General features: G+C 39.4%; 2 protein-coding genes across 4 annotated transcripts; both read right to left on the bottom strand.

Annotated features, from left to right (window-relative positions):
* Positions 1-4,161: 4,161 nt before the first annotated feature.
* LOC309511119 (5-hydroxytryptamine receptor 3A-like) lies at positions 4,162-52,190 on the bottom strand. Of its 3 annotated transcripts, none has more exons than XM_082186169.1 (9): positions 52,049-52,190; positions 44,472-44,689; positions 44,333-44,377; positions 44,067-44,176; positions 32,093-32,265; positions 31,821-31,978; positions 15,475-15,685; positions 5,335-5,466; positions 4,162-4,943 (listed from the first exon to the last, which is right to left on the bottom strand). In XM_082186169.1, exons 1-9 carry the CDS (start codon positions 52,086-52,088, stop codon positions 4,696-4,698), a joined length of 1,335 nt encoding a protein of 444 aa, XP_082042295.1. In that variant the 5' UTR covers positions 52,089-52,190; the 3' UTR covers positions 4,162-4,695. The 3 variants fall into 3 exon arrangements, with proteins under 3 accessions (XP_082042295.1, XP_082042296.1, XP_082042297.1); XM_082186170.1 differs by having other exon boundaries at positions 52,075-52,150; XM_082186171.1 differs by lacking the exon at positions 52,049-52,190 and adding an exon at positions 48,665-48,804.
* On the bottom strand, positions 15,702-23,615 carry LOC309510736 (uncharacterized protein). Its single transcript, XM_082185603.1, has 2 exons — positions 16,529-23,615; positions 15,702-16,446 (listed from the first exon to the last, which is right to left on the bottom strand). The coding sequence occupies exon 1, from the start codon at positions 20,947-20,949 to the stop codon at positions 19,150-19,152; it is 1,800 nt and encodes a 599-aa protein (XP_082041729.1). The 5' UTR covers positions 20,950-23,615; the 3' UTR covers positions 15,702-16,446; positions 16,529-19,149.
* Positions 52,191-72,089: the final 19,899 nt, after the last annotated feature.

Genomic DNA, 72,089 nt, shown 5'->3' on the forward strand with positions numbered 1-72,089 from the left:
AAACAAGACATTTTATACTTACAATACCTCTAATCAAAGTAAATATAATAACATCCAAAACTGAATAATAATACAGAACAACAAATGTTGATAATATAGATAAAAACAAATCAAAATCAAGGTTTTTTTCAATGCAAGCTAGCAAGTGTGAACTCCAAACCAACGAAGGAAGTAATTAAAATGACTAAATAAGAGTTACAGTGTCTTCACGTCATGAAGTTATTCCTCACAAAGAACAGATAAGTTGGTACATACCAATTACTCATATTTGAAACCTTATTTGACAAATTTCCAAAAGATCTGGAGAGAGTGAGAGAACAACTTATCCATCCAGCGTCACATAGATAATAATTCATTGGACTGAGCTACAGCGGTGCAAGACATAGAGGAATATCTCCTGAAGGTATGCAGTCCTCTACGAGACCAGGTAACGCTTAAGAATTGTGACCAAGTTGTTGTGCTGTATCACAGATGGCAGTGCTGCTTGTGCTAAATTTATCGATGATCGACTCAGTAATAGTAAAGTCAAGTTTACTTTGCCAAATTACTTTGCCTTTGAATTTGGCTTCCGAAGCAGACATCAAAGATGAGAAAATCAAAGCTCTCATGTTTATTGAGTATGGGCGTCACCGGGGGTTCACAGTTGAGGAGCTACTCCACTCTGCATTCTTCTTGGTTGACAAAGACGGTTACTTGAGGAAGAGTGCCAAATCACAACTTGGGACTGAGCTGCTGAAGTTGTGTCAACAAATTTATAAAAAAGGTCCAGATGTCCGCAAACCAGACAACTCTTCTCTGATTCTCAATTTCAACTGTCCACAGCTAACAGAGAGTGCAATACAAATGGCGGAAACATTCTTGGTCAAATGTCTCAAACCATCAACGGACATGGAGACATTTGACAACCTGCGCATTATAGTAATGCCCTTAAGATGAACTTTGAGAGGACCGCTTGCACCTCAACTAATGCAAGAAAACATAGGCTATACAAAGAACCTATTATCAACAGCAGCTTTAGGTCCAAACACCATGCACAGACGGCCACCTCGATCTTAAATGCAGATGCTTATGGTTTTGTAAGAAAGGGCAGTTTATTGGTCCCTGAGATTGTAATCTCAAAACCTGAAGGTTTGCCAGATCCCTGCTCGTGTGGCAAGTGTGCACACAAGAATGGGTGTCCCTGTCGAATAGCTGGTATCTGTTGTTGCAAGTACTGCAAATGCAAGTGAGGAAATAGTCGTAAAAATCACAGAATGAGCTCTCCTCATCATCCCCATACCTGGACTCTGTGGTGAAAGTTTTACCTTGCAACACAGGGAATAAACCTGTTGTTTTGTATTTCTCACTTCAAGTTAACGTTCCAATGATAATAGCAAGGCTGGATATAAAATGTCTGTATATTAATCAAATGCTTGTTTTCTTTCTTTTAAAAAAGTCCCTTGTTTGTATATAATTGTATTTATAATTTGCCATTCAATACAGCACAAAACAGGACATCCCCCCCCACACACACACACGACATCCACACTAAACATCTACAGAAACACATTTAACTTACACTACATGGTCATTGTGAACATTGTGATCACCTCAGAAAATCTGTAGCTTCAAGAGTTTATATGTACGCATATTTAATGAGATATTGCCCAATTTGCATATTTTATTTTATTTTAAGACAAAGTGTAATACAAAAAGTATTTCTCTTAATATAGAAGATTAAACTGGTAGGAATGTATGAGGATATCTATAAAGGAAAAAAACAGTCCCATTCACCTGTAGTGTGATAATAGTGTCACCTATTGTGGTCATTTTCAGGACTTTTGTCCCGGGTAGAGATGTTGGCACACATCCCACGTTGTTCAATGGGGTCATATTAGTCTATAACAGTTGAGATATTCTCCGCTAAATGAAGCACATATATAGCGTCATGCAAGGTTGGAAATGCCACCAAAATGAATACAAATGCCCCCAAAATTCAGGATATAAATGACCAAATTTTGTGTTTATAAGATATAATATATTAAGCAATATCACATGAGCACAAGTGTTATTTTCTCGAATATAAGCACAATTGCAAAATGTGAAATTCATTTTATACAACAGTTCAATAAACAGTTTGTTATATGAATTTACTATTTTTAAACACACCATTGTCAAATGTGACTCTTTTTGCTCAATTTTGCAGATGAAAATAGTTCGAAACAAAGCAGGAAAGTCATTCTTGACTGGTTCATTGTTTTTGAATGAATTGGGCGAGTCAATAATTCAATGACACATTCATAAAGTCAGTGGACACCTGGGCTGAATCTGAAATCGCCCCCAATACCCTCAAATGGGGTGTTATTTGAGGGGACGTTCATTTGTAGTGGTGTCCGAAACCATAGTGGACGTTATTGAGTGCACTCATTCAATCCCACAATGCACCGCAATAACGAGTGTACAGTCCAAATTCACTAAATCGTTTTCATTTCCTTCCTTCAAGTGAACAGTATTAGTGGACTAACATAGGGAATAGTGAATGAGGGTTTAGTGGGTGACTTCAGATTCAGCCTCGATCTTTCATGAATGAATCAGCCGGTTTGAACGAATTGGTTGAAATAATGATTCTATGATTCACTTATTATAACTTGCTGCCACCTACTGGTGGGTTTAGTTTCATATATAATAGCATCATTTAATTTTTCCTCAACATTTAATTTTTCTATATCCAAAATGTTATTATTTGTAAATGTTACATAAATGTTACATTATTTCGGCAATTGTAATTGCAGTGTAAATGGATTTTGATAAATGGTAAGATGGATTTTGTCACTGACATCACTGATGTCATTTAACCCTCTGGGCTTCTTCGTAAATGGGTTACACTTAGCTTCCTCCCGCCCGAAAACGGACAAAGCCTTAACATTTTATTTTACTTTTTCCCAGGATAACCAATCAAATATATTTTTGTTCTATAATGTTTTCTGATTATTATTTAGAATTTTTTGAATTTTTTATGATACTTTTTTCCATTAGAATTAATATATATATTTTTATTTTATTTATTTTATTTTATTTTTCAATAAATGCAACATTTCACATCAAAATAGAGTGCAGGCCTAAAAAAAAAAAACTTTTCAAGTGAGAAGAGCGCCATCTAGTGGCTTCAAAATGTATAAGTCATGTCATATAACCGCCTATAGGCGGCCTATAGCTTTTTTATTTATTTATTTGATTTATTCCCATTAGGAAAGAAAAAAATTAATTACTAAGCAACCACTGAATGGAACAACACAAATTTTATATCATTTTAAAGCTTAGGATCGCAGCTTTGTAATGCATCTAATTACATTTATTAACTCCTAACGAGTGCTGAGTAATCCCTCTAAAACCGAGTGTACCGCCAGCAGGCGCCACCTAGCTGCGAAAATATTCATTACCATATTTTTCAAAAATCTTGCCTTGATTAACACAAAGTTGATGTCATTTGAAAGCTTAGAGTCTGAACTTTACAGTGAATGTATCCACTTTGAAAAACTCTTAAGTATTGCTGAGTTATTTGCTGATAAATAGACACTTCATTTTTTACAGCATATTATTACAATTAAAATGAGCCCAAAATGAACATAATCTATTGCTTTTATGACAAGATATTCTTCATGGAGAAAAAATTGCCCATGAGGGGGTGTCAAAGACTGTACAAAAAGGCTGTCTCTTTTCCAAATGCTGTAACTTTTGATTCCTTTATCCAAAAATTATAATTTTTTATCCAGATGCAGCTAACATGTAGGGGGACTTCACTAAAAAAGAATTTTCCTCCTACCTTATTTCCTTCCTGAGTTATTCCATGACAAATAAGAAAGATATGCAAAATCATAATAAAAATTATATATATATATATATATTGTCTTGGCAGGACAATGTCCAAATGTAATGTAATTTATATTTTCAAAAAATGTAAAAAGAGTTCTTTCAAACGATACCTACCTTTTGACTCTCCTTGCTATAGTTTTGGAGTTATTATGATTATATAATTTTTATATAGTTTGGGGCAAAATTTGCTGTTTCAGTCTTACCAGTTCATTTCTCTGTGTGTGTGTGTGTGTGTGTGTGTGTGTGTGTGTGTGTGTGTGTGTGTGTGTGTGTGTGTGGGGGGGGGGGGGGGGGGGGGGGGCACCTTCATTGCTTTACACTTTTTTTCAGCACAGTTGCTGATCTGTAGCTTGTACCACCAAAAGTTTCTCTGAGTTTTCCTATTTTTTCGTATTTCCCATTCATTTCCTATGTCGCCCGTTTTCGGGCGGGAGGAAGCTAAGTGTGACTTTTTTTTTTACGACCCTTTAACATATCAGAATCATCTCCTTGATTTTTTTGTGTGTTCATATAGGTAATACAACAAAAGTCACCAAGTTTCACCCCCATCCGATGAAGCAAAAAAATTAAACATTTCAAAACGTTAAAGTTTTCGCCCGTTTACGGGCGAAGAAGCCCAGCCCTATAGTGTTAAATAGAGCAATTAATTACAATTCTATCAACAATATGAAACTTTTCATTTTGTAAAACATTATAAGAGGGATACTCTTTTTTCACTTGAGAACCTGTCTGAATCTTTGTGTTTTGCCCATGTATTCTTGTGTATTAAACTCTATGTAAACATTATAAAAACTCTGAAAAAAAGAATAGTATTTTGTGCGCTATCTCAAGTATACGACATCACTATGGAATCCAACGCTTTCCAAGCACAGACAGAAACACAATAATGGTGATTACGTAAAGAACCAAGAAGGTCTTATCTATGATTCTTGCAACTCCAGTCAGGGACAGTAATGTCTTCTGTCGTTGTTTTCGTTGAGTTACAGCCTGACACTCAGTGAGGATCTGCTTCAGAAGCTCGATGGTATAAGACTGCTCTTCATTCTGATCTGTAACTGAGGCTGGAGGGTTCTTCTGGTCTTTTGCATCGCCTGTGAGAGGAAATAAGCAAAGCACTGGATAAACACTGTTCTGTGTGGTCTGAATAATCTCAATTATACGATTTTTCGATGGGGAAATTAATTTCAAATGAATTTAATGTGTGGCTTTAGAGTGGTTTGTTTCATACACATTTACATGGTTTTACATGTGCTATTTTCATCCATCCATCCATTATCCAAACCGCTTGTCCTCTTTTAGGGGCACATGGATGCTTGAACACATTCACTTTTTTTCTAACTTACTCAAAGATTAATTTTAATTGTTTTTCTTTGCATATTTACCAAAGTAAAAAAGCAAACAAATCTTAACCTTAATTTGTGAAGTAAAATAATAAAATACAGGAAAATGTTCCTCATAATCAGATGTGGTGTCAACTCTTACCATCTTGCCCACTAACAGTAGATGTTGTTTCCACTGATCTCTTCTTAGCTCCTTTAGCCTTCAGATAATTCACAAGGATGGTCTCCAAAATGCTGATGCCAATGAGACAGAAAACCGCACAGCAATAAATCCCTGTAAAAAACAGCAAACTATGACCATTATAGAGATTCATACAGTATTTTTTTATGTCTGTGTGTCTCATACTCTAATACTCCAGATGAAAACCATGCCTTTAAAAACATTAAATATTTAAAAAAATCTTCATATTATTTGATTATCACAACACTGCTGGATCTTGTTTTTGATATTGTTTTATTTTTTTACAGTGAGATTTACCAGTGTGTTAAACCTTGCTGTAGAAAAATGGCCAAATTCTGACAGTAACATACAATTTTTCATTAAAATAGTAATATACCATAGAAAACAATGCATTCTGGGTAATATTTGTTCCCTTTCAGTCACTCCTGCGTTCGTCGGAGTATACCGACAGAAATGGGATCTTTGCATCTACTGTCAATCTACTTCGAGAGAAACTAAACAGGCCAGTGCACATTGGGATGTGATCATTTGCAGTGCGGGTATATAATGAGCACCAGGTGCAACGTGCAGGTGTACCTCCAGTCTTTGTGCTAAGCTAGGCTAGCGGTGGGTGTGTCAGGCAGAGTTACAGCACGCACAGAGATGAAAAAGGTATGTATGGACTTATCTAACTCTGGGGGATAAGGTGAATAAGCTAAAGTCCCAAAAAGTAGAAGTGTTCCTTTAAGTCCTCCGTTATAAGTAATCCAGGCAGCGAACCCACGGAATTACTCAACCAAGGAACGGCGATCAAGCGCTTCCAAGTCAGTCAACAAATGGATAATCCACAACGAAACAAGTTGAGTTGAAGAAAGTTGAGAACACTCTCCCGACGACCGGCATACCGGTTCCTTTAATGGAAAACACAGTCTTTTCCTGTTTACATGACAGGTCATCACGTGACGTGAAGTCACGAGAAGTTATCGTGCGAACAGAAATCGGGTCGACTACACAAATACACAACAGTACTTGAGCAAGCTCTTAACGCATTATTGTATATGTATATATATATATATATTAGTGGTGGGCCGTTATCGGCGTTAACGTGCTGCGTTAACGCGAGACTCTTATCGCGCGATAAAAAAAATATCGCCGTTAATCTATTCTCCAAGTTGGGTTGGGAGATGGCTCTATACTACACAAGCTATGATGACGCAATCTACCCGCGGCCACGAGGTAAACCCGGCTGCAACGCATATCCATCGTCATCTTAAGTAAACACGGCTGAAAGTGAAAGCTGGTGAAAAAGATCGGTGCAACATCCATTATGTGGACTTGGTTCGGGTTTAAGCCGTCAGACGAGCAGCAGCAAACTATATACAGAGTGTGTGTGGTAACAGTTCGGTAAGTTAACACACGACTAATCCGTTCGACCACCTCAAATTCAAAACGAAACATGATATCACTGAATACCAGCGCGCGCGTATTATTCCCATTCCAATATATCCTAGTGGTGTCTCGATTTTAAGAATCGTTGTTGTGTTTCTTTTTAACTGAAAAGACATCAGTTGTTAGACAATATTCTAATTTTAAATTTGGGGTTTCATAAGCTCCAAGCCATAATAAACATTAGACCTACTTAAGTCTCTGCAGCTAGTGTACTTACATTTTATTTATCTGCAAAATGATGTTGTATACTTACAGTTTTGCACAATATATGTTCTCAAAACTACATACACCCTTTAAAAAAACAAAACATTTAGCAGTTGTTTAGCATGGGTCTGTAATCTGTTCTGAAATGGTTTTATTATAATATACTGTATATCGTTATCGCAAGAGGCTGCAATGTATATCACAATATAGATTTTAGGCCATATCGCCCATCCCTAATTGATAGCCTATAGTAGTTGATAATAACATAGGCCTACCTAATGTTGCCTACGGACGGTAACAGTACAGTAGTAACCTTTTACAGTCTATGAGTAGAACAGCTTTCTCAAGCAGTTTGTGATGAATTTTGGAAACAGGAGATGAGCCCCTGGTCTAATGCGCCACCTGGCTTGAGAAACCCGTTCTCAAAGACTTACTTTTATAGTCATTATTTGGGTAGCACACATATTCTGAATGCCTTCGGCAGAATTCAAATGAGCCATTTTAATCTAGATTAATCTAGATTAATTTCAAAATTAATCTAGATTAATCTAGATTAAAAAAATTAATCTATGCCCACCTCTAATATATATATATATATATATATATATATATATATATATATATATATATATATATATATATATATATTGTCCTTCACATCTATTGCAATCTCAAAATTCTGTTCAGTTAATAATACTGTAGGATTATCTATGAACACAATTTAATGAACACAACAACACATTCCACAGTTCGGAACAATTCCCCATCTTACCATTAGTAAGTCATAAAACTCAGTCATGGTGCCAAGATGGCTAAAGGAGATGTCACCCCCCTCCCTCTTTTTGTGCCTGTCTAATCTCACACCAGTGATGCCAGGATAGCAAGACAAGATTTATCTTTGTTCTCCAAACTTAAGACTAAATGGCCATGAAACCATGTGGTGACCCCAATGCATAAATCCACAGCCTAATCAGGAAACGAAGGGTGCTAAGGCGTTCCCATGGCCCAGAATCACCACAGACCTTAAACCAGGAACACCTCTTCTCTGCAGCTGTAAATTCCAGAGACTTTTGACTCCAAAACCAATAGACTGAAATTAACCCACTCGTCGTTTCTAACAAACAATGGTCTCAAAATTGATTCCAATGAGCTGAATTGATCACCAGTATTTACCTCATCTTAAATATAATGTATGTTTTATATAATCTGTGGAGTTCTTTCTGTGTGTTTAACATTTATTACAGCCTAACCTTAGGTTTTTCTACCTCAGTTATAATAACTAATCACCAGAAATTCGCCTCATATATGTATATCCTCTGTATTATGTATGCTTTATATTACCCAAGTTTGTGTTGTGTGTTAAACATTTATCACAGCTAAATCTTTATTAACTGCTACCTCGACTGTGGGAAATAAATGTTATTTGGTACCTACTTGATGGGTAAATTATTTTTAGAATTTTGATATAAAGTAGATGTTTGATGTTGACATTTAAATGATAAAGTTGGCTTATTAAAGCGTTTAACTAAACTATCAGAAGTTTGGGCACATGTGATCATGTGGACATTATGCTAACTACATGCAAGAACCGGAGAACGGGGTGTAGGTCCCACCCAAGACAAAATCTGATTGGCTGACACACTCGGAAGGACGGGTCAGATGGACACACTTATAACCCAATGACAAGCAGTTTTGCTTTGCTTTTTGCCTTGCTTTTGCAGTGACTTTTGCTCTTGCTTTAATTTGCGCTGACTTTTCCATCATGCTCTTCAAACCACCAAGAGGTCACTTAAAACTAATCAACTCTTCCGTAAGAGCCTTCGTTGAACTTCGTCAAAGAAAACCCTCTCAGAGTCGCTCCAGCAGCTCCTTCAGACTCAGAGGAAACTCTGTTGAATAGCAACCCCCAATCCAGGAAAACCCGCAACACAAAGCACCACCTGGCAAAGCCAACCAACCATTCACCATCGAGTGATGTCCCTCAGAACCCATCATTGACCGATTGCCAGCCAATCAGCGTCAAAGAGATTCCCTCCAGCAACTTCGTCACGGAAGGGAACGCACACCCTCACAGGAGCATCCAAACTAATTCTGGCTGAACTGGTGCAAATCTTATTAAGCAAACAAACTAGTATATTGATTCTCTCAGGTTGCAGTCAAGAAATTGTGTCTAACAATAGACATTTCGGACTCCATTCACACTCCGTTAATAACATCACTTTTCTCTGTCACTGTTTTGAATGAATGTTTGTGTGTTGTCGTTAGATTAGTTTGTGTGTATTAGAGTAGTTCAATAAAGTCTTGGTTGATTTTACACACAAGTGTCTTGTGCTGTGTGCTTACAAATTACTGCCTTAAAGATCTTGTAGATCTTGTTACCATGCTCATAATCAGTGATCATCATTTTATGATATTATTACCGTAGGCCAAGGGGAAATATCCTGTCCAGAATTGATCAAATACCCTAATCTCAATTTATCAGTGGACGAATAGTTGAAAAAGTGTTAAGCATTAATTCTGAAGAATTTGCATATCAATTAGGTTCTTATTCACTTTAATTCAATCACACGTTGAGTTATATTGATCCTAATTCTCTTACAATACTTAGAATATATAAATTGACTGCTGGCGGTAGATCCTTTTTCTATTGAGCACCTAAACTTGTTCAAGAAGCAGACACTTTCTGTCTGACCATTTCTTTAACCTGGAATTCACATAGAAAATTAAACAATTCTATTATTCAAATCAGTTAAATGGTTATTAGGCTGCATAGATTAGGTCAGCCGGAACCGGGGACACTTCCTATAATACCCGATAAACTCGTTACATCATAAGAAGAATGGCATCTACACTAATGTTAGTCTTTCTGTTTATTCCGAGGTTTACTGTAGTCAGACGGATCCGGGCCGTATCCAGATCAGATGGTGGACCGGCGATGGTGCCAGCCTCATCAGCCCTGTGAAGGCCTCATCGACACGACAGCCATCGGCACTGATCCTCAACAAACTCGTCTCCATACCGGCGTAATGACTCCAATCTTCAACCAGATGGAACTGGATAAATATTTTGAATGTTCTGATTCAATCTGACTTCTGACCTGTAATGCTCCCTGAATCATAATCATACACTGTTTGTCCGTTGGCCAGAGGAGAACTAGCCACCGACTGAGCCTGGGTTCTCCCAAGGTTTTTTTCTCCATTCTGTCACCTGATGGAGTTTTGGGTTCCTAGCTTTACTGTGACGTTAAGCCTTGCAGGAACACGATGCCAGGGTGGGGACAACAGTGTGTGCCGCCATGCCTCGCTGCTCTTGTTCCCCTCTCCCCAAGAGGACCAGAATGACACCTTGCGACGCTATGCCTCGCAGCTCTCTTTCCCCTCTTGGCAAAAGGGTGAGAATGACAGTTCACGGCGCTACGCTTTGTCACTCTATTTCCCCTCTTCACAAGAGATTGAAGGCGAGGTTGAAAGTGTGTGCCGTTACAAAACCTTGCCACTCTCATCCCCTTCTTCAGTCGCCTGCGGACAGCAGCATGCGGTTTGAGAAAGCAGGTCAGCCTTCTCTCACGACCTCTGGCCAACCGTGGAGCCAGCCAGGTGAGTGTTACACCGCACATCCAGACCCAATTTTGGGCCGCCTCACGGCCTCCCAAGTCGGGTCCCTGCCCTCCACCTCGCTACCCCGCCACGTGTACGTCTGTGGTTCCGTTTGTCTCTGTGGGCCTGGCTAACGCTCCACAGACCGTCCCACTGGCTCATCTGCACTATCAGACTCAGCTATGCGATTCAGTTCGCCAGTCGGGGTTCTACAGCCCGTACCCCATTGTACCCAAGAAAGGCATCCCCGAGATTGGTTTGCAGCAATTGATGCGTACTTTCATGTCTCGATTCTTCCTCGACACAGGCCCTTCCTGCGCTTTGCTTTCGATGGGTCGGGCACATCAGTAAAAAGTCCTACCCTTCGGGCTGGCCCTGTCACCTCATGTCTTTACGAAAGTCACGGAGGCAGCCATTTTTCCACTCAGGGAACACAGGGTTCGCATCCTCAACTATCTCGACGACTGACTCATTCTAGCCCACTCCCGAAAGCTGTTGTGCGAAAGACAGGAACATGGTGCTCCGTCACCTCAGCTTGTTGGGGCTTCGGGTCTCTCCCCTGCGCAGAGAATCTCTTATCTCGGTATGGAGCTGGAATCAGTCAACCAGACAGTGTCCCTCAACGAGGAGCGCGTCAAGTCAGTGTTGAACTGCTTGAACTCATTCAAACGCAGAACAGCGGCCCCACTGAAACTTTTTCAGATACTCCTGGGGCATATTGCATCCACAGCCACAGTAGCGCCGCTTCGGTTATGAGGCCGCTTCAACACTGGCTTCACGGCCGGGTCCCGAGATGCACATGGCATAATGGTACGTACTGGGTTTCCATTACCCCGCACTGTCGCCAAACCTTCAGCCCGTGGTCTAACCCTTCATTTCTACAGGCAGGTGTCCCCAAGAACAAGTGTCCAGGCATGCTGAGGTATTCATGGATGCCTCTGCCACCGACTGGGGGGCCACTAGCAGTACATCTTGCATTTTCAAAATTCCTCCATGATTATTGATTTTTAAAGAGGAATTTCTAATATATTTGGAGACACTGAGATGGATGAAAAGTCCAAAAGCAATGTATATTTGTATTCCTTATTGGAAGATTTTCTTTATATATATATATATATATATATATATATATATATATATATATATATATATACAGGGCTTGACATTAACTTTTTTCCTCTGTAACGAATGGGCTAGAATCATGATTCTGTCTCTCCCTGCACACAATGCACATTCCTTCTTGCTTTTACACTCTGGACCCAGAAATGTAAATCAAGACTCTCGACAATCTAAATTACCGTCATGGCTCCGACATGGCTGGGTTTAGATTGTTTTCTGTATGCACCCCCCTCTCTCTCAGCCAGAGAGATAACGGAACTTTCTACGTGACATTCCAGACACACACACAGAGCATTCCACACACACACACACACATGGACTTTCCATGGACTTACTCATATACAGACATTTCCAAATGTTTGATATATTCCTGTGTTGCATTTTATATGACCATGTCATATTGGAGTATCTACAATTTTATCGTGTGTTAATCGAACTTTAAATGCCTATAATCGTGCATTTGATTGTAACTTTGTATCCTTAACTGTTTTATATTTAATTCTTGGTATCCATTTAACAGTCTCAGTTTAACTGAGTCACTCATACATAGGAGATTACAGTAAAATGTATTATTCTGTGTGTACCATCTTTCTGGGTAGAAATAACGAATTATAAACGCCGTCATAAACTATGTAGATGAACTGTCCGACAGGACAAAGAAAACTTTCCCGCTTCAGATTCTCGGACGGTCACTGGTTGTTCGCGCGAACAGAGGCGTGAACCCAGTCTTTCCATAAGAAGACTGACCCAGAAAGTTTCTCCAGAGCACTTCATCTATTGAGAGGTTTACTATACATAACTCCTTAAGGAGTTTCTCCTTATTTTCTTTTCTTTTCTTTATTCTATGTCTTTATTTTCGTCTTCGGACCTTTTTCTACGTTCGGTGAAATGAGCGTAGCCGGCAACTTCAACTTTAAGTAGAACCTTTAAACTTACCGCGAGTCTGCTCGCCCCGGAAGACACGAGAGAACACGCCTAGCGCCGAAGGACAAACACACACACGACTCTGCTTTCCTCAGCAACACAAAGAGAACCATTTTGCAAGTATTAGTTTTATTGAACTTTTAATGTGATTTGTTTCCTTGCTGTCTCTCAAAGAGGTTCATCTTGTTTGTGATTTTGCCATAGCCTACTGTGATCATTCTGTGATCTCTGCATATTCCTTTCACTCTCTCATCCTCTCATCCTCTCACACTCACGCTCTCTCTCTCTCTCACTCCCATTTCGTTATTCGTTTAGTCTTGTATTGTCTTACTGACCAACTCTGGATATACATGTATTCCGTGTGTAAATGTAGAATTCTGTATTCATAGCTTCATTTTATTAAAACCAATATATTCTTGATTGCTTCTGTCTAAATGCTCATATTACAAAGTCAATGAGAAGTACGATTCAGCTACAAAGCTTTTATTATTTACTACGTTGAGTAGTTTAATTTTATGAACACAGGAAAATTTATGTTCACGGCCAGAAAATGTATCTTTCTTGGAGTTTGTAAGAAGGATAATTTTTCTTGAGAGTTGATAAAGAAGTCGTACGGTCGGTTCGCTGGACGAACAGATTGTTCGATAACTAAATTAATTCCATTAAAAGTTATCTCATATAATCGATCTGTAATAAGACTATTGATATATTAATGACGAACCATAACTCATTGTGGTGATCATTCATATATACAATCGATCTATTTTCAGCTTCGATAATTTAATGTAACTGTAATATGCGATATATTAATCATATTCCTGATTAATTATTAAAATTCCCTTTATATATTATATGAGCTAATGCGGTTACAGCTCACTAGCCAATGTGGCTAGTGGTTTTCCAAAGTTACTAGCCACACAGCATTTTTACCAGCCACATTTTTGTTGTTGTGAAATTACCTAATAAAAGTTGGCGTGCTAAAATTTACTTGAACTAGATTTACAACCCTTTTAAATGTAAAACCACTGTACACACCCAAATCAAGACTACATAAATATATAACAATACAGGTCATTATCATTAGCTCTGATAAGGTTGTGGGTAAAGCTCCTTTTTTTAAATAAAACCATGTATTATGTATTATATGTCGCCACATAGCTCCACTGGCATACGACGTAACTCCAGCAGGGCAGCTAGCTGTCTCTTCGTTTCTGTGTTGTCGGTCACTAGCGCGCAAGCGCAAGGCAACACTGTGTGCATGAAATACTCATAAGGGCTGTCAAAATTGCTCAAAAATGGCGTTCGAATATTCCTTCTAAAAAAAACACATAGCCTATCGAACTATTCGAACATCTGTTTACGCATTTTGTCAATGACGCGCATTACGTCAATAACAGGACAAATTAATACAAAGAGACATAACTACTTGTATAGGTAGTTTATTTAAGTTTAAACATTTTTGACAACACATTACCTACACAAAAACAAGTAAATCACCTAATGGCCCAGACCGCAGACCTCACTCTCGCTCACTCGCACTCGCACTCGCAGGCACTCTTTCTCTCTCTCGCCCTCACCCTCAACGCGAATAGAGCGTCTGGCTCAAGTGATTTCAATGTTGTAAAGATGCGTTTATGCGCGTCTTGAGAAATGAGTAGACACGCTCTCTGCGCATAACGGTTTAAATGAACAACAACAATAAGCAAATATTGAGTGCTGATCAAGAGTTTTGTGCAATCGCGACTCATTTGGCAGGCTTCATTCAGTGATTGAAACAAATATTATTAACATTAATTTAAGTTTTACAATATATAGAACCGACATTGAACGCCCCGAGCGAGCTGTGCTGTGGTAAACGGAATTTTCCTTGACATGAAATGGTAAATAATCAAACCAGTGGAAACCTGCAGTGCATGAAATTGCTGTATCTAACCTACCTTATTCATGCAATATCTATTCAGTCAGTACAGTAGCCTACACTTTAGTAATGTTTCTGTTTAATGTTAACGCTTCTTCCTGTTACCTGTCCCTTACCCCTCAGGCAGCGCGCCCACTCGCAAAGCAGACAGTCAGACAGTTTGCCACTCGCAAAAACGCCTCTGCTACCGCGGGCGTTTTTCCACATTCGAATATTCATTTTCACCTTCGAAATTCTGTTTATTAAAATATTTTTTGCTTTAGAATATTTGTTGACAGCCCTAATACTCATGGGAGTTGTAGTGTCACACTTATTTCAGATGCCTTTTGAAAAGACTACAATTATTCAACCCGCCAAAGTGGCTAGTTGGAGTGACTATGTTACCCGCCACGAGCAAAATCCACCCGCATTTGGCGGGTTGGCGGGTATTAATGTCAAGCCCTGTATATATATACTGTATATATATATAAACTCATACTTCCCTACTTTTCCTTTTCTTTTTATTAATTTACTCATTTATTGTTTAGTTTTTTTTCTTTGTCTGTAACTTACTTATTGTTTGTTATGTGTATAATGTGATGTGACAATTGAATGTAGCTCAGTCTTTGTTTGTCAATCTATCAGTTATGACTGCCTTTTTGAAAATGTTCAACAAGTTTAAGAATAAAAAAAATAACAGGAAGTCAGGAGGAGGTTGATCTTGTGCTGTGTTTCCCTCTGTGTGACAGGAGGCATCAACTTTCATTTGACTTGAATAGTATTTGCAACTGTTCTGCCTTAAATTCTCAACTATATTTCATTTAAATAGAATATTCTAGGTTTAATGCATATTGTTTGATTGTTGTGACTTAATTTGAACTTCACCTAAAACATTTAAGTAATATTAAATAATCAAGTCAAAGTTAGACTCACCAATCAGAGGGATATCTTGAGCTGTAGAGGGCAGTGTGTTACTAAGAATCAGCAGCATCACAGAAATAGACAGCAGTAAAGTCACTTTAAAGCCCAGCTTGTCATTTCCATTTGTGTCAATGAAGAAGGAGGCCAAATCCAGCAAGAGGAAGAAAAATACTGGTACTATAATGTTTATGACATACAGTTGAGGTCTCCTTTTTATGGTGATCTGCCATGGAGAGAGAGAGAGAGAGTAACATTAGCATCAAAATGTACTTTAGTATTGGGAACACTAATTTATAATAACATATAATAAGATATAATCATTATATAGTGCTCTGATCAGCTGATTTATTCTATACCTACATGTTTGTTATTAGTTTCATATAATTATTGATCATAATGTTTCTACTGCAGGACAGAGTTTATTAAAAAAAAACTTTATAATTAAATAAAAAATTTAAAATAAAAAAAACCATTAAACATTTCAAATCTCAAGAATCAACGCATGAATCTCAATAATGTTGAGATGCTTTAGGCCACAATGCATTCTGGGAGCCACTGATGAGTTTTGTATGATACACCCAGAACAAACATGAAGCATGTCATCATTATTGAGATTCACCTGTGATTTTTTGAGTTTGGTGTTTGTTTTGTTTTAAAATTGATAACAGAAACTAGTACCTGGACAAAATCAGGCCACAACATTGTGATAGTATATTTATTATCAACAAATAGGCAACATATTTGATGACATTTCTTTCTTGCTTTAACAAACACATACAGCAGTCAGAGAAAAAACTATTATTAAAGAGTTAAGACCAAAAAGCACAACTAAAGCAAACACTGACCTCCACAATGGTGACCAAACCAAACTATAACTTTGACATCTAAACCTCTTTTAAGAGGTTCAGTCCTGTGTCTGCCGGGAAACTTCCCGCTAAAACTTTTTAAGAATGTAAAGGCCAGTGCTGAGTCCGAAATTTGCATCTGAAATTTTCAAACGTAAAAAAAAAAAAAAATCTACCTCACGTTATGTCAATCACGCTTGCACACTGTCTACGAAACTTACGTCCGTAATCAAAAAATTCGGATCGGGTTCGATTTTCTGCATTTTTCGCATCCACAGCCAGTATTTTGAGAGGTTTTTTGACAATTCAGAGCCACCGTACAAGTGAACGACAAAATCCAGAATGGCGTCTGACAAGTTGATACACATCGTCTCGAAGCACAAAGTACTGTATGAAAAGCAAAATCCGGATTACAAAGACACTGAATTAAAGACAGATTGGACTTTCTGATTAAGGTGTGATTGAGCAGCCAATTCGATTACTAATCATGTATTATTTGGGTATAAAATATAATCTGTATACAGCTGTTCTGTCTGCCCAGCGCTTCCACTGGCCGTGTTTGTGTGTGTGTGTCCATACCTTAGACATACTGCCAGTCTCTTTTCAGGATCGATTGGTTCACGGAAATTGGTGGTCTTCTTTTTAATATGTGGCTCCAGTATCGCTAGCAAAGCATCAAACTGTTCCACTGACATTCTGAGGTAAATTTTGAATCGCTCGGGATAATTTCGCAACTCGAACAGGAGGTGAAACTCTCCTTCCTCTCGGCGCAATCTCAGGATTGGATGGACCCAGTATTTCCTCTTTCTTTTTCTCTTCTTAAGAGGAAAGAGGGCAACAAAATCATCCTCACTGCTTGACGAATACATTTTGTATCTTTTGCGTTTTTTTCCGCACAGGTTTAATAAATACGCATCGGACTCAGTGTGCAAGGTTTCTGTGCGTGATGAATTTTAAGGCTGACGAACACGAAAAAACGCATACGAAAATTTCGGACTCAGTGTGCAATGGCCTTAAGGGGATACTAAACTCTACTACTAAACACTATACATGATTAAAATGTTTGCAGAGAGTGTTGTCCACCTTTTAGGAGAGAATTTTGGTAACAAAACTAAAAATAGCTACAGAAAACATTACAAGAACATCATAATGCTCTCAAAACATTGATGGACCAATAACATTTCGGTAACACTTTAGAATACATACTTGGTTACTTACGTAACCTCGGTTCCCTTAGAGATAAGGGAACGAGTACTGCGTTGCAAGCGCTGTGGGGAAAACTCCTTTTCTCAAGAATATTGAAGCCTTTATTTTAAAACGCATTGCAGCTGCACAGCGAGAGCATCATAGCTCTCGCGAGTGAGCTGATTGGCTGTGCTGCGGCAACTGCACGAACCTATGGCAAGTGAGCAGGTGCGCGCGATCCAATGGGAGCGCTTGGCGCCCTGCCAGACTGGAGCGCGCCAAAGTGGACCTGGAAGGAGAGTATAAATTCAGAGAAAACTCGCAATATGACAGGTCTATATCGACTGAAGCGAAACACCTGATATGAGCGAAATAGCAAGGCAAGGCAATGCAGTACTCGTTCCCTTATCTCTAAGGGAACCGAGGTTACGTAAGTAACCAAGTACGTTCCCTTACGAGAACGTTCTCTTGTACTGCGTTGCATACGCTGTGGGAACCCAATTTAAAATGCTGTGCTATTCGCCCGTGACTACTCTGAGAATCCCGGGACTATGACAGAGTAATCTGAATATCACAGACCGGAACGTCGGGTCTAAAATGATATGCAAGTATATAGTGAAGCACAAACGCCATTCAGAAATATGAATAGGGCTGGGTTGAAAGAGCCAGGGACCTAGAATATTATTCCCACATGAAGTCACAACAGTGTGTCTGAGTTATACACTGGCCTGGGTCCATAGAGCCAGGGCCTAGATGGAGAGAACTCGTGCCTGCAGAGCAGGGACCTCTAGGTTATAAAACCTTGCAAATGTGGACGGAGCGGACCAGGCGGCCGCCGCTCAAATGTCTTCGGTAGGGCCTCCACTGGACCATGCCCAAGAGAAAGCCATGCCTCTTTTGGAGTGAGCTCTTACACCGGGAGGCCTGGTGAGGTGTATGCCAGAGCAATAGCATCCACTATCCATCTGGATAGCGTAAGTTTCGTGACCGGCAGCCCTTTGGTGCGGCCCCCGAAACAGACAAAGAGCTGTTCAGATTATCTGAAAGAGGCCGAACGCTCCAAACATATTCTCAGAGCTCTGACAGGGCAGAGCGTGTGAGCATCACTATCTTCTCCCGGAACTGGGAGAGCTGATAGAGAGATAACCTGGGCTCTGAACGGTGTTGAGAGCACCTTTGGTACATATCCGTGTCTTGGCTTAAGGAAGACTTTAGAGTCGTTAGGCCCAAACTCAAGACAGGAAGCGCTTGTGGAAAGCGCTTATAAGTCCCCCACTCTTTTTACTGACATCAGTGCCAACAGCAGAGCGGTTTTAAGAGAGAGGGGTCTTAGATCAGCCGACTGAAGTGGCTCAAAGGGGGGTCCCTTAAGAGCCCGTAGAACCAGAGAAAGGTCCCAAGCCGGCACTGAAGGTGGCCGAGGCGAACTATGAGGTCGCTTTTACCTAAAGAAGAGCCGGCCACCTGCAGGTGGAAGGCTGCGATAGCTGGCACATACACTTTGAGCGTGAAGGGGGAGCGTCCTGCGTCCAGCAACTCTTGGAGAAAGGAAAGTACCGTTGGTACTTCGCAAGTGTGTGGGTCGAGGTTCCAAGCTAAACATCAGCTGGAGAACACTGACCATTTAAGGTGGTAGAGGCGCCTAGAAGACGGAACTCTAGCCTCCATAATGGTATTCAGGACACCTTCTGGGAGGTCCTGGGGTACCCGTTGAGTGGCCATGCACGGAGGGCCCACAAGTCGGGATAGGGTGCCTGATAGTCCTGTTTGCCTGTGCAAGGAGGTCGCTCCTCAGCGGGATTGGCCACGGAGCTATCACAGACAGTTGCATTAGTTCTGGGAACCAAACCTGGGTTTGCCAGAGGGGGGCTACAAGAAGGACTGCGCAATTGGTGTTCCTGATCCGTTCGATGACCTGGAGGAGCATCGAGACCGAGGGAAACGCATAAAGGGGGAGGCTGGGCCATTCGTCGGCCAGCGCATCCCTGCTCTTTGAGAAAAAGATTGGGCAGTGACAGTTGTCTTCTGAGGCGAAGTGGTCTACTTCTGCCTTCCAGAAGACCTCCCATAACAGGAGAACCGTCTGGGGGTGGAGTGACCATTCTTCTGGGGGAACATTGCCCAGAGAAAGCATGTGTGCTCCTATGTTCATTGTGCCCACCACGTGAGCTGCCCTGAGTGAGTGCAGGTTGGTTTGAGCCCATAGCAGTAGCTGTGTGGCTATGGCGAACAGGTTGCGGAACCTGAGGCCGCCCTGGCGATTTATGTAGAAGACCACTGACATGTTGTCCGTGCGGACCAAGACGTGGTGTCCCGCCAGATATGGGAGGTTTTTAGGGCTAGAAAAACCAATCTCATCTCGAGGCAGTTGATGTGTAGGCGTTTCTCCGAGCTCGACCAGAGGCCGGAGGCAGGCCTGCCCTCTGAGTTGGAAGCGTCTGTTGAAATGACCCTCCTCTCTGAGACCAAACCCATGCTCACACCCTGCTGGTACCAGCTTGTGTTTTTCCAGGGGTCCAGAGCTTTGATACAGCGCTGGTCCACCCTGATATTCACGAAGCCAGAGCGCCATGCATGGGGTGGTACTTGAGGTGCTAGCCACAGCTGAAGAGGACGCATACGCAGTAGGCCTAGTTGGAGTACTAATGATGCTGAAGCCATAATGCCCAAAATCCTCTGAAACGTTCGGAGGGGATACATATGAGCCCTCTTTGAACAACGCGGCAAGCAGCTGAATTGATAGAGCCCGGTCCGTGGTGGGCCATGCTCTCATAAGTATGAAGTCGAGAACTGTCCCCAGGAACGTGATACGTTGGCTGGGGGACAGTATACTCTTGGAAAAGTTTACCCTGAGCCCGAGACATTCTAGATGGCTGAGGAGCCAGGTTTTGTGAGTATGGTACTCCGCCTCTGACTGAGTCAGTATGAGCCAGTCGTCAAGGTAGTTCAGAATGCGCATTCCCCGCTGTCTCAGGGGGGAGAGAGCTGCATCCATGCACTTCGTGTATGTACGAGGCGCCAGTCCAAATGGTAGGACTGTGTACTGATATGTCTGCCCCTCGAAGACGAATCTCAAGAATGGCCTGTGGTGGGGGTTCACTTGGATGTGAAAGTAAACGTCTTTTAGATCCACTGAAAAGAACCAGTCTCCTGGGCGAATTTCCGCTAGGATGTGTCTGGTTGTAAGCATTCTGAATGGCCGTGACATGAGGGCCTTGTTCAGATGTCTAAGCCGCCGTCTTTCTTCGGAACGAGAAAATAACAGCTGTAAAACCCCGACTCGCTTTGTGACACGGGGACCATCTCGATAGCCCCTTTCGCCAGCAGACATGAAACATTGGTGCGGAGGACATGAGCTATGGTGCTCCTTACCAAGGTTTGAATAATAGCGCAAAAACGTGGTGGTCTGCGGGCGAACTGAAGCGAGTAGCCATGCTTTATAATATTCATTACCCATTCTGAGACTCCAGGGATGGCCTGTCAAGCCAGAGCCCGATGAGCCAGAGGTAAGATCATATCTGACGGTGGAACGGCCAGACTCGGGGGCCCAAACCAACGTGGGTTTATGTGAGAGAATTTGCTCGATTTGTCCTTTTTTGTGTCGCTGTTAAAACAGCGTTTGGGTGCGTGACAGATGACGGGCCCATGTTCTGCATTTAATACTGCTCCAGCTGCCTGAGCTGAAGAGGGGGCTGTGAGAAGCACTCGAGCGGTCTTCAGGGCTGGTCCGGCTGCGGCGGGACATAGACCCCTCTTTCTGCCGGCTAGGACAGCTTTTTGGGCTTATGGTCGAGCGTGAGCTTCGGCCGGGGCCCCTGGCGCTTGGGGAGCGGGTACCATTTTGCTGGCTTCAGACGCTGACTGTTGTCAGCCGCTGGGCGGGGCTGATGAATCTGCTGTGCTGTCTTATCTGGCTGTGACGTGCTCTTGGAGCGCAGTGAAGCCGAACTGGAGCATTTCGGGAGGAAGTTCTTCATTGCACTGGAAGCCTTCTGGGCTTCGGTGAAGCGCTCTGCGAAGCCGCTGACTCATGGGCCGAAGAGACCAGTTGTGGAGACCGGTGAGTCGAGGAAGGCGGTCTTGTCCGCGTCCCTGATCTCAGTCAAGTTAAGCCATAAGTGGCGCTCCAATACTACTAGGCTGGCTATGTCTTAAGTCGCCCGTAGCGCCAAGTCTGTAGCACTCCGGAGGTCCTTGAAGGTGTCCAGGTCAGGCCCTGACTCATCCATAGCGCGGAGGAGCTTAGCCTGGCACACCTGAAGGGTCGCCATGGCGTGTAGTGCAGAGGCGGCTTGACCGGCGGCGGAATATACGCGGCTGGCCATAGACGAAGTAGTTCTGCACGACTTGGATGGGTGCACCGCTTTTGTCCTCCAACTTCCTGCAGTGGGAGGGCACAAATGAGTGGCGACCACTTCCTCAAGTGGCGGGAGCGTCACATAGCCTTTTTCCTCAGCGCCGTCAACAGTGGAGTGTGTGGTAGAGGAAGAAGAGAGCCGGCAGGTACCACTCGTCGAGGCGGCTTTTGGCGGGTTCAGCTGGGGAAAGCCAGTCGAGACCCAGCTCGTCAACAGCGCGAGACGTGACACGGGGAAGCTCGGCGTCAATGTTCACAGACGATCACACTGAGAGGGAGGGGCGGGGTCCGCGGAGACCAATCCTCACTCTCAGATGCCGCCACTGAAAGTGCGTCATCCAGTTCCTCAGCAGATCCGCCAAAGGAAACGAATCCCGCCGCTGTAACAGAGGGGCGTTGGTCGCTTCTAACGAACCGAACTGGAGATGGAGGTGTAGGCGAGGCACGCAGCGAAGGACCCGGCATGCACGCGCTGAAATCACCGCGTTCAGGGATCCTCTGATCACGCCACTTCTTCCTATATGGGGCTCGCGGGGCGCCGAAGACAGAAGGTGGGCGGGTTCACTCTCTGAAGTAGCGAGAGTGAGTCTGGATCGGAGGACAGCCACAGGCATGCTGTCACAGTAATGACAGCCGCCTTTAGTGAGCGCTGCCTCGGCGTGCTCAGGACCGAGACAGACAGCGCACTGGGTGTGTCGGTCTGACACATGCAGGGGAACCCTGCAGGATTCGCAGATGGGGACTGGCATTTGAAACAACGTGCTTCCGCTGTTAAAACAGCGATTTGCTCTTTTAGAAAGCGTCTAAAAGGATACTCGCCGGATGCCACAGGGAAACGCTTGCTGGGCGAAGTCTGCCTACGTCGTGAAGCTGTTCCGCTGACAGGCTGTTCTACGGCGAGTGGCGTCCAATCCGGAGAAATCAGCGACGAGGTGTGTCTCAGAGCTGAAGGAGAATAGATCTGTCATATGGCGAGTTTTCTCTGAATTTATACTCTCCTGCCACATCCAATTTGGCGCGCTCGAGTCTGGCATGTGGGCCATTGGATCGCCCATTGGATCGCACACTCCTGCTCACTCGCCATAGGTACGTGCAGCCAATCAGCTCACTCGCACAAGCTATGATGCTCTCGCTGTGCAGCTGCAATGCGTTTTAAAATAAAGGCTTCAATATTCTGGAGAGAAGGAGTTTTCCCCACAGCGTTTACAACGCAGTACGAGAGAACATTCTCGTAAGGGAACTGTTTCTTACTTACTGCATAACTAATAAGGAATTATTGAAGAACTAGGTAATTCTTCATTAACTACTTCTTCACTACTGTTAACTACTAAGGAAGATGTGTTAACTAATCAGTATGTAATAGAATTTTAGGATTGTGTTAAGTAACAGTTAGTTAATCAATAACCACTATTAATTATCTACTAATTAAGGATCAAGAAAAATAACTAAGAAGTAACTAATGAACAGTTATACAAAACTACTTTGTGACCTTCCTTATTTACTTTGCTATTAATAGAAGTAGTATTATGAAAAAACAATTTTAACAAATTCACATACATTTTAAAGAGGTTTTTGCCTGTGTGGTTTTGTGAGTGTGTTCTGTAAGAATCAACTTCAGAAAGGAACTCAAGCATTAACTAACCTCAGATTAGTTTTCATATTTTATATAAAAATGATAGTTGAATTTACAAAAAAAAATTATCGTAAGTGGTTGCACACAATTGATTTTAGCTACATTTAAACAAATGCATTAAGTTGAACTTAATACATTTTAGTTCAACTTAATGCATTTGTTTAAATTTAGCTAAAATCAATTGTGTGCAACCACTTACGATAAAAAAAATGAGTAAATTTAATGAATCATTTTTTTCAGTGTACAGTACTGTGTGTGTCTGTTTTCCTCAGCATAGAATGCCATTGAGTAAATTCATGTATTTGAGGCAACGACTGAGGGAAACCGAAAATCTAGGGACCTTATTAGTAATTAATAAATAATTATCAAATAATTCTGAACACTTAAAAAAAAAAAACACTTTAATTCACTTTTTTATTCAACAGGTTACACATAAATAGGTTACATTGGATTTATGTAACATTTATTTCAAAAGGTTAATCCCATGTCGTTTAGTTGAATAAGGTTAACAGTCTTAATTTTGTCCAATTACACAATTAAACAATTAAGTTAATTAAGTTAAATTATCCTAAAATGAATATTTTTACATTCAACCAAAACAAATAATCCAGTTTCACACAGCAAAAACTCCAGTGTTAAATTTAACTCTCCTGGGAGTTTCTATGACTCCAGACTCAAGAATGTTAAAGTGTTAAAATATGGTGACTTACTATCTTACCCAGGGCCAGCAGGGAGGCTGGCTGTCGTGGGAAGGCCTTCTAGACAGACAGCTGGCTTGGTCTGACGTGTGGAAGATTCCACAGGCCAGGCTAAGTTTTCTCGTCAGAGCAGCATATGACACCTTACCTTGCCCCCGCAACCTCCACCGATGGTTTGGCAACGCGAAACATCCGTGACTGGTGGTCCCCAGCTGATGACCCATAAATGCCCTCCGTAGTGTTCCCCAACATGTACACCTTAGGGCGTTTTTCCACTGGGTTCGTTTGCTGCGGTCCGAACCCGAGTGCGCTCGTTCCCGGCGCCCCCCGCAGCGTTGGTCTGGTTTCACACTCAATTAGTTGTATCGAACCCAGGTGCGTTTGCAGTGATCTTACGTCATCGCAAACGCACACGGAAAATGCATGGATAATACAACTCGACTGAGCATAGCTGTAATTTGTCTGTTTTTTTGGTGCTATTATGCACAACATAGTGAGAGACATCACCTCTTCAGTGTCCCACAACGTTCCCCTGCCACTCATGGTTGTCGTGTGTGAGGAAACAATGATATCGACAGTGATACGCATGCGCGGGATACTATACTTCCTGAACAAGCGCGCACCCGAGTCCGTGTTGCTTGCACATTAACGCGAACCGCGCCACGGTTCGGGAGCAACCGAGCTCAGACCACCTCCTCCAGGTAGTCTCGGGTTCGGTACTCTAGTGCGCACCCGGGTCCGATGACAGCGTTCACATTAGCGATTTTTCATGCGAACCGTGCCCCGGTCCGCACTAAACTGCCAGTGTGAAAACGCCCTAAATCTCTTAGGCACCGGTGGAGGTGCGACAGGCAGAAATGCCCAGCAGGTTTCACCACCTACCTGTATGTTAAACTAACTGAGTGTTAAATTAACACTCAAGAGTGTTAAAGTTAATGAGCTAATTAAGTGATTCATTGAGTGATGATTGACCATTATTGAAGACACCTGATGTTAAAGGTATAATGGAGGATTTTCTTTTTCCGGGTGGATTATCAAGGTGGGTCCTCCTAATTGTCAATTATTCTGGTGATATGCATGCGCAGGGCCGGTTCTAGATATTAGGAGGCCCTAGGCAAAATTCATGTTGGAGGCCCCCCACCCCCAATAAAAAAACACTTGAAACAAAGATGATTCCTAACCTTTTTATTTATACAACATTTAATTTTAAAAGCAGTATATTTTTACTTACACAGTACATAAGTTTGGACACATTACTATTTTTTATGTTTTTGAAAGAAGTCTCTTATGCTCATCAGGCCTGGATTTATTTGATCAAAAATACAGAAAAATAATATAGTGAAATATTATTAAAATTTAAAATAATGGTTTTCTATTTTACTATACTTTATATTTCTGTGATGCAAAGCTGAATTTAGTGTCACGTGATCCTTCAGAAAACTTTATAATATTCTGATTTATTATCAAATGTTAGAAATGGTGCTTAAAGGAGTAACCAGACAGTTTTTGGGTCCCATTGACTTCCATAGTAGGAAAAAAAATATACTATGGAAGTCAATGGGACCCAAACACTGTCTGGTTACTGACATTCTTCTAAATATCTTCCTTTGTGTCCAGCAGAAGAAAGACATTTATACAGGTTTGAAACAACATGAGGGTGAGTGTATATGATGACAGAATTTTCCTTTTAAAAGTGAACTTCTCCTTTAATATTTATTTTATAACCTGTGATACTTTTTTTCAGGATTTTTGATTATTAAAAAGTTGTTTTAAAAAAGTCTTCACTATCACTTTTTATATATTTAACACATCCTTGCTGAATATTCCTGTTTTTTTCTGTATTTTTGATCAAATAAATGCAGGCTTGTAGAGCATAATAATAAACTTCTTTCAAAAAACATTAAAAATAGTAATGGGTCCAGACTTTTACCGGTACTGTATGTACATATTAATCAAACTTGATCTAAGGTAATCTCTTTTTTGTTTAATGAAGATGTTATTGTTGTTGTTGTTATTTTGCTGTTTTATTCAATTTATTCACAGTTCCAGAATCCCACTTCAGTAGATGAGCATACGTGCTTTTATATTGCATTGCTACCTTAAATATGCTATACACAAATCAAGTGGAAGAGAAAGACACGATCGCTACTGAGCAGAAAAAAATATATAAACTGATATTATTGGCGTAATGTCAGGGTATAATCTAATCATCAGCAGAATTTAGAAGATAAACCCATAGATATGAGATCCTTTATTTGAAACATTTAAAAATGTTGTAGTGTGTTGGCTTTTTAACTTAGAATACTGACGTCTTGTCTTTTAATTTTGTAGCTATTTTACTAGTCAGCTCCCGACGCGATGTTATTCATTGAACGCGCAAATTCAAAGCGTCGCGTCTGGGCACGTTAATGACGCTCGCGCTCTTTTAAACTCGTAATAAAGCGGTGAATGATTTTTCCAGAAATTACGCTGATCTACAGTAGGCCTACAAGTTTATATTTAGAATACATTGCAATCACTCCAAAATAGATGACAACTCACACACCTGCATTATGAGCTGTGCTTCTTTGTGTGCTTATTAGGCTTTTGCCTCGCAGCACCTGATGGATGCGTTCGTTACACATACTTTCAGAAGCCGGCACCCGCTTTGTAACGGACACATTAATTGGTTTAACTTTAGTAATGTTACAGTCTATGGTTAAGATAAACATCGTCACTATTTTTAGTTAATTAATAAATATTGAAATAAATTGTAGATAGGACATTTGTACATTTTTTTTTTTTTTTTTTTTTGTCCCTCTTTCTGGGCCCCATCCCGCCAATTGGGCCCTAGGCACGTGCCTAGTTTGCCTTTGCGTTAATCCGGCTCTGCGGTGTATGTGTGGTGAGCTACGGTTTCAGCCATTCATTGAAGCTCGCCGTTCTCACCGGGTTTTTTTCAAAATGTCAGAGTGTCGCAAGAGAAAAAGTGTCTACGAATTGAATGACAAGAAGAGAAAGGCCTCTGAAGAAAGAAACAAGACCAGAGTGTTTTTGGGAGAATTTCACATGCTGGCGTGCGCTAAAAGCACAGGTTGGGCTTCCCACTGATGCCTAACGAAGTTTCTACTCGACAGGTAAAGTTTGGCATGCTATTTGGAGAAATCCATTTAAAATCACTGCTAGTAAAAGTTAAGCTATGATTAGCGATGCTAGCCCTGGCACAAGTCACGCACCGTGCAGACACGGTAAACATCTCAATTTGTCTAAAGTAGCCTTATGACCAAAAGGTAAAAGGTATCACGCTGAAATGTTCTAAAACCTTGTGTGTTTGTTTTTGATAATTCCAATGTGTTTACACCATAGTATTTATTACACAAATGCAACAAGCTAGGCTACTTCTCCATTGCAGATCATGTCTTGAGTCCTCACTCAATCGATCAGTATAATAGTAAAAGTAAATAAAACACGGAAAGGCATTTGACATTTTGTCTTGCATGAATGTTTTTGACTTAGTTTATCATTTGCAACATAATTGTGCCACCAAACGTGACTAGCCAAATTTAGATGCCCTTCCAAACAATCTACTTTGATCTGTGCACTAAAATATAAAAGATGTTTTATGCTTGTACTTTGTTAGAAAAAACAACTAACGTGTATAATTCAATATTTGTTACAGCTATGATAAAATTACTCATAGAGGTCTTTTGGAAAGTAGGCTTGTATGAGCCATGCCAACAGCAACTTGTAAACAGAGTGTGCACGAGGAGAACTAGGCTTGTGCATGCTCTCTCGTGCACACGTTTAATAGGTGTTCCCTCTCGGGAGCAGGTAGAGTGTTGCGCATGTGCATTTTTTCAAAAAGTGAAGAGGGTGGTTCTTTTCTAAAATTCGGGAAAATCCTCCACTATACCTTTAACAAGCAGAATCACCAAAGGAGAAAATCTATTTTTAAGACACCGTTATGGTAATCAGTGTTTGTGTTACGGCGTCTAGCCCTGGTGATCCCCTGCGCTCTCAGTCCCGTGCTCTCTCTCTTGAATACTAAGTGTCTCATACTTCAGCTTAGTATGGATCGTTACGCTCTGATTGCATTACACCTGTTCTGTATTAATTCTGGTCCCTAAGCTATATCTGCCTTGTTAACTCGGCGTCCTGTGCGAAGTATTGACTCACCCACGTGTTTCATGTCCAAGCGCTCTCTGGTTTTTCCTGATTGTCCGTGTTACTGAACCTTGCCTGTTTCTAACCTCTCTGACTGTCTGCAGCCTGCCAAGTTACCGTCGCGCCTGTTTCTAACCTCTCTGACTGTCTGCAGTCTGCCAAGTGACCGTCGCCTGTACCTGGACTCTGTTTCTCGCCGCCAGCCCTGAACCTTGCCTGTCTACGGTTTTCCTGTTGTCTGCTGCCTGCCCCGATCCGAGCCTGTTTCTGACCCTGAGTTTAACCACTGCCCTGGGCTCCCGCCTGGACCTTTTCAAGCATATCTGCCTTTGTGTTATCCTTCTACTGAAACGCTTTATTTGCTTGAGACTGCTTATTAAATTGTTGCAAATGGATCTGCCTCGCATGTCTGATTCGTCACAGAATACTTCGCCAAACGAGGATCCAGCGACAATGTCTGCTCTGTCAGCCGCCTTCACCGCCCAAGCCTCTCAGCTGGCCACCACCAACTGTCCCGTTTGACCACTCTTACGGAGGAACTGATTTCAGCGGTTCAAACCCTGCAGAAGTCTACCGCGGAGTCCACGGCCGCTTCAACGCCCGCCGCACCTGCTCTTTCTCCAGACCCACTTAATGCTGCGAACACAAGCCCACGCCTCGCGCTTCCCGAGAAATACGAGGGAGACCCAGGTAAATGCAAGGGTTTATATTACAATGTTCTCTGTATCTCGCCCAGCAGACCTCTCAACACGCCACAGATGCAAGCAAAATCGCCTTTGTATGCTCATTACTCACCGGACGCGCGTTGGAGTGGATCACCGCAGTCTGGAGATCGGATGGGTCCGCCTTCTCATCTTACGTAGAATTTCTGGAACGTTTCCAAGCCGTCTTTGAAAATGCCAAGGAGGGGAAAGGAGCTGAGGATCTTCTCTTGGAACTCACGCAGGGAAAGTCACCCGCCTCGGAGTATGCGCTCACATTCCGAACTCTGGCAGCTCAAACCAACTGGACGGAGAGCGCTCTCAAAGTGGTTTTTCGGAGGGGTCTCAGCCACGAATTACAAGCCGAGCTGGCCTGTCGCGACGAGGGAAAGGGCTTTGATCAGTTCGTTCACCTCACCATCCAGATTGACAACTTGATGCGCTCACGTCGCTCCAGCCACCGCTCAACGAGCGCTTTGCGCGTCATCCCCGCACCACGTGCTTCACATTCCTCCGCTGACGCCTACGAACCCATGCAAATCAACGCCTCTCACATATCCGAGGAGGAGAGGGAGCGCCGCAGGACCCTGAAATTATGCATGTACTGCGGAGGCTCTGGTCACTTTCGTCTGCACTGCCCTCTACGACCTGCACTCAAAGAAAGAACCTTAGTGAGTCTGACCCTTGAATGTTTAAATCCACTTTCCTGTATCTCAGTGATACTTGAATTCTATGTAAATGGACAAACTGTTAAAACTTAGTCGATTCAGGGGCAGCCGGGAATTTTATGTCTAAAGATTTTGCCCAGGTCCACGAGATAGCTCTAATTCCCTGCACATCTCCGCTTTCTGTTGAAGCTGTCGACGGACGCCCACTCGGCACAGGCCGCATCACACACATGACACAAGAACTTAACATGCGTACTGGTCTGCTTCATCATGAGAAAATCCATCCCCACACTCCGGTAATTCTGGGCTTACCCTGGCTAAGGAACCACAACCCTCATTTGCAGTGGACGACTGGACAGATAGTCAGCTGGGGAGAGAGCTGTTTTTCAAGGTGTCTGTCTACCGTCAAACCCTTGCCGGTCCGAAGTATCTCCGAGCCCCGAGATGAATCCATGCTATCCCGTCTGCCAGCCGTGTACCACGATCTAGCCGAAGCCTTCAGTAAAGTCAAAGCTACCCAGTTACCACCTCATCGTGAATATGATTGTGCCATTGATCTCTTACCTGGAACCACACCACCCAGAGGCCGCATCTTCCCAATGTCCCAACCTGAGACCGAAGCCATGCAAAAGAACATAGAAGAGGAGCTCGCAAAGGGGTTCATTCGTCATTCAACTTCTCCAATGTCGGCTGGTTTCTTCTTCGTTAAAAAGAAAGATGGAGGACTGCGACCTTGTATCGACTACAGATCACTAAATTAATGCACTGTTAAGTTCCGTTATCCACTGCCTCTGGTACCTGCCGCTCTAGAGCTCCTTCGCACGGCCAAATACTATACTAAGCTGGACCTACGCTCTGCCAATAACCTGGTTCGAATCCGAGAGGGGGACAAATGGAAGACTGCATTCTCCACATGCACTGGGCACTATGAATATCTCGTTATGCCTTTTGGGCTTTCAAACAGTCCAGCTGTCTTTCAATCCTTCGTCAATTATGTTTTCCGTGATCTGCTCCATCGAAGTGTAATCGTCTACATAGACGATATTCTGATCTATTCAGACACCCTCGAAGCCCACATCCAGCATGTCCGAGCTGTACTTCAAAGACTCATCAAGTTCCAACTCTACTCCAAGATAGAGAAATGTGACTTCCATCAGACTTCCACAACCTTCCTGGGATACGTCATCAGTCCAGAGGGCGTGGCTATGGATGAGAATAAGGTTAAAGCAGTGGTAGACTGGCGCCAACCCTCCACTTTGAAGGAATTGCAGCGTTTCCTGGGCTTCGCTAATTTCTTCCGTCGTTTCATCAGGGGATTCAGCTCCGTGGCAGGTCCTTTGACAGCTCTGGTTCGGAAGGGCACGAATCGACTTCCTTTGCTTTAGTTGGGCTCTTGACCCTTAAATCATTAATTTTAGATTTTGTTTGGCTGTTGTATCTGAGTTGTGATTCTCAGATGGTAAATGGTAAATGGACTGCATTTATATAGCGCTTTCACAGACCCAATGGCCACCAAAGCGCTTTACAATATTGCCTCACATTCACCCACTCATTTATACACCGACGGCGGTGTCAGCCATGCAAGGCGATCCAGCTCGTCGGGAGTGGAACCGGGGATTGAACCACCAACCTTCCGGTTTGTAGACAATCTACATGAACCACTGAGCCACTGCCGCCCCAGATGAACAAAGAGAAAAGGTATGACATAATTCATTAGTTATTGATTAACTAGCTGATACTTAACACAATCATAAAATTCTATTACATACTGATTAGTTAACACATCTTCCTTAGTAGTTAACAGTAGTGACTTTAGTGTTAATAAAGAATTACCTATTAGTTCTTCAGTAATTCCTTATTAATTACGCAGTAAGTAAGAAACGGTATTAAAAAAAAAAAACACAAATCAAAAATGTAATTGTATTACTTGAGCCCTAATCTTTTGGAAAATAAATGAATTGCCTTTTTAAAGGTTAAAATGAAAATGTACAAATTGTATTTTGTAAATTGTATGTCATTTTGGTGCATTTATTTCACAAATTCATCAACTAGTAGTTCTTTGGGGTTTTTTTTGGTTGTTTTTTTTATATTTAATATTGGCTTGCACTTCATACCCTGTGCTCTGTACCTGATATATCAGCTGACTGAATTCAAGCCACTTAATGATGGTAGCATTAGAGTCACTTATATTGAGGAGGTCCCACTCTCCCTGGGCCTGAAAGAACTCCTGTGACGAATGGGTGATCCAAGTTTTATTAGTTATTGCTTCAACTGTGATTTCCTGATCTGTGGGAACAGACATTAAAATTGTATTTCATATTAAAGTCAAATAGTTTAGAAGAATAAACCATGTTATCTTGTGTTTGTTTGTCAAAACTGATTTGTGTGTTTCAGATGTACTTGAATATGCTGTAGACTGTAATGTTATATTGCAGCTTTGGGTGTCGAAGGGAAACCTGAAGAGATCCATCTTACAGGCCGTGGTCAGAGCTATAAAGTCAACTGAGACTGTATAGCCGTGAGAGAACAACATCACATTTGGAGACTCCTTTGTTCCAAAATCAGTCTTGATGCTAAATGGATAAAATATAAATTAACACTGATTAATAAAGACATGATGATTAAAGACAGCAGGTATTCAAATCAAAAGTAACTTGCAGACTACTGATGATCCAATCAGCTAACCAAGAGCTGTATCTCATTTTGAAGGCTGCACACTTTAGTCGGCCACATACGTCAAAGAAGCTTCAAATACGTCATTTATTTGATAAAATTGTGACAGCTGCGCTTTCAACTGTAAGTCATGTTTATTTTTTAAGCTCTATTTCCTCAGTAGAGTGTAGTAAGCAAGATAAAAAGTTAGTCATTTTTAAACGTTCAAAGAACAGGGGCCTCATGTATCAATCTTGCGCACGCACAAAAACTTTGCGTACGCCAGCTTTCACGCTCACGGTCGGATGTACTAACAGTGAAATTAACGCGAGAATGTGCGTTCCTCCACGCCAATTTCATGTCTGGCGTACGTACATTTCTCATTGTTTTTGTCCGTTGGCGACTCTTACAGGCAATGAAGTGAAGTTGCAAACATTACACAACAAATTTTTCTACAAGTCTATCGCACCACCACCTGTAGTAAGCATTGCTATTAATTTGCAATTTATTAAATAATTGACATATATTGTCACACGAGCCTTATGGTAATATTATGCAATTAAGTAGGAATATATAAAAGCATGCCAGCAGCCATGTCACCCTGTAGCCCAAGACCGGTTGCCCACTGAAGCTAAGCAGGGCTGAGCCTGGTTAGTACCTGGATGGGAGACCTCCTGAGAAAAACCAGGTTGCTGCTGGAAGAGGTGTTAGTGAGGCCAGCAGGGGGTGCTCACCCTGTGGTCTGTGTGGGTCCTAACGCCCCAGTGTAGTGATGGGGACACTATACTGCCAAAGAGCACCGTCCTTCGGATGAGACGTAAAACCGAGGTCCTGACTCTCTGTGGTCATTAAAAATCCCATGGCACTTCTCGTAAAGAGTAGGGGTGTAACCCCGGTGTCCTGGCCATATTCCACCCATTGGCCCTTACCAATCATGGCCTCCTAATAATCCCCTTCCATTGAATTGGCTCCATCACTCTCTCTCCTCTCTCCACCTATAGCTGGTGTGTGGTGAGCGCACTGGCGCCGTTGTACTGTGGCTGCCGTCGCATCATCCAAGTGGATGCTGCACACTGGTGGTGGTTGAGGAGAGATCCCCTGATATGATTGTAAAGCGCTTTGGGTGTACAGTAGTACATATGAAAGCGCTATATAAATGCCTCATTCATTCATTCATTCATTCATATGCAACTTGATACAACGTCCACCTTTATATCAGACCATTTCTTTTTAAGGTCATTTAATTACAGTGCGACTTTCAGCTCCCACCACATTGACGGCATCAGACAAACTCTCCCGCTCATATTTTTTCCTTTTGTTATTAATTCCGGAGTATTTTTTTTATTAAATTAAAATATTTTTTCTCATTTCTACCTATAGTAGCACCTCTAAGGCTACGTTCACACTGCAGGCTGAAACGACCCAATTCCGATTTTTTTGCCCCTATGCGACCTGTATCTGATCTTTTCATGACAGTCTGAACGACACAGATCCGATCTTTTCAAATGCGACCCAGGCCACTTGGGTATGTGGTCCAAATCCGATACGTATCCGATCTTTTGAAATGTGACTTTACGCATTTCGCATGTATCCGACCCGCACGTCATTGATACGCGACAAATGTCAGAATTCTGCGTTGAAGTAGGCGGGAATGAGAAGATAAACACGAGAAGATTGTAATTGTGGTGGCTCCGTTGGGAAAATAACTTTAATATCGCTAAACGAGCTCCACTGTTGACATCCATGTTTAGCTACTTCCGCAAACAACAAGTGACGTTGTTGACCGTTGAGTACTCTTCTGCGCATGCGGGTCACTTCTGGGTCATTTCACGTTCATGTTCACACAGGAGATCACAAAAGGTCGCATTTAATTGGAAATGTGAACGGCCTTGCAAAAAAAATTTTTTTTTCAAAAAAGCGGAATTGAGCATTAAGCCCTGCAGTGTGAACGCAGCCTAATTCACTTTATGTAAAGTTTCGTTTCTTGCCGCTTGCTTTAGCCATTTTCTTACTGCTATCTTTTGCCAAAGTGGACTCATTACCATATTTAAATTGACTTAATTAAGGGAGGAGACTGGGTGGGGCGTTGTGCTCGTGCATGTGCGCTCAATTTTACGTTAATTGGGATGTACAAAGAGAATATGCGTGGGATCCTTCGTACGCAGAGATTCATACATCTGTTTTTTTGTGTGTGTACGCACATTTACAGCTTTGTCTGTACGCAATGTTTTAGTATGAATTCAACGCAAGTCTTTGTACATGAGGCCCCAGGACTGTATATATTTTTTTGTCATCATTTGCTATATATAGCAAAATAAAGTATTGGTTTGAAGGATGATTCTCACAAAACTGTATTTTCTGCAAGTTTTTTTTCAAGGTTACAAAAAGGACACTAATTACCAAATAACACACAGCAAAATCCCCAGTGTTAAATCAACACTGCTCAGAGTAAATATGGTCCCCCTCTAAAGAGTGTTAAAGTAACTCTGAATCATTGTTAAAGTTAATGAGTTAATTAATTAATAAATTAATTATATAAATAATTAATGACAAAGTAATAAATTCCTCTTGAAACAAACTTTGTTGTATTATTTTAATTTAATACTGTGAAGCTGCTTTGATGCAATCTGTATTGTGAAAAGCGCTATACAAATAAACTTGACTTGACTTGACTTGACAAAGTGATTCATTAATAAATATTGAGCATTAGTGATGAACACCTGCTGTTAACAAGCAGAATCACTGAAGGAAATAGAAACACAAGAACTACAACTGACTTCAACCTCAGCCTAAGGGTCTGTTTACACGACACCGTTTTCAAGTAAAAACGTAAACCTTTTTATGCATTTTGACCTTTCGTTTACACTACAACAGCGTTTTGGGTGCCTAAAAACGCAAACTTTTGAAAACAAATGTCAAAGTGCAAATTTTTCAAAACGGTCTCGTTGTAAACAACAACAAAAACGTGAACCTCTGAAGACGATGACGTCATGCACATGTGTATTATGTGTTCAGTCTTTAGCAGTGTTTCCCAAACCTGTCCTGGAGTACCACCAACACTGCACATTTTCTTTGTCTCCCTAATCAAACACACCTGATTCAACTCATCAGCTCATTAGAAGAAACTCTAGGACAAGGATGGGCAAATGCTGTCCTGGAGGGCCACTGTCCTGCAGAGTTTAGCTCCAACCCTGATCAACTCTCCTGTCTGTAGCTTTCTAGTAATCCTGAAGACATTGATTAGCTGGTTCAGGAGTGTTTGATTAGGGTCCCAGATAGATAGAAACCATCAACATAATGTTAAAGGGATAGTTCACTTTGAAATTAAATTTTGGTATGTTTTAGCTTACCTCAAGGGCATCCAAGATGTAGGTGTCTTTTTTTCCGCAGTAGTTTCAATTTTGATATTTTTAGGTCAAACCGTTCTTGTCTGTCAGTCATATAATGCAGGTCGATGGTCACTTGTCTCAAACAGAATGCACAGAGTCCAAATTAAAACAATTCCCCGTAGTCCAAATTAAACAATTCCCCATCGTAAGTACACATTGATGGCCTAAGACACGAAACGAGCGGTTTGTGTGAGAAAACGAACAGTTTTTATATCGTTTTTACCTCTTGAACTCATCCACGTCCAAGTGATCTGAGAGCGCGGGCGGGTATAGATATATACACTAGATGTCGCCTTAGCTACTGCGAAACCGTTGCCAAGGCGACATCTATTGTATATATCTATACCCGCCCGCGCTCTCAGATCACTTGGACGTGGATGAGTTCAAGAGGTAAAAACGATATAAAAACTGTTCGTTTTCTCACACAAACCGCTCGTTTCGTGTCTTAGGCCATCAATGTGTACTTACGATGGGGAATTGTTTAATTTGGACGACGGGGAATTGTTTTAATTTGGACTCTGTGCATTCTGTTTGAGACAAGTGACCATCGACCTGCATTATATGACTGACAGACAAGAACGGTTTGACCTAAAAATATCAAAATTGAAACTACTGCGGAAAAAAAGACACCTACATCTTGGATGCCCTTGAGGTAAGCTAAAACATACCAAAATTTAATTTCAAAGTGAACTATCCCTTTAATGTGTCAATGTTAACTGTATTGAATCAACATATCTTTTGCTCCAGCAATTAATGTTGAATTTTTTTTTCAATTTCATCCATAAATCAATGGTGATGGCGTTGAGCCAATGTTACAATGTGATGTGGGTTCAACATCATGTTTGCACTCTCAGAACATGAAACAACAACTATAACTAACTTAAAGCCACACAGCCTGAAATCAACTGCAAATAAAAGACCTTGGGTCCTGTTTTGCACCCAGCGCAATTGACTTTGTACAGCGACGCATGTATCATTCCTATGTTGCACCCGCGCACAGCGGACTTTTCCCTCCACAGACGCACGTCGGTAAATTAGGGAATGAACTTGCACTCCCGGGGGCGGTTCAGCGCAAAGAGGAGGCGTGTTCCGGCGCAAACGTTCCCTGGTGCTATTTTGCAGTTTCAGAAAACAATTCTGTCACTGAACAGGAAAAAAATAGTTTAAAATCAGTGGCGCGTTGCGCATGTTATTCATATGCTTTTTTAAGGGCGCATGCTTGGCCATAATCAATGTAGCGTGTGCACAACGCGCATACACGCGCATACACACTAGATGAGAGAATTTTGATTCTCTCATCTACACAGAAGCAGCAGTTTTCATTTTTGCAAATCATACATTATTACAATAGATAGATAGTAGGGGTGTAACGATACGCGTATTCGTATCGAACCGTTCGGTACGAGGCTTTCGGTTCGGTTTTCGGTACGCATTACGTACCGAACGGTTCGTTGGACCATTTTTTCTGCCGACCAAAATTTCGTTATTTCAAATGAAGGCGCGTCGCGGGTGGCAAGCGCGCTCATAGAGGCTGGCGCGACCACAACATCAACTGGTAAATGCAATGTAAGGAACGAAACTGAGCTACTCTTATTGTGTTCGTGTGGACCGTTTATCAGTTTTGACCTGTAAAGCGGGACTCGCGAGCCCTATGCGCAGGCCTGATCAAGCAACACCACACAGCGCTAAGAGATCCAGACCAGTAAAGAAAGCATTTGAATTTCAAATGCTTTTTGAATTCGCCACTTAAGTAATAACATCGCTGCGAGATCTAGTGAGAAACATGCACATTTCTCTGTTATTAACGGATCAAACAGTGCTGACGTGGAAACCAGGAAGAAACATCGTGCCATGAATGAACTGGCCGGTGTCCACAGATCAGCAACATTCACCGTGGAATGGATTTGCTGTAGTAACACTAACTGCAAGGTATGGAAGTTTGTCAGGAATAGTGGGCTATAATGCTTTCAAGTAACATTACGTCTGTTTTATTTTGACATTATGAATACAATTGCTGCCCTCAAATGTTAATCTGAACAAAAATAAACCTTTGTTTATAACTAGCCTACTACTACAATATTACATTTCATTTTGTCCAAGGAGCTGTTTTGTTTTATATGCTCATAAGAAGAGTCAAGTATAGCTCTATTATTGCTCAGTAAAAAAAGCAACAAAAATTAAAAAATTAAAAAATCATACTTTATGATGTTAGTTTCATTTAATAAAATAATAATAATTAAAAAAAAAATTCAAGGAAATTTATCTGCCATTTATTTATTTTTGCTGTTGCCTATGGAAAACGTACCGAACCGAACTGTACCGAACCGTGACACAAGTGTATCGTATCGAACCGAACCGTGAATTTTGTGAACCGTTACACCCCTAATAGATAGATAGATAGATAGATAGATAGATAGATAGATAGATAGATAGATAGAGACAATTTATTATAAAAGCATACATCTAGCTTACACATTTACCCAAATTATCATACGCACTGTTTAACCGAAGCTAATTTATATGTGACAATATGTCAGTCATCGTGTGATAACGAAAATATGACTAGGCCTAGACTACTTGTTCTGAGCAGGTGTTGTCAGTGAACAGGCTGTAAAATTGTTGGCTAAGTTACAGACACTCATGAAAAACTGATGCTAATTATCTGGGAAACATTCTCTAACAGCTGTCACCGTTTGTGTCAAACAAGTTTTGAATTTGTTGTAACATTAAAACAGGAGATCATGACTTACTCTGTGCTCAAAGTGATGCTCGGAGTGGTTTCCTCTGTGGGTGAACGAAACTTTCGGGCAGAATCACGTGAACAATTCCAAGATATGTTTTTTTTTTTTATTGGTTGTTGCGTTAAATCTGACCCAGATACAATAGTGCTATTTTCTAATTGGCTATTGTGTAGCCACTTTCTTTCTTTTTTTTTGATTGGCTGATTGGCAGGCTCAACTAAGACGCGCTTGATTCCTGCCGAACCGTGAGAGTGGCGCGGCCAGAGAAATGTTGGGCGCTGCGGCATATTAAATATATTATAAATAGATTTTTCCGCATGAGAAATACAATGTGTGTCCACGGTGATGTCATAAAAATTCGTGATCCATTTTAGCAGAATGAAAGAGTGTATGTTTTGAATGCTTATATCTCCTAAATGCGAATTTAGTCATTGTTTTGGAGCACACCAGCTTATTCAAAACCTGGAGGCTAACATAGTCATACTAAAAAACTTTAATTTTGATTCCAGGGGGCCTTTAATTTGTCTGCTATACTTTTTTGCCAGCCCTTCTCTCCTGGCTTTTGCAGACTTTGAGGTGTTCCCAGCATAACCTTCGAGCAATAGCTCTTGCTCTGCTGCAGAGAAAAACTGTGCGCGCTCTTTGGCCACGGTGAGCAGCCAATAGCAGCGTTGCTGATCAATGTTTCTACTATCTCTATTGAGATAACTCAATCCAGCCATACGAATAATAAACAACAGGCGTGTTTGAAGAACTTAATTAGCCAGATCATCATTAGCACTATGATGTCATCTTGGATGTGTCATTTGATCTGGGATGTAATAAGCGATGTACGAAGAATGGACCCCTGATCAGTTTATCTGAATATGCTTTATGTCAGCGTTGTTGAGATTCACATACTGAGTCTTGATGTGTGTGTAAAAAATAAAGTAGTTAAAACATATTTGTATGCAGAATCTGATGACATAACATCACAGTGTTGCCTGTAACCAATATTGTTAAATTAATACATCTCCCAAATAATCAGAAATTGCTGTCTGAATGATTAGATCACTATACGATGATCATGTCACTATTAAAATATAATCGACACCCAGAAACCACATCTCAATGCTTTCTTTACCATAACAAAAGTGTTTTATAAACACACAGCTAAAGCTGTCAGGAAAGAAACATTATGAAGTCAAGTGTCTAAAGCCCAACTAAATCAAACACTGATCACAATAATGGTGATCATTTCCTTCAGTGATTCTTGTTATCATCAGGTGTCTTCACTAATAGTCATTCATCATTCAATAAATCACTTAATTATCTCATTAACTTTAACAATGCTTCAGAGTTGCTATTTAGTGCCATCTGTCAGGTTAACGGAAATATTAATTTGAATAAAAGAGTCTGTGAATGTGTCTCATTTCTTTTCCGTGTATAAAGTATCTTCAGCTTTTGTATTATGACAGACAAGAGTTGATCATGATCACTGTCTGAATAAACAGATATAGATTACAAAATGATAATGTGAACAATCAATCTTAAAGATCTGATTTGACAAAAAAAAAAGCTGTTTTATGTGCAGTATGAACAAAGTCTTTGAATCTGTTTAGTCATTTCTGTTTAGTCATTTCTGACTTAGCCTACTTCTTTTTTTACAGATAATTTCTCCAGCCTTCGGCAAACTCCTCTCACATAACCCCACGAGGTCAAGATGCGTTGACTTCACTTTTATACAGATGTGCGATTGTGTGGTCTGTTCCCGACCCTGTTATATAAACTTTAATATATCCTTTTATTGAAACGGGTTTTACTTTCACTTTTGCCGCAGAGACCCTTTTATGTCCTATAAATGTGTCGTATTTTTGATAATCCGCACAGATTTCAGTTGATGATTCTGTTTAAAGTTATTAATAACAAATCATGAATGAAAGAGAAAGAAAAAAGCAGAATGTGGTTTATATTGAAAAGAAATATTAAAAGCGCGATAAGTCGCGAAAGAGAACTTAACTATACTGACAGGATGCTGTGTGCGCGCTCCGAGCGCAACACGGACAAGCATAGTAGTCTTTGGCTGATCGGATCAGATTGGCTGATCGCTGATCGATTGCTCCTGTCTGCCTCGCTGCCTGCTGTGAGTGTGTTTGTTTGCTTCGGTGCTGTAAGCTCCGTCTTAGCCTTGTATTTCTTTGTTTTGAACCATCATTTACTACCATTTCTAGTTGTTTATACTACTACATTTTACCCAACATCTCAGATTAAACTGACATCGCTAGCTTCTATTATTAGTACTACTAGCACAAAACGCTAGTAATTCGCTAGCCTGTTAACGCGCGCTCAGCTATTTTTATTTATTTATCTTTCTCTCGCGCGCCCGCGCCTTTGAGTTCATAAAAGCTCAGGTGAGTAAGAATCAGTCAACAAACACGGTGAGTAATGTCTTGTCCTGTTATTGTCACCTGCTCTTCATGTCACATGTTTAGCATAGCCTTCTCTGTCGACAATATAGGATTTATATGTGATAAATGTAAGGAGACAGTTAGGTTGACAGAGAAGATTTCAGAATTAGAAACACGCATCCAAACTTTAATTGAGGATAGTAAGAGTGCTAGAGCTTCAGATGTTTTGGATGCGCATTGCATAGTGAACACTTTACATGAGTCGGTTCCGGCTGAAGTAGAGCCTGTGCAGCCGGGCAAATGGGTGACAGTGAGGGATCGCTCTAGTCGCGGAAAGTAATGACTTTATGAACTTCTTCACTTATAAGATTGATAATATCAGGGACAAAATTATAACTATGCAACCGTCTACTACAGTATCGCATCAGGCAGTGCATTGTAGTCTCCCTGAGGAAAAATTTTATTCGTTCGTTGCTATAGGAGAGGAAGAATTTACTAAACTCATTAAATCATCTAAATCGACAACATGTATGTTAGACCCTATACCAACTAAGCTACTGAAAGAGATGCTTCCAGAGGTCCTAGATCCTCTACTTAATATCATTAATTCATCTTTGTCTCTAGGATACGTACCAAAAAACTTTAAGCTGGCTATGATTAAACCGCTTGTTAAAAAAACGCAACTTGATCCTACAGAATTAGTCAATTACAGGCCGATCTCGAATCTACCTTTTCTGTCAAAGATATTAGAAAAGGCAGTATCCTCACAACTGTGTTCCTTTCTTGAAAGAAATGATATCTGCGAGGATTTCCAGTCCGGATTTAGACCTTACCATAGTACCGAGACTGCTCTCGTTAGAGTCACAAATGATTTGCTCTTATCATCCGATCGTGGTTGTATCTCGCTATTAGTGTTACTCGATCTTAGTGCTGCATTTGACACCATTGACCACAACGTTCTTTTAAATAGATTAGAACATTATGTTGGCATTACGGGAAATGCACTAGCATGGTTTAAATCATACTTATCTGACCGTTATCAGTTTGTAGCAGTAAATGATGAGATGTCTCATCGATCACAAGTTCAGTACGGCGTACCACAAGGCTCAGTACTAGGACCGCTGCTGTTCACTCTGTACATGCTACCAACAAACTGCTACCATTAGGAGATATCATTAGGAAACATGGAATTAGTTTTCACTGTTATGCTGATGATAGTCAGCTGTATATTTCTTCAAAACCTAACGAAGCTTATCAATTCACAAAATTAACGGAATGCATAGCAGATATAAAAAATTGGATGACTCGTAATTTCCTACTTCTAAATTCTGAAAAAACAGAGTTTCTAATTATTGGACAAAAAACTTCCTCACGTAATAACCTAGAATACTGTCTAACACTTGATGGCTGCTCTGTTAAGTCTTCTTCGTCAGTTAGGAACCTGGGTGTGCTCTTTGATACCAATCTTTCATTTGAAAGTCACGTGTCTAGTATCTGTAAAACTGCATTTTTCCATCTTAAAAATATATCTAAATTACGCCATATGCTCTCATTGACAAATGCGGAACAATTAGTTCATGCGTTCATGACCTCAAGGCTAGATTATTGTAATGCTCTACTGGGTGGTTGCCCTGCACGCTTAATAAACAAACTACAGCTGGTTCAAAACGCAGCAGCTCGAGTTCTTACCAGAACCAGGAAGTATGATCATATTAGCCCAGTTCTGTCAAAACTGCATTGGCTCCCTATTAAACATCGCATAAATTTTAAAATATTGCTGATTACTTACAAAGCACTAAATGGTTTAGCTCCGCAGTACTTGAGCGAGCTCTTAACGCATTATAGTCCTTCACGTCTATTGCGATCTCAAAATTCCGGCCAGTTGATAATACCTAGAATATCAAAATCGACTGCTGGCGGTAGATCCTTCTCCTATTTAGCACCAAAACTCTGGAACAGTCTTCCTACCATTGTCAGGGAAGCAGACACACTCTGTCAGTTCAAAGCCAGATTAAAGACACATCTCTTTGACCTAGCATTCACATAATACATTATAGACTTCTATAATTTAATGTTAGGCTGCATAGATTAGGTCAGCCGGAACCGGGAACACTTCCCATATATCCTGATGTACTCGTTACATCATGAGAAGAATGGCATCTACGCTAATTTTAGTGTCTGTGTTTATCCCGAGGTTTTCCTGCAGCCTGCCGGATCCGGGCCGTATCCAGATCTGACGAAGGACCTTCGCCTGGACCCGATGACAACGCAGTGCTGAAGTGCCAACTAGTCTGTCCCTATGGAGGATCCCTCTACCACTCTACAGATAAGGCGTTGTCGGGAAAATTCGTTTCGCGTTCCTACCCCTAAGCGAAAAAATTAAATAAAATTCTTTATCAAAATTTAAAAGGAAAGACAAGTACTTTTACTTTGGCTTTTAGGCTTGGCTTGTAGGGAAAAACCAAACCTGCGTAATTTCAAATACACATAACTATAGAACCCATTCTAAATGCGCATGTTAACGCCATCAGCGTTTATCACAGGTTAGCGTTTAAAGTCTGTGTAGAGAGAATGGTGTCGTCTTAGCGGCCCCTAATTTAATAACAAATGATCGTTGCGACGGAAGCAAATCAATCAAAACTAACTTTAGATGGAAAATAACTTAACTCTGCTATAAAGCCAAAACAATCTCTGTTACCTTAAATTATACGCTTATCTCTGTGAAGCTGCTTTGAAACAATCTACGTTGTTAAAAGCGCTATATAAATGAAGATGACTTGACTTGACTTGACTTGTTAGTATATACACTTTTTGTATTTCTCTCAAAAATGCTATTTGTGCTTGTAAGTACTCCGCGAATTCTTAAATTCTTTTTACAACAACGGCAAAGATCGTTTACACTCATTACTTTTCTACTTCTTCCAGCGTGCGTTCAGTTGAGCTCTGTTGACAACTATGCGTCGCTCAACACAAGTCACTTACTGCATTGCTCTGATTGGTTGTAGGTCTATCCAATTGAGTGCAGTTTTTTTTTTTCCTGGTTCGGTTAAGACACGCCTCATAATCAAAGCCCTATGGAGCAGTATCATACTCACATTCTACCTAGAATATGAGTATGACGAAGTCAGGCTAGTAACTTTCTGGTCTATCACTAAAAGGCAAAAACAACTCAAATTAAAGGTTCTGACAGAAATAAGTTTTATACCTTTCCAGTATACCAATGTCTGGAGTCCAAAACATATTTTTGGGGGCAGCAAATGTTTTAATTCCACAAAATTTATTTTCATCCCACAGCAAATCCCAAATTGGCCAAGCCTGGAAAAGTTATAGTTAAATGAAAAGGTCAGAGTGATTATAAGACAGATACTGTATGCTTGAAAATCAAATAAAACCTCTGATCATGTCACAAAATTATGTAAATTAAGTAAAACTTTGTGAAATAATAATGAAATAGTTTTTTAAAACCCTTACTGTTATCAATTTGACCTGTGTCGTGAGACTCTGGGCTTTTTCATCCTGTAGAGAAAAAGATGTGTTGAAAGATGATATTACAACTGCTTGACATCCCATAATGACTTGAATGAGAAGATAAATCATGTTGGACACATACCACCTTTATGATGGAGGTCACATACAAGTCCACAAAAATCCCAGTAGGGCGGGAACCGAAGTACCTGCTCCAACGGTTGAATATCAAGGGCCACATTCTGGTATTCTGAGAGTCATTATTGCCCAAGCCGAGATATTCAAAAAGATTCTTTTTAGCTTCAGCATATTCAACAGCACTGCAGTTTTGAGCATCTGTCATTTGAGCCTCAAACACCCACCCTGTAAGACATTCGGTAACACAGCAGAATATAATCTCCAAGCACACAGTGAAAGAGAATTTAATGTTTAAACATTCATTCTTCTACATTTCTTGTCAGATATACACAGACACACACAAATACAAATGTAGACTATTGCTCTTAGGGGGCCGTCCAAATGTTCTTTTTGTACATATTTATAGATATAAGAGGTTGGATAAAAAAACATATTGCAAGTTTCAACTCCCTAGTTTAAAATATGAATTATTCTTTCCCTTCTAAACTCCCGGATTTGGAGAATTGGAGGATTTGGCCGAATTTGGCCTTCTTTTATTTGATTTTTAAAAAATGAATCATGGAAATGTTCACTCCCTGTACATTATTCCACTGGAGAGTCAATCGTTTATTTGCATAAGCAAATTAATTTGTATAGGTTGGACTTCTTGTTGTTGGTCATTCGAATGTGAATGTTGTTCACTTATTGCAATAGTAAAAGATGTTATTAAATGAAATGTGAAATTAATAAATATGCATATAATGTAAACTGTAAAACATTGTCCTGCAAATTGATGGTAAAATAACACTGCTGCCAGTAATTTACTGTTAATTGTACAGTACTTTACTTTAATCTAGAGTGTTACTGTAAAAATATGATGCACTAATTAAACTCAATGAGTTAACTCATTTCATTTGCAGAAAACAGCTGCTTTAAATTGACCTACTGCCATTTACATGTATTTATTAATATTTATAATGCTCTAATAATGTGAGCACAATATTACTGTGAACATATTTAATTTGAGATAAAAAAAAATAAAAAATAAATTAAATAAGGAGATTTTCACTGGATCAGCAACTACACATTCACTAGCCGCGTTTCCATTACCCTTCAAATCGGGCAAACTGAAATTGAAAATACACCCAAAGGAAACACATTAATTCCGCAAAAACTCCCATTTTTTGCAAAAAACGTTTTTATGCTTGCATGAAGTGGTTTTTCAGGCAATTCGAAAAAGGAATATTTCGCAAAACTGCAATGAAAACAGTTTTTGTGCATTTACAGTCACCTGACGTACGTAACAGTCGATCGTTCTTTAAAGATGACGTGGTGTGTTTAGACAAAAGATGAGAGAGTTGTTTATTAAATTCATAAAAGACAAAAGAATCACAGTAATACTGGATTCTAAACCACAAAGAAATGTCACAATCAAGATCTTGAAGCAGATATGAGGGAGAAACACCTAATTTAATGCCGCTCCCAAGTATAAGGGACTTCCCTTGGCATTAATGCTTGAATAACACGTCTATGTCTCCTTCTATTAAAAATAATGGCAAGTGCGGTGGCTGAGGTATATATAAACCTACCAACATCCGTCTGCATGATTTTTGATTTTTGAGAGGAAAACAAAGTTTTTGTCACATAATATCAGTTTTACCGATAGAATTCTCATAGAATTATGAGAATACCAATGCTGTCGCACTGGGAAGTTTGTGCACACAAACACTGGAGAGGTCTCAGACAAGAGCTTGGAATGTTGACTCAAGAACATGTGAGTCCATGAATATCCAAACTATGAAATCTGATAAATGTGTGCAGAGAGGACCTGCCTGCCCCATCACATAATTGCTGCATGGGGTTGCCTCTTGCAAAAGCCCTGGAGGATGCAACCCCCATGGTGGAATAAGCCCTAACTCCTAGAGACAAAGCATGTCCGCGCGCCTCATAGGTTAGAGCTGTAGTTCTCAAACTTTTGAGGCATTTAACATCCTTCTGTGTACTCCTTCTCTTAACCTTAGACTGCAGTCACATCTTTTTCATTAAAGGGATAGTTCGCCCAAAAATGATATTTAAGCCATGATTTACTCACCCTCAAGCCGTTCGAGATGCATATGTCAATCTTTTTTCAGATGAACACATTTTCAGTTATTTTAGAAAATGTCTTAGATCTTTCAGTGGTTATAATGTGAAGCAATGGGGTCCAGCTGCTTCAAGTCCGAGAATGTGCATGCATCCTTCACAAAAATAATCCATCCGGCTCCAGGGGGATAAACGAAGGCCTTCTGAGGGTAATCCGTGCGGTTTTGTCGTAAAAATATACATATTTAAAACTTTATAAACGAAAATAACTGGCTTCCGGTGGCGGTTGGTGCGCGTTCATGGAGATGGATGCTGGCGTATGACGTAGGACGTAGCGTAGGAAGCGTTGTGACGTAGAACGAACGTAGAGTTTTGTTTTGCTCTGCTCTCTGGCTGCGCTGTCACGTTCGTTCTACGTCACGACACTGAAAATGTGTTCGTCTGAAAAAAGATTGACATATGCATCTCCAACGGCTTGAGGGTGAGTAAATCATGGCTTAAATATCATTTTGGGGCGAACTATCCCTTTAAGGGACAAAATTTGCCCCCTTAAATAAATAAATAAATGTTCAATGGAGAAATATGCAATGATGGAAAAAGTGATATTTTAAATATTAAATTAAAGCCACCAGTAGGTGGCGGTAAGACACTGTCTTTATGAGTGAGTCATAAGTGGTTGTATTTATGAATGGGCCATTGAATCATTGACTCTCACGACTTGTTCAAAGCTGCAAATTTGTTGAATGAATGAATGAATGAATGAATGAATGAATGAGGCATTTATATAGCGCTTTCATATGTACTACTGTACACCCAAAGCGCTTTACAATCATATCAGGGGATCTCTCCTCAACCACCACCAGTGTGCAGCATCCACTTGGATGATGCGACGGCAGCCACAGTACAACGGCGCCAGTGCGCTCACCACACACCAGCTATAGGTGGAGAGAGGAGAGAGAGTGATGGAGCCAATTCAATGGAAGGGGATTATTAGGAGGCCATGATTGGTAAGGGCCAATGGGTGGAATGTGGCCAGGACACCGGGGTTACAACCCTACTCTTTACGAGAAGTGCCATGGGATTTTTAATGACCACAGAGAGTCAGGACCTCGGTTTTACGTCTCAACCGAAGGACGGTGCTCTTTGACAGTATAGTGTCCCCATCACTACACTGGGGCATTAGGACCCACACAGACCACAGGGTGAGCACCCCCTACTGGCCTCACTAACACCTCTTCCAGCAGCAACCTGTTTTTTCCCAGGAGGTCTCCCATCCAGGTACTAACCAGGCTCAGCCCTGCTTAGCTTCAGTGGGCAACCGGTCTTGGGCTACAGGGTGACATGGCTGCTGGACATGGCTGCAAATTTGTTCACAAAACACAGCTGTGAGCTGCATTTCTGCTGTGGCTTTCGATAGAAATATTTTCGTTATTTTATAGTTTGAATATTATTTTAACCCTCTGGGGTCTGAGGGGTTTTCTGGGCCCTCGAGGTATTCTGATATGCTCTGACATTTGTGCTTATTTATGTTACTTGTAATATTTTCATGGCTAAAGTCTGATTACACTGTATTCAGCACAAACTCTGCTACAAAAAATATGTAAGCAGCATGTACGTAAAAGTTTGTTGTTTTGAGAAAATGATGTTTATGCATGTTTCGTAAAAAAAAAAAAATTCACTGAAATAAGGCCACATAACCCATATTGATTATTTGTTCACAAGACTTTTGAAAATTGTATCATGTAGCTTAGAATTTTTGCTTCACAACTATGTGAATATCATCCTGCCCTATCCCTGCCCACAAACAATATATTGATTTAAAATTTGTAAGACATGTTTTGTGTAAGAAAGTTTTATGCGAGGAGGGTGTGAATAATCATGAATATTGATGTGTTTCACACCTTGGAAGCAGGGCCGGCCCTGACCAATTTTCTGCCCTAGGCAACGTTTTCCCTGGTGCCCCATGCATCACAGCCGTCATTGTGTTCATGATTATTTAGCCAATATATATATATATATATATATACACGACAGAGCCAGGACAAGCGGTCAGTCTGTGGAAACGATCAGAGCGCGCAGGTGATCTTTCTTAAAGGGATAGTTCACTTTGAAATTAAATTTTGGTATGTTTTAGCTTACCTCAAGGCCATCCAAGATGTAGGTGTCTTTGTTTCTGCAGTAGTTTCAATTTTGAAATTTTTAGGTCAGACCGTTCTTGTCTGTCAGTCATATAATGCAGGTCTATGGTCATAACCACGTCCAAGTGATCTGAGGGCGCGCCATAGACAGTATATAAACTGGACACAGCGACCCCATAGGTTTCAACGCAGAGAAGTGAAGCAAATTAGAAGCACTTACTTCATGATGGCTGAGTGTACTGCGCAGACTCAAACTGAGCTTGACGACATGGATGTGACGTGAGCAGCCTGTCTGACAGTTGTAAGTCTTCTAGTAGCTGTGCCAAGCGAAATCTGAATCATTCCCTTCCGAATCTTGCAGAGACGGAGAGCGTGAGTAGGAGCTGTCCATGAGCTAGGAGCAGGAGCAACTTTATGACTCTATATGGGCTTCTCCCTTGACTTTATCAGACTTTATGCCTCCACGTCCCACCGATTGACTTGCGAGCCTTCTGTCTGTACGGTAATTTCCAGAGAGTCGCGTGGTTATGACGCAATCGTTAGCCTATTTTTACAAAAACTGCTTTTACCGGGCCATAACGTAAGATACAAGGTAATGGAGCCTTTTATACATTGTCATGTTTCTTTAGAAATAAACAATGGACAAATGGAGTCTTTAAACGCCTCAGGTGTAAAGTTATTTGCTGTCAAAGTGACGCCAAAATGAATGGGAGTCAATGGGATGCTAACAGCAGGTGAAGGCTTGTTAGCCAATGGCGGCTCCCGGGGGTGGTACGGAATTCGAGCGCTGGATTGACCCCCTGGGGCGCGCACACTTCCGGCGCTTTCTTCTTGTTTTTTTTACGGCAGATCGCAAACAAATATGTGCATTACCGCCACCAATCTCAGAAATGGACCACTGACACTTTCTTATACTTCTTTAACCTATCAGCCGACATAAATTCCCCTTATTTACCCGCATAGAGGCTTCATAGAATTTCATCCGGCACTGTGGAAAAATTACCATTTCCCCCCCATGACAGGAAAAAAAAAAAACTCATTTAATTCCGGCGCTTTCCGGCGCTTGCGCAGACTAAGCCAGAACACGCGCACACGTCACACACCAGGAAGCGCGCGCGCCCTCAGATCACTTGGACATGTTTTTTGTTTTTTTTATGTCATGGGGGCTGAGAGTGGACGGAGGAGCTGAACATGCAGCGCCGGATGAAATTCTTTGAAGCCTCTATGCGGGTAAATAAGGGGAATTTATGTCAGTTGATAGGTACAAATGATGTCCGACTCCGCCAGTCAGAGATCACCAAAATTAATGTTAAATTTTTCCTCAGGGACACTACAATGCACTGCCTGATGCGATACTGTAGTAGACGGTTGCATAGTTATAATTTTCTCCCTGATATCAATCTTGTTAGTAAAGAAGTTCATAAAGTCATTACTGCTGTGTTGCTTGGAAACGTCTGGGGTTGAAGATTTATTTTTCGTTAGTTTAGCCACTATTTCAAATAAATACCTAGGGTTTTGTTTATTTTCTTCTAATAGGGTTGAAAAATAAGCAGATCTAGCAGCTTTTAAGGCCTCTCTGTATGCAATCATGCTCTCTCTCCATGAAATGCGAAATACCTCTAGTTTTGTTTTCTTCCAGTTGCGCTCCATTTTTCTGGCTGCTCTCTTAAGGGCCCGAGTGTGCTCGTTGTACCACGGCGTTGGACTATTTTCTTTAATCTTCTTTAAGCGCAACGGAGCAACTGTGTCTAAAGTGCTGGAAAAGAGAGAGTTAAAAGTTTCTGTTGCAATATCAAGTTCTTCTAAGCTATCCGGGATGCTGAGATGATGAAACTGATCAGGAAGATTATTGATAAAGCAATCTTTAGGGGCAGAAGTGATAGGTCTAACATATTTGTAACACGGAGTCGGCTTTGAAGCCTTGGCTTAATAAGTTTACACCAGACTAGATAATGATCTGAGATGTCATCGCTCTGCTGCAGAATTTCAACGGCATCAACATTTATTCCGTGTGATAATATTAGATCTAGAGTATGATTACGACAATGAGTAGGTCCTGACACATGTTGTCTAACTCCAATAGAGTTAAGAATGTATTTAAATGCCAATCCCAATGCATCTTTTTCGTTATCTACATGTATATTAAAATGACCAACAATTAGGACTTTATCTGCAGCCAGTACCAACTCTGATAGAAAATCAGCAAATTCTTTGATAAAATCTTTATGATGCCCTGGTGGCCTGTATACAGTAGCCAGCACAAATCTCAAACGTGATTTATCATTTACACTATATATTGCTATATTACGCACCAACACTTCAAAAGAATTATATTTGAAACCAGACTTCTTAGTAATTCTAAAAATATGACTATAAATTACAGCAACACCTTCCCCTTTGCCTTTCAGACGAGGTTCATGTTTATAACAGTAATCTTGCGGGGTGGACTCATTTAAAGTAATGTGCTGTGTTTGACAGAAACCTGGCTAAAACCAAACGATTACATCTAGATTATAGTCTGTAATCATATCATTAACAATAAGTGCTTTTGAAGTAAGCGATCGAATATTCAGCAACCCATTTGCTCATTTTTATTATATTTTTATTTGTTGAACATCAATTAAATTTTTACCCTTAGATGGGTTTGGAAGTTTTTTGTATTTCTTAATTCGGGGAACAGACACAGTCTCTATATGATGATAGCTAGGTGAAAGAGGCTCTATGTGATGGGATTTATCTGACCTTGGTGATGCGAGGCCGCTAGCAGACAGTCGGTTTAGCCAGTCTGTCTGCTTCCTGACCTGAGGCCCAATTCATGTTTGAGCTCTAAGACTATGTGCCATATTACTAGAGAGAAGAGCAGCACCATCCCAGGAGGGATGAATACCATATCTCTTTTCAACAGGTCAGGTCTGCCCCAAAAACTTTTCCAATTGTCTATGAATTCTATATTATTTTGCGGACACCACTTAGACAACCAGCCATTGAGTGAGGAAAGTCTGTTAACTGAGTTTATAACTCTGCTCATCTACAGATAATACTGGGTTCCTTCATTTCACAAACTGTTTATGCTCTCAACCATTAGTGGAATGTGCTAGACATTTCAATTCACCACACACACACACATATTCATGCACATGGCAAAATCATTGAATTGTATATTATATGGCTTGCAATATACAACTGGGTTGTATCTTATGGGTAAATAGTTTGAATACATGCTGAAAGAATCATCCCTCTTGTTTGTTCATTGATAGACCTCTCTCACATTAGATACATTTTAGTATTTGCAAAGAAACAATTTACCAAATATTCCAATAAAAATATCCCCCACTGCCAAATTTATCATATTGTAAAGTGTTATCATTAAACAATATTTACTTACCCAACGAGAACAGAAAAAATATAAGCCAGTGTAGGTACATGTTCAATAGCGAAAAAAATCCCAAGTGTCTGAGATACTTCTACTGTAGGATGAGGCTTCACTCTTGAATATATGTCAGTCATTTGGTTATATTTATACACTGAGTGAGCAACACATTCTCCAACCAGAGGCGGAGCCAGGATATTTTCATTTTTGCCTTTTGCCTCTCATGTCACAAGACTCCAAGTCAACACTTTGATGTCACATTGATCTCTCCATATGATCACAATTTGAGGTCACAGTGAGCTAAAAGTGTATCAGCACAGTGCACTCATAAGATGGCCACAATGTGAGGTCACCCCAGCTAGAAATTTTGTTGGACATGGACATGAAAATTGGGTTGACGTCTTAACATTTGATGTCAGGCTCCAGTGTCGTTAAACAAATCCACAAACAGCATTTCCAGCTTCACTTATTACAAACCAGATTTACTTCTGTCACATGTGTACAAAGTCATTATTGAGATTAACAGAGGTTTAGATGTTGACGATTTATTGAAAATAATAGTTTGTCACCGTTATGGTGATCAGCGTTTGCTTTAGTTGGGCAGTTTGACTTTTGATGTTTAAATGTTAGTGTTTCTCAGGCTGCTGTAATTGACATGCTTCATGCTGCAATGCATTCTGGGAGCCACTGATCCCAGATGATGGATGTCTTTAAAGGGATAGTTCACCCAAAAGGGAAAATTAGACCATTAGATTTACTCATCCTCAAACCATCCTAGGTGTATATGACAATACAAAATGTCCTGGCTCTTTTGACTTTTTTTATTTTTTTATCATGAATTGATGCACTTTTATGGGTTTAAAATTTTTACCAGCCATTCATTGCCATTAAAAAGCTTGGAAGAGCCAGGACATGTTGTAATATAACTCTGATTGTATTTGTCTGAAAGAAGAATGTCATATACACCTAGGATGTCTTGAGGGTGAGTAAATCATGGGCTAATTTTCCTTTTTGGGTGAACTATCCTTTGATAGTTTAAAGGTAAATGTCTTTACCTTTAAAGATTCTTTAAAGGTAAAGACATCCATCATTCTTATGAAAATACCTGAGATAACTTGATGAACACATATATATTATCGTTATCATGTGTTTGTCTTCATGTTTCATCAGTCAAAACGTCTCTATTTGCATGTTATTATATCCATAAGGCATTTCCTTAAACATCATAAGTTTAATACTCCTATGAATCTCACTTGTGGACTTTCTGCGCGAGGGATGAATGTGTACTGGGCTTCCAGTATGAATGAAACAGATATGACATGAGAGTATTTAGCGCTCCATATCGCTATCATCTCCCCATTTTGGGTAAAAATAGAAAAGTAATACTAAAGTACTTTGTTAGTAGTTACTTGAGTAGTTTTTAAGCAAACTACTTATTTACTCTTACTTGAGTCATATTATTTTTCAGTACTTCTACTTGTACTCAAGTAAATTATTACTTAAGTACACTGTTAGACCTTACCAGGTTTTTTTCCAGTAAAATACTGGCAACACTGTTGGCAGTAATTTACCGTTAATTGTACAGTTCTTTACTGTAATCTACAGTGTGTTACTGTAAATATGCACTAAATTAAAACTCGAGTTAACTAATTTCACTTGCAGAAACCGACTGCCTTAAATTGACCAACTGTCATTTAAATGTATTAACAAATTTTTTTTGTAAGTACAAATACACAGTCACCGCCTGTTAAACAAAGCAACATGCAGCAAATCATCAATGTTTGTAGATCTTCTCCTGGACTGAAGCACAGGCTCTACTCTTCTGCACAACGGTGACCCCAAAAACATTATTTTACAGTAAACTACTGGCAACAGTGTTGCAGTGAGATAATTACGTCAATATGTTAATGATTGTTGAGCATTAGTGATGAACACCTGCTGTTAACAAGCTGATTCACTGAAGAAAAGAGGAACACACAAACAGAAAATAGAGAAACACAAGAACTACAACTGACTTCCAGCCATTACACATTATTACACTTATTATTAACCAGTATGACTTTATTTATGTCATTCCTCTACAGACGTTCTTATTGAGATGTTTAAATTAAAATGTTTGGTTTGAAGTTACCATTGTAGAGATCAGAGTTTGCTTTAGTTGGGTTCTGGACTCTTGACTTTTTAACATTAGTTTATCTCTTGCTGCTTAAACTGTGTTTTTGTAGTTCACACATGGTTAGTGAGTGATTGCAAATGATTTCTGTATTTTTACTTAAGTAAGAATCAGTCTTTACAACTTTTACTTGTAATATTTGACCAGTAGTATATGTACTTTCACTCAAGTAAGGAAGTTGTGTACTTTGTCCACCTCTAGTTGTGGTTTATCTTTATCTTTGAAAACCCTGTTGTACATGTTTTGCCACTTTACTTTTGCCATCTCCAATTACCTCTGATTACTATCTGTTGAATTTCTTTAAGGGTGTTTATTAATTATTTAAAAGTTTATGGCCCAAAATGGCCTTATTTGATATTACTCATGTTTTATTTAAGTAGATGTTGTCATCTTCCTGTGTATTATAATACTTATTTTAAATCTTGTGTTTCTCTTTTTTTCTACACTGTTAACCCTTGCTGTGAAAAAAGGCCAAATTCTGACAATATCATACCATTTTCCATTAAAACAGTCATATATCATAGAAAACAAAAGTGAATTAACAGTGCTCAAAATCACCACTCAGAGGCTGTTATCCCAATCACACCCTATACCCTCATTCACTATTCCCTACATTAATTCGCTTATATAGTCCACTTGAATGAAAAGAAGAGAGTGAATTGAGAAACGGATGAACACCTGATAAGCAGAATCACTGAAGGACAGACAAACAAGAACAGAAAAAAGAGAAAGAACTACAACTGACTTCCAGCCATACTGAGTGTGAAACCAGTTTACAAACCAGTTTACGATTATTTCTTTCATACATGTACAAAAGTTATTGTTGAGAATTAACAGAGATTTAGATAAGAATAAAGTTTGTTGTCACCATAATGGAGATCAGTATTTGCTTTAGTTGGTCTCTTGTCCCTTGACTTCTAACCATACATCTCTCTCTGTCTGCTATAACAGTGAGTGAATAAGACACATTTGTTATGGCAAGAAAGAACCAAGAGGATGATGTCACAATTATCCTGGACATGTCTGATTCTCAGATCTTTCCTGTATATATACTTTTGAATTTATGGGTATTTCATATTTATCATATGTCTGTGAATCTACAACATGAAAAAAAGATTTCTGTAATCAGGTCTTCTGAAGAATATCGTAATCATATAGGGGTGGTTTCCCAGCAGAGATTAAGCCTAATCCTAGACTAAAATTTCCCTTTAAACCAGATTAACAGAAATCTGCTTTCTCTGTCAAGGCTTTAAATAGTCCTAGATTTAGTTTAGTCCAGAGTTTAATAAGCTGATTTCCTGGAGGAAGACTAGAGTTACTCCAGGACTAAATCGAGGCTTAAATTAAACCTACCAGGAGGCAGGTTTAACTTCAGATTAACATTGTGTTTCAAAGTGGACACGTGTATTACTTGGATACACACACACACACACACACACACACACACACACACACACACACACACACACACACACACACACACACACACACACACACACACACACACACACACACACACACACACACGTGTACTACTTGGATACACACACACACACACACGTACTACTTGGATACACACACACACACACACACGTTTGGGGTCAGTAAGATTTTTAATGTTTTAAAATAAGTATCTTCTGCTCACCAAGGCTGCATTTATTTGATTAAAAATACAAACAAAAACAGTAATATTGTGAAATATTGTGTTTATATAAATATATTGTGTTTTCTATGTGAATATAGAGTAAAGTGTAATTTATTCCTGTGATCAAAGCTGAATTTTCAGCATCATTACTCCAGTCTTCAGTGTCACATGATCCTTCAGAAATAAGTATAATATGATGATTTGATGCTCAAGACACATTTATGATTATTATCAATGTTGAAAACAGTTATTTACATTTTTATTTCATGATGTACTGTTGTGTACTTTTTTTTTTTTTTTTAATTCTTTGATGAATAGAAAGTTCAAAAGAACAGCATTTATCTGAAATCTAAAGCTTTTGTAACATTAAACACTACCGGTCAAAAGTTTGGGCTCAGTAAGAATTTTAACTTTGTTTTTGGGGGAAAGAAATGAAATAAATCAATACTTTTATTCATCAAGGATGAGTTAAACTGATCAAAAGTTACAGTAAAGACATTTATAATGTTAGAAAATATTCTATTTTAAATAAATGCTGTTCTTTTGAACTTTCTATTCATCAAAGAATTTTGGAAAAAAATTGTACACAACTGTTTTCAACATTGATAATAATAATGAATGTTTCTTGAGCAACAAATCATCATATTAGAGTGATTTCTGAAGGATCATGTGACACTGAAGACTGGAGTAATGATGCTGAAAATTCAGCTTTGATCACAGGAATAAATTACAGTTTAAAGTATATTCAAATAGAAAACTAGTCATTTTAAATTGTCATAATATTTCACAATATTACTGTTTTTTTTTTATTGTTTTTTTATCAAATAAATGCAGCCTTGGTGAGCAGAAGAGACTTCTTTTAAAAACATTAAAAAACCACAAACCTTTTGAACGGTAGTGTATATATATATATATATATATATATTACAAACAGACTTCCAGCATTTATTTTATTTTATTCCATAGCTGGTGTGTGCAGCTTATTTAGCTTGCTTAAAAATAATTTGCTCTCGTTTAGTTTTTTTAGATTGCAGTCTTTTTCTGATTCCATTGTTTCCTTGGATTTGCTTCTCAGTTCCATGCAATTTGAAGCTTTTCTTGGTTCATTCCATGTTTTACAGGCAACCTCTATCATGCTAATTCAGATTAGCACAGTTGGTTTAAAATTAATCTGGTTTATTTTAGTTCATGACTCCATAGTCCAGGTGTAACTAATCCGTACTTAATCTGTGTTACAGAAAGCCATTTTTTAAGACACGGTTAACTATTCTAGATTAAGGCCTACTCCTGGCTTAATTTAAACCCTGTCCGGGAAACCGCCCCATAGTGCATTAAAACATTTTAGCTCCTGCTTACTGAGACACACATAAGCCGCGTTTCCACCGAAATTACCCGGAACAATTTGTCCCAGGAACTTTTTTTGCCCCAGACCGGTTGCTTTATGCATTTACACCGCGGTCTAAAGTACCCAAAGTACTGGGAAGGTAAACTGCGCGCAACTGCTCCTCCCAGTCTGCGACGGACAGTAATCAGTTTTGAGCGCCACATTTATAATAAGTATGGAGGAGATTCAAACTGTGCTGTAACTTTCCCTTTAAAGACATCCATCATTCTTATGAAAATACCTGAGATAGTTTGATGAACACAAATCTTTATCGCTATCATGCTCGAGCACGCTCAGACAAAGACAAGACCAAAAACGGGAGTGTCAGAGCTCTGTCACAAAAGCAGGAATGTAACTAGACAGGAGTGACAGAACCCTGACAATTATATGTGGTTATGCCAAAGGCCTTTGACTGTACAAAACATCTCATGAAAAACAAAACCAGTAAACACACTCATATAGTGTTGCGGTGGTTTCACTTTATCTTTGAAAACCCTGTTGTACAGGTTTTGCCACTGTACTTTTGCCATCTCCAGTTATCTCTGATTACTATCTGTTGAATTTTTTTACGGGCGTTTATTAATTATTTAAAAGTTTCTAAAATCAAAATGGCCTTATTTTATTTGACTCATGTTTTATTTAAGTAGATGTTGTCATCTTCCTGTGTATTATAATACTGATTTTAAATCTTGTGTTTCTCTTTTTTCTGCTCTTGTTTCTCTTCCCTTCAGTGATTCTGCTGATCAGTGTCTGAATTCATTCACTTCTTTTCATTCACTGTCAAGTGGACTATATTAGTAAATAAAGTCCAGTCCAGTCCAGTCCAGGATGGTTCTTTCAACTTAAATGTAATTAACAATTCAACATTCTAGGAACGTTGATTTGAAACATTCCAATAACAAAACTTTCCAGTTTCCTTATTGTTATTAAAAGGTTAATATGATGTTCCTGAAACATTCTTTCAATCATTCAAACACCTGCTGTGAACAAGCACTGAAAGAAAGAGAAATAAGAGCATAAATTACAACTTCCTTCAGCCACAGCCTTTGATGAACTGAAGATAAAAGACGACATTAGGATTAAACAACTCCACACACAGCATTAGAGATGAAATCAACTGAAGATAAAAATAAAAAAACATTACAGTATCTACAATACAAATTTTAAATGCATCTAATTATCCAACAAAATTGTGTTCAGTTATATATCTACTCAACTACTGTAATGAAAGTATTTGTAATTAGTTACTTTCCTCCCTGGCAAATGACATCAGTGATTCAGACTATTTCATGATGATTATAAAACCATCAACAGGTAACCATCATCAGCTGATCTCATTTCACTTTAGCTTTTTTTGCTGCTGCAAATATAATAATATACACACTGTACATAATAAACACACTGTCACAGCAGCTAAAAAAAGACAAAATATATAATACGAGTTACATAAGGTGGAAAGTAACTAGTTACTAGTCAGTAACCAAACGACTGATGGACCCCATTGACTTCCATAGTAGGAAAAAAAAAATACTATGGATGTCAATGGGGACCAGCAAGTGTTTAATTACCAACCTTCTTTAAAATATTATTTTGTGTTTTGCAGAAGAAAGGAAATCATACAGGTTTGGAACAACTTGAGGGAGAGTAAATGATGACAATTTTTTCATTTTTGGGTGAACTATCCCTTAAGTAAAAATTGTTAGTACTCTTTCCACCACTGTGAGTTAAGAGCCCAACTAATGGAAACACTAATCACTGTTATGGTGACTTAAAATGAAACACATTAGAGTTAAACCTCTGTTAAATTCTCAATAAAATCTTTTGTAGATGTCTGACAGAAATAAAGTCAGTCTGGTTAGTAATAAGTGAAGCTGGTAATGCTCTTTCTGGAGGTGTTTAATCCTCCTCTGCTGAGATCTTCACAGATTTAATGTCTTCTTTTCTCTTCAGTTGATTTCATCTTAGACTGTGTCTGAAGTCAGTTGTAGTTCTTGTGTTTCTGCTCGTCTCTTTTTCTGTTCTCTTCTTTCTTTCAGTGATTCTGCTTGTTAACAGGCTTATTAAAGGACAATTCCGGTATTTAACACTTTGAGTCTATTTTTTTGTTTGTTTTGGATGAACAAGAGTGGTGGACAAAGACATTTTGACAATGGTTCCTCTCGACTTTTTGACTATTTTAGAATTGCCCATGACCGCTTTAGAATGGGAGTCTATGGCCATGCACAAACATGCCCTCACTGAAAAAAGTGAAAGATCAGTGAAAAATATATATTTACATTGGTCCAATGGAAAATTGTGATTTTCAGTTTATACCTTCTGTTTTCACTTTGCCTCAAAGTAAGTGTTACACCCTCTGGGGCGGTCTCCCGGACAGAGATTAAGCCTAATCCTAGACTAAAATTGCCCTTTAAACCAGATTAACAGAAATCTGCTTCCTCTGTCAAGGCTTTAAATAGTCCTAGATTTAGTTTAGTCCAGAGTTTAATAAGCTGATTTCCTGGAGGAAGACTAGAGTTACTCCAGGACTAAATCGAGGCTTAAATTAAACCTACCAGGAGGCAGGTTAAACTTCAGATTAACATTGTGTTTCAAAGTGGACACATGTATTACTTGTATACACACACACATTTATGATTATTATCAATGTTGAAAACAGTTATTTACATTTTTATTTCGTGATGCTATGATGAATAGAAAGTTCAAAAGAACAGCATTTATCTGAAATCTAAAGCTTTTGTCACATTAAACACTACCGTTCAAAGGTTTGGGTCATTTTAAATTGTCATAATATTTCACAATATTACTGTTTTTTTATTGTTTTTTTTTTATTAAATAAATGCAGCCTTGGTGAGCAGAAGAGACTTCTTTTAAAGACATTAAAAATCTTACTGACCCCAAACTTTTGTGCGTGTGCGTGTGCGTGTGTGTGTGTGTGTATATAGGGTGGGCCATTTATATGGATACACCGTGGTGGCATGGGAGTGGTTGGTGATATTGAGGTCCTGTTTGTGGCACATTAGTATATGTCATGGTCACCACCCGTCTTGAGGAGTTTGCCCCCTCACATGTACTGGTGTGCCACAAACGGGACTTTGGTGTCACCAGCCATTCCCATGTTGTTGCGGTGTATCCATATAAATGGCCCACCCTGTATATATATATATATATATATTACAAACAGACTTTCAGCATTTCTTTTATTTTATTCCAGCTGGTGTGTGCAGTTTATTTAGCTTGCTTAAAATAATTGTCTCTTGTTTAGTAAAAAAAAATGTTTGATTGCAGTCTTTTTCTGATTCCATTGTTTCCTTGGATTTGCTTCTCAGTTCCATGCAATTTGAAGCTTTTCTTGGTTCATTCCATGTTTTATAGGCAACCTCTTTCATGCTAATTCAGATTAGCACAGTTGGTTTTAAATTAATCTGGTTTATTTTAGTTCAGGACTCCATAGTCCAGGTGTAACTAATCTGTGTTACAGAAAGCCATTTTTTAAGACACGATTAACTATTCTAGATTAAGGCCTACTCCTGGCTTAATTTAAACCCTGTCCAGGAAACCACCTCTCTATCACTGAAGAAAATGATACTTTGGATTAACTTAAAACAATTGATGTAATTTTGTTACAGCAAATTTTTTTAGGTTTTCTCAAATTGTATTTATGATTTAGTTAAAACCATAAATTTTGATTTAACGTCAAACCAAAATTTTAATTTTTTCCAACTCAACATTTTACCCAAAGTACACAGCAAAAACTCCAGTGTTAAATTAGCACTCAAGCGTGTTAAAGTTAATGAGATAATTAAGTGATCAATTGAGTGATGACTGACTATTACAGTTAAAGTAAACATTTAAGGGTCAAGAGCCCAACTAAAGCAAACATCGATCACCATAATGGTAACTTACAATTTGTGATTTTCTCCTTCAGTGATTCTGCTTGTTACATCAGGTGTCTTCAATAATAGTCAATCATCACTCAATTAATCACTTAATTGTCTCATTAACTTTAACACTCTTGAGTTGAGTTGAGTTGAGTTGAGTTGAGTTGAGTTGAGTTGTTGAGTTGGAAAAAATTTAAATTTTGGCTTCACATTAAATCAAAATTCATGGTTTTAACTAAATCATAAATACAATTTGAGAAAATCTAAAAAAAATTGCTGTAACAAATTACATCAATTTTTTTAAGTTAATCCAAAGTATCATTTTTTTCAGTGCTTAAAACAACCCTCAAGGTTCGTTTTCAAAACTGTTCAACTCACCGAGTGGTTAGTGGTGTTCGTTGATGATTAAAAACAAATATATCGGCACAATGAAATGTATGATTTCAATCCATTTATTTTTCTATAGTGGAACTATTTTTTCAGATACCTCACAACCGCGTATAAACTTCCGCTCTTCCGCAACTTCCGTTGCTCTGCTCACGCTAGCCTTCTGAGAGACCTAAAGACTACAACCAAAAGTAAACAGCCCCCTTTCCGTTCCCGGTAGCGCAGTAATATCAACGAGCAATGAGTCCTCCAACGGAAATCAATGGGATTTTACAAAATGCCAAATAAATCACGACAGAAACTGTATTTCGCTACGCTACTTGTTTTGGAACATCAACGAACACCACTAACCACTCGGTGTGTTGCACAGTTTTGAAAACGAACGTTAAGGGTTGTTTTAAGGGCATGTTTGTGCATGGCCATAGACTCCCATTCTAAAGCGGTCATGGGCAATTCTAAAATAGTCAAAAAGTCGAGACAGGAACCATTGTCAAAATGTCTTTGTCCACCACTCTTGTTCATCCAAAACAAACTACAAAATAGACTTAAAGTGTTAAATACCGGAATTGTCCTTTAAGGCTGAAATGACTCCATATTTAACACAGGTTTTTTGGCTCAGATAAGGTCCAGCTCTGGTTTATATCTTTTGCTGGCTGACATGTGGCCAGAGGTGTAAAGTCCAGGTTCAGAAAGTAAAAGTCCTCCTCAGTATTTTGTTCCAATCACCTGGATTATTCAGCCAGTAGATATAACTAATTAGTGAAATCAGTTCATGGGTGGAATAAACATATGGCAGGACTTTCTGACCCCTGGACTATACACCTCTACTAAATATAATGCTATAGATCTTAATATTATGCTATAATCAACACGTTTCACGATTAGTATAACTTGAGAGTTGTAATAGTAAAAATGTTCTGAAAGGTTTTGAGACACTTCCACATGTAATACTAGCTATAGAGTGGTGCAGGTATGATGTCACTTTGTAGGCCAGCCGACAGTTAGCATCACAATGGTTCCCTCGATTTGTCCATATAAGATGACAACATCTTAAATAAAACATGAGTAAAATAAAATAAGGCCATTTTGCTTTTAGAAGTTAAATTAATAAGCACCCTTAATTAAATTCAACAGATATTAACTGGATGTAATCAGAGATGGCAAAAGTACAGTGGCAAAACCTGTACAACAGGGGTTTTCAAATATGTTTTTTCCATTTCCTTGCAGTACAGATGAAATGATAGACATAAAAAATAATTCAGACCAGCATTATATGTGTTTATGCCAAAGGCCTTTGACTGTACAAAACATCTCATGAAAAACAAAACCAGTAAACACACTCATATAGTGTTGCGGTGGTTTCACTTTATCTTTGAAAACCCTGTTGTACAGGTTTTGCCACTGTACTTTTGCCATCTCCAGTTATCTCTGATTACTATCTGTTGAATTTTTTCACGGGTGTTTATTAATTATTTAAAAGTTTCTAAAAATCAAAATGGCCTTATTTTATTTGACTCATGTTTTATTTAAGTAGATGTTGTCATCTTCCTGTGGATTATAATACTGATTTTAAATCTTGTGTTTCTCTTTTTTCTGCTCTTGTTTCTCTTCCCTTCAGTGATTCTGCAGATCAGTGTCTGAATTCATTCACTTCTTTTCATTCACTGTCAAGTGGACTATATTAGTAAATAAAGTCCAGTCCAGTCCAGGATGGTTCTTTCAACTTAAATGTAATTAACAATTCAACATTCTAGGAACGTTGATTTGAAACATTCCAATAACAAAACTTTCCAGTTTCCTTATTGTTATTAAAAGGTTAATATGATGTTCCTGAAACATTCTTTCAATCATTCAAACACCTGCTGTGAACAAGCACTGAAAGAAAGAGAAATAAGAGCATAAATTACAACTTCCTTCAGCAACAGCCTTTGATGAACTGAAGATAAAAGACGACATTAGGATTAAACAACTCCACACACAGCATTAGAGATGAAATCAACTGAAGATAAAAAAAAAACATTACAGTATCTACAATACAAATTTTAAATGCATCTAATTATCCAACAAAATTGTGTTCAGTTATATATCTACTCAACTACTGTAATGAAAGTATTTGTAATTAGTTACTTTCCTCCCTGGCAAATGACATCAGTGATTCAGACTATTTCATGATGATTATAAAACCATCAACAGGTAACCATCATCAGCTGATCTCATTTCACTTTAGCTTTTTTTGCTGCTGCAAATATAATAATATACACACTGTACATAATAAACACACTGTCACAGCAGCTAAAAAAAAGACAAAATATATAATACGAGTTACATAAGGTGGAAAGTAACTAGTTACTAGTCAGTAACCAAACGACTGATGGACCCCATTGACTTCCATAGTAGGAAAAAAAAAATACTATGGATGTCAATGGGGACCAGCAAGTGTTTAATTACCAACCTTCTTTAAAATATTCTTTTGTGTTTTGCAGAAGAAAGGAAATCATACAGGTTTGGAACAACTTGAGGGAGAGTAAATGATGACAATTTTTTCATTTTTGGGTGAACTATCCCTTAAGTAAAAATTGTTAGTACTCTTTCCACCACTGTGAGTTAAGAGCCCAACTAATGGAAACACTAATCACTGTTATGGTGACTTAAAATGAAACACAGAGTTAAACCTCTGTTAAATTCTCAATAAAATCTTTTGTAGATGTCTGACAGAAATAAAGTCAGTCTGGTTAGTAATAAGTGAAGCTGGTAATGCTCTTTCTGGAGGTGTTTAATCCTCCTCTGCGGAGATCTTCACAGATTTAATGTCTTCTTTTCTCTTCAGTTGATTTCATCTTAGACTGTGTCTGAAGTCAGTTGTAGTTCTTGTGTTTCTGCTCGTCTCTTTTTCTGTTCTCTTCTTTCTTTCAGTGATTCTGCTTGTTAAGGCTGAGATGACTCCATATTTAACACAGGTTTTGTGGCTCAGATAAGCAGGCCAGCTGACAGTCTTGCCTGGGCCCGGGACGAGATAATCTTAGATGTTAAAAAACAATAATGTAGGCTATTAGTAGCCTGAATATTAAAATGAATATTAACAATGCCGTAGAAGTGCAGTTTATTAATAGTAGCCTATGTTAACTAATGTAGTTAACTAGAGTTTAATAAATGGAAGATTATTGTAAAGTGTTACAGATTTTTTTATATATTTTTTTTTATACACCAATTCAGTGTTGGACAGATCAGTTGTTTTAACCCTTCATTAAAGTGAATGGTTCAAAGGAATCATTCGTATTATGCGTATTGGACATGTCATTAGCAGACGTGTAGCCTATGGCAGGCATTGTGTGATTATCTCGGCAGTTTAGGACAGGACATCGCACAAGATTTGTGTCAACACAGAAAACATTTCATCACTGAATAGGTTTTTTCGTTTACTGAAATTGTGGTTTATGTCAGCTGAATGGGCGGCACGCTTTTTAGAGAAGATAAGGCAACGTGTTTTTAGTACAATTCACACCCCGCGGTAATTCAAGAGAAAAAAAATCCAAATGCTCCACGTGAAACTGCGGTCTTCCGACCTTTTACCATCGTGTCAATTGACTTTGATTAATATGCGCGAGGGAGAGAGCGCTCGACGTTGTTTGAAGACGTGATAGTGCGCGCGCGCAGCCGGGGCTCTCTCTGTCGATCTCTGCTCGTTAAGCGCCCTGTCAGGCGCAGCAGTCATTCTATTCTACATCACTTACCGATCAAATAAGGCTTTGGCGGGACAAAAATGTGGTTTGGCGGCCACCCAAAAAAATTAAATGCAGGAAAACTCCTGACAAGGCTCGTAAACGTTGGCTGCGCTGTTTCTTACCTTGCTCTACGTTGACTTTACTAGTTCCAGCTTCGCCGTCACCACCTTTTAAAAAAAAATTTGTTTAGAAAATCTCCCAGGCCTCTATTTTCTTCTTCCCTTTTCTGAGCACCGGACTTGTGACATTTTGAGCGTCCTGAACTTCAAATCAAATATCATATATAAAGGCTAGATGTCTTATGGCGCAGTCACTTCCGGCATCACCGTTCGGCCATCTTGTCACAGTGAAGCTGTGAATTAAGGTGAGTGATCAGCATGCACACAAATCCTCTTATCTCGCTGAAATCTTGACGGATTTACAAACGGTTTGGTTTCTTACAAACGTTATTAACGTGGCTATAATTCCGAATGCTTGAACATGTATGTTATAATTATTCATATGTATGCAGTGTATGTATGCAGTGTCATAACTACATCTCTTACGTTTATAACAAACCAACCCGTTTGAAAATCGGTAGAAAATTGAGCAAGTTATGGTTATTTAAAAGTACATGCACCATTAAACGAGTGAGCGAGCACACTGTGGCAAGATGGCCGCCACGTGCGGACGTCGACCTCCATTGGCCAGCAGCGCGCACGAGACATCTAGCCTTTATATATGATATCTATGCAAATGACAACATCAAATTTTGATCAGTGGCCAAACCATTTTTGTGTTGGGGGTGGGGGGGTTCTTGGCCACTATTTCAAGGACAATTAGAATAGAAGAATACAAATAAAAAGCTTTTATGTAACTCAAATATTATATATTTTTGCCACAAATAGGCCTATTTTTATTTATTTTTATCCATAATTTAATGAGGGCCCAGTTCTTGGAGAACGGCGCGAGGCCGGTGGCGTCATTACTGAGACGCGCCGGTCTCGCATCTCTCACGGAGGAGCGGGAATTTTCTTAGCAATGGTAAAACGCACATCAACCGATCACTTGTTTAGCGTTCATGTAAACACTACATTCAGATTCACCAATCGGAATGAATTCAGTTAGACTGAAACAAAAGGTGTGCATGTAAACAATGAATGGCGACTGCAGAAAGCAAAAGCTGAATCCCGGACATTTTGAACGATCTCGCCCGCCGGACAAGTCCGGGAAAAAGAGGATGGTAACCCCTAATACTCAGCTTTCTCCTACTACTCAGCTTTCTTCACAAAACAAAAGCCTGCTAGCTTAGCTTCCAAAGAAAGATGGCTGACACTGTGTGTACATTCTGTGAGTGAGATCCCACCCTCTATGGGCGGGTTGAAAACATGACGAACAGCCCCTCCTACTGGCTGTAGTCTTTAGCCTCTGGCCAGAAAATCCTCCGATGATGCAAAATGACGATTTTTGCGTCATCGGAGGATTTTTTCCAGACAAAAAATACATAAATCTCTCCTCTCAGGGGGATATGAGGGTGGAAAGCACGGTAATTCGAAAATACTACAGGTTTTCTACTAATACAAAGCTTAATGCTAAATCCTGAAGTATCCCTTTAATATTATGCTATAATCAACACGTTTCACGATTAGTATAACTTGAGAGTTGTAATAGTAAAAATGTTCTGAAAGGTTTTGAGACACTTCCACATGTAATACTAGCTATAGAGTGGTGCAGGTATGATGTCACTTTGTAGGCCAGCCGACAGTTAGCATCACAATGGTTCCCTCGATTTGTCCATATAAGATGACAACATCTTAAAACATGAGTAAAATAAAATAAGGCCATTTTGCTTTTGGAAGTTAAATTAATAAGCACTCTTTATTAAATTCAACAGATATTAACTGGATGTAATCAGAGATGGCAAAAGTACAGTGGCAAAACCTGTACAACAGGGGTTTTCAAATATGTTTTTTTTCCATTTCCTTGCAGTACAGATGAAATGATAGACATAAAAAGTAATTCAGACCAGCTGAGCTGCATTATATGTGTTTATGCCAAAGGCCTTTGACTGTACAAAACATCTCATGAAAAACAAAACCAGTAAACACACTCATATAGTGTTGCGGTGGTTTCACTTTATCTTTGAAAACCCTGTTGTACAGGTTTTGCCACTGTACTTTTGCCATCTCCAGTTATCTCTGATTACTATCTGTTGAATTTTTTCACGGGTGTTTATTAATTATTTAAAAGTTTCTAAAAATCAAAATGGCCTTATTTTATTTGACTCATGTTTTATTTAAGTAGATGTTGTCATCTTCCTGTGGATTATAATACTGATTTTAAATCTTGTGTTTCTCTTTTTTCTGCTCTTGTTTCTCTTCCCTTCAGTGATTCTGCAGATCAGTGTCTGAATTCATTCACTTCTTTTCATTCACTGTCAAGTGGACTATATTAGTAAATAAAGTCCAGTCCAGTCCAGGATGGTTCTTTCAACTTAAATGTAATTAACAATTCAACATTCTAGGAACGTTGATTTGAAACATTCCAATAACAAAACTTTCCAGTTTCCTTATTGTTATTAAAAGGTTAATATGATGTTCCTGAAACATTCTTTCAATCATTCAAACACCTGCTGTGAACAAGCACTGAAAGAAAGAGAAATAAGAGCATAAATTACAACTTCCTTCAGCAACAGCCTTTGATGAACTGAAGATAAAAGACGACATTAGGATTAAACAACTCCACACACAGCATTAGAGATGAAATCAACTGAAGATAAAAAAAAAAAACATTACAGTATATCTACAGTATAATACACATTTTAAATGCATCTAATTATCCAACATAACTTTGTTCAGTTATATATCTTGGGATGAGATTTGTGAGCAAGAATAATAAAAGAAAAGCCATAGAGAAATAAAGCTAAATAATTCAAGAGTCAAGAGCCCAGTTTAACCAAACACTGATCTCTATAATGGTGACTACACATTATGGAGTTATTACAAATGATTGGAGTTGGAGCAAATTACGACTATTATTTTCAATAAAACATCAACATCTAAACCTCTGTTAATTCTCAACAAGAACTCCTGTAGACGTATGACAGAAATAAAGTCAATCTGGTTAGTAATAAGTGAGGCTGGTAAACCTGTTTTTTTTGTTGTTGTTGTTGTTGTTTAACACTCTGCTGAGATCTTGAGAGATCTGTTCATGTTTAATATTTAAAGGGTTTCTGTATCGTCTGTTTTGTGGGTTACCATTGTGCTGAAGAGTAGAGCCTGTGCTTCAGTCCAGGAGAAGAACGAGAAACACTGACGATATGCTGGAAGTTGCTTTTTTTTTTTTTTTTAATAGCTTGTATCTGTATTACAATGATTTAAAAAAAAAATGGTTTATTATGTAGTCAATTAAATTTCATAAATAGAAATAAATGCACAGTTTATGTTTGTCCCAACACTTGTATGTTTTTGTGTTTGCAACTTACAACTTTGAGTAAAACATCCTTGAGAAATGTTAGGTAATTGTTTCCCCATGTTTTGTAAGTACACTCAGCTAATTACATCTTACAGTGTAAATATATTTTTCAATATATGAAAAGCAGCAATTCCTTATGTATTATTACATTTATTGTAATATATAACAATATATTTACGCTATATGATTTAATTTATTTTTCAGTATATTTACCCCATATAATATATTGATCATAAATGTATAGAAATACATTTTTGTTCTGTAAGGGTCATCGAAAATAATTCAACAAACACCACATTTGAACTACAGTAGTCATACCAATATCAGACCAATGATACCAATATCAGATCTGCCCAAACTCTGACACTTTTTAAAACTTCTCTGAAAACGCATTCTTTTCACTAGCTTTTAATATACCCTGCAGTGCCCGACTTTTTCTCTTTAATGTGTATGTGGCACGATGGTGAGGCGGAGAGCAAGATGATAACTAAGATAAGCAAAAGCTCACATGAAGATACTCAAAAGTACTCAGAAAATCTAAACCCCAGGTTCGTTCTTTCCAGAGAGGACTGAGACAGCTCTGCCAATTAAAACAATTTTTTTACATTAAAATATAATGCACATGACAGTCACTAATAAGTACCTTCAATACATTTACCTTTTACATTACCGACACATACAAGTAAAAGGTACTTAAAATAAAGAAAAGAAAATAAAGATTTAAACACTTGGGTCGTCAAAAGACACTAACAGGGAAAGAGAATCCTGCCCCACCTCAAACAGTAATCACTCACTAGGCTACAACCAACCACACACACACACTGGTGTTGCGCACTAGAAAGGGAATGAGAAACACACTCAAGTGTTAAACACTACACCCCAAAAAGAAAGGCGGGCAAAGTACCCTTTCTACCATTGGCCACAGGAGACCCAAGCGCTTGCATTAATTACAAATAACAGGGAAAAAAAAAGAAAACTTTATAAATCAACAGTTGCTTGTTCTTCAGTAAACTTCCTCAATGGGAAGCACTTCATCAACAAAATACAAATTATATAAACAAAGAAAGAAAATCAAATCACACAAATTATAATAATTACTAATAAAAGAAAATATCACAAAACAAGAACATTAAGAACAAAGATATTTGTTCTTGCCATTAAAGATAAGCTCAGAGCTGGAAGCAAGCCTGTTATGCACGTTCTTTCCGACCTGCACGCACACACAGCAGTGAAATTTACTTTTTTTTTATAAACATGAAACGGTCCACCAGAAAAGAGATCATACTCACTGCGTTCACAATGATTCTAACACGACTGTACAGGTTCTCGCTGCACTCGAATTGTGTAGTGACTGCAGGACACAAGCTTTAAATTACACACTAATATTATAAAATCACATTCCACGTTCCACTCATTCACATACCTGATCAAGCAATGAGCAGACTAAGGCCCTGTCCCATTTCTCCCCCCTTAAAACTTCCACTTGGTTTAGATTTTAAGGGGAGAATAGCACTCCTCCTTGCTCTTTAGAGTATTGGGACACCCTACCCCTACACGAGAACGCGCAAAAACAAGGGTTAGGGCAGAAATCTAGGGTAGGGGGAGGTATTGGGACAGGCACTAAATGCCCCGAACCACACGACTCCACTAGAAACAGGCAACCAGGAGGCAAAGAGTAACACATCCCCAGCCATTTGAATGCTGCATTTTTATTTAGAGCGCAATCATGGTAATTAGTCACCAGACGGTTACCTGACACCACTAAATCTACTGGGCAGATAATTCAGTTCTCCACCAGGGGGAGAAAAGAAGGGAAATACCCAATCTGCTACATGTATCTTTGCTGGTTTTGTGCTTGTATTGTCTACCCTTATTGGCCTTGTTAAGCACTTTGGTCAACGCCAGTTGTTTTTAAATGTGCTATACAAATAAAATTGTTGTTGTTGTTGTTGTAGTCAACATTTGAAGTGGATCAAATAAGTTAATCAAAGTTGTCCTTAGACAAGAACGGGTATTGTTCAAAAATCATGTATAACCTTGATGAAAGACTACATTTATCCACTTCAAATGTTGACTACTGTAGTTATGACCTTGTACAGAGGGCACATGGACATCAATATCGGACGTTCAGAAGATGTAAAAAAAAAGACAGAATAAAAACGTTCATTCTGGCTTTTCCGGGTGACGTCTTTTCAACGTATGACATAGCCATAAAAAAGTTGTATAATGTTTTTTTTTTTGTTTTTTTTATGAGATATTTGGTACAGCCTCAGCCAATTACTAACCTATAACTAGACCTGCACTGGGACTAAATAGGTTTTAGTGTTGGTACCGATTCATAGCCTAAGTAAACCAGAAACCCCAAAACTGAGTCACATTAGCCTTATCTACACTGTAAAAAACAAACAAAACAATTATAAAAACATTCAATGACTGTCAGCTACTGCTACCAAACAAAAGCCATTAAATGAAGTAAAGTATCCCAATTTAACCTAATTTAAATGCAAAAAAAAATTACCGAAAAACTTACTTACAAACACATTCACTGTATAATGCAAATATCTTGCAGTTAACTACAGTACATGCATGAATTAATGTGACCCCCAGCAGACAGAATTTTGTTCTACTAAGGTTGAATTGCTAGTATATTAATTCTCTCAGGTTGCGGTCAAGAAATAGTGTCTAACGCTAGACATTTGAGACTCCATTCATACTCTGTCATTGTTGAATGAATGTTTGTGTGTTTTCATTAGATTAGTTTGTGTATTAGAGTAGTTCAATAAAGTCTTGGCTGATTTGACATACACACAAGTGTCTTGTTCTGTGTGATTACCTTAAAGGTCCCATGACATGAAATTTTCACTTTCTGAGGTTTTTTAACATTAATATGAGTTCCCCTAGCCTGTATATGGTCCCCAAGTTTCTAAAAATTTAAATCTGTGTAAATCGAGCTTTTGCTATCTTTCTCTGCCTTTGAGAAAATGGAGGCTCATACGCGCTGATCTTGAATCTCCTCCTTATGACGTCATAAGGAGGAAATGTTACCTCCCCTGTCTCTGCTTTGCCCGCCCAGAGAATATTTTCCGCCCATGAGAAAATGCGCTAGGATTCGAAGTAGGAACGCGCGCGCGCGATTTTAGTTTGTCCACGAGATGAGAGATATCATGGCTTTTAAGCGAGCGAAGCATAACAATTGCTCAATAATTGGATGTACAAATGAACACCGAAGGGTCAATACAGAGCTGGGCTTGCTGAACGTCTGGATCACTCTCTTTGGCTCAGCTACACACCTCGGACAAGTAAGTCAACTAATGATATATAAGTGTGTTGCTTTACTGTTTATGGTTACCTAGATTTTACACGTAGAATGTGGCTGTAACATTATCTATGCAGTTTATGTGTGTGAATACACAC

This window comes from Leuciscus leuciscus (genome assembly GCF_965113295.1).
Source record: "Leuciscus leuciscus genome assembly, chromosome: 1".
Taxonomy (NCBI): Eukaryota; Metazoa; Chordata; class Actinopteri; order Cypriniformes; family Leuciscidae; genus Leuciscus; species Leuciscus leuciscus.

Coding starts and splice junctions, on each gene's coding strand:
- LOC309510736 (XM_082185603.1), bottom strand. CDS start 20,949: ATGGGTAATGAATATTATAAAGCATGGCTACTCGCTTCAGTTCGCCCG.
- LOC309511119 (XM_082186169.1), bottom strand. CDS start 52,088: ATGTACCTACACTGGCTTATATTTTTTCTGTTCTCGTTGG. Junction 44,378..44,471: donor TGACCTCCATCATAAAGGTG/GTATGTGTCCAA, acceptor TTTTCTCTACAG/GATGAAAAAGCCCAGAGTCT. Junction 31,979..32,092: donor ACAGTCTACAGCATATTCAA/GTACATCTGAAA, acceptor CTGTTCCCACAG/ATCAGGAAATCACAGTTGAA.